The sequence below is a fragment of the Capsicum annuum genome, chromosome 5 (genome assembly GCF_002878395.1).
Source record: "Capsicum annuum cultivar UCD-10X-F1 chromosome 5, UCD10Xv1.1, whole genome shotgun sequence".
NCBI classification, from domain to species: domain Eukaryota; kingdom Viridiplantae; phylum Streptophyta; class Magnoliopsida; order Solanales; family Solanaceae; genus Capsicum; species Capsicum annuum.
This window is the reverse complement of record NC_061115.1, coordinates 6,801,532-6,858,954: the sequence shown is the minus strand read 5'-3', so window position 1 is coordinate 6,858,954 and position 57,423 is coordinate 6,801,532. Positions and strand designations below refer to the sequence as shown.

Sequence of the window (57,423 nt, the reverse complement as noted above, 5' to 3'; positions counted from 1 at the left end):
GTGAAGAGAGCCAGTGGGGTGATTTACGAGGAGTGTAGAAGAAAATGATTGTGTAAGGTGCTTTGTGACAATGTCTAGGGAATTATCAAGCCGGCAATTAGGAGATTAGCGAGGAGATGTGGAGTGAAGAGAGTCAGTGGGGTTATTTATGAGGAGTGTTGAAGATTTTTTTGGAGAATTTGATTCGTGATGCTATGACTTATACTGAGCATGCTAGGAGAAAGACTGTTACTGCTATGGATGTTGTTTATGCACTCAAGAGACAAGTGAGGACCCTTTATGGGTTTGGTGGTTAATTTGTGGTTTGGCTAGATGCTAAGGGTTTATTGTACGTGGTCTTATTAAGGGTTTATGTTTTAGTTTGTTGATGTAATTGACTATGTTTTGAATCTATGAAAAACCTTATATCAGCTTAGATTTGGTCTTTTTTTGCTATGAATGTGAAGAATGGTTTCATTTAGTGCAAAATTAAAGCATGAGTTTTTTATGTGCTGAACTGGTCCAATAAAATATAACTATGCATTTTTAGTGAATAATTTTTGTGATTTTGTTGAACTAGTGTCTTATGTGTTTCAATTTATTGAAACTTGGTATTTGTTAATGTTGGTGTTGAGAAATTGTTTGTGAGTAGCAAAACGATAGTGTAAGGTACTTTGTGACAACGTATAGGGAATTACTATGCTGGCAATTAGGAGGCTAGTGTGAAGGGAATTTGAGGGCTGATTTACAAAGAGACGTGAGGAGTGCTGAGGATCGTTGTGGAGAATGTGATTTGTGATGCGGAGAGATAGGGAAGGACCCTTTGCGGGTTTGGTGGTTAATTTGTGTATCTAATGCACTATTGTGTTTGTTATATGGGTTCTAGGTAGGAGTTTATTGTACACGGTCTTATTGAGTATTTATCTTTTAGTTTTAATTTGTTGATGTAATTGAAGATGTTTCTAAATCTATAAAATGTCTTATTTCAGCTTCTGTTTGGTTGTTTTTGCTATGACTTTGAAGAATCGTTTCATTTTGCCTAAAATTTATGATCCAAGAAGTTTATGCACTTGAGTTTATGCGTTTCTATGTGCTGAACTGGCCTAAAAATGTTTTTGTGATTTTTGAACTTTTGTCTTGTGTTATTGATGTAGTTGGATGTGTTCTTAAACGGTTAATTTTTTGTTCCATTTTGGATTTGGTTGTGGATCTTTCAATTTTTATGCATCTTCAGTTTCGATTTGCTCGGTACTTGTTCATTTTTGTGTTGATGGATTGTTTACGAGTAGCAAAACGACACTAAGGTGCTTCATGGTGATTTTCTTGGACTTGTCAAGCCTGCTTGCTCAAGATGGATGTGGTTTTGGTGGTTAATTTGCTGATTTGGGTTGATGGATATTTATCTTATAGTTTATTGATGTAGATGGTTATGTTTTTGAATCTATGAACACGAATTTGGAGCTTGGTGATTTGTGTTGAGAAATTGTGAGCAGTAAAATGACACTGTATTGTGCTTCATGACAAGATTCAGGGCATTACCAAGCCTGCTATACGATTCCGATTAGGCATGATGTGAAACAGTTGCAGCTTATGGGGAGTATATGACCCTTGATAGGAAAGTGTGGAGGACGCGAATTAGGGCAGATGGGTAGTGGGTAGGAGTGCATCCTTATTAATAGGGAGGAGTGCTTTGTGTGTAGTTGTGCCTGTAGTCATACTGTTATGCTAGTGTCTTGTTTCTTGTATCGGTCTGTTGTCTCTTTATTTATTTTTTTTGTTTGCTATATTGGTGTTTGTGCCGAGTCGGGAGTTTATCAGAAACAACCCCTCTACCTCAGCCGGGTTAGTGTTATGGATTGCGTACACTTTATCCTCTCCAAACCTCAGAAAGTGAGAATACACTGGGTATGTTGTTGTTGCCTGCTATATGAATTGGGAGTTTGGTTACTGTTATATTTACTAATAGATGAATGGCGTACTCTGAGATATTCTTGGAGAATGTGATTGGTGATGCTGTGACTTACATCCAGCACGCTAGGAGAAAGATTGCTGCTGCTATTCTCATGGGATCATGAAGAATCATTTATTATTGTGGAAAATTTTATGATTCAAGTAATTTATGCACTTGTCTTTATCGTGGATAATTCATGTGTAGTTGATGTGACCTTAAAAAACAAATCATTTCAGTGAAGTCCTTTATTTTATAGTTTAAATTTGGTCTTTTATGTGACTCTTAGCCTAATTATGTAGTCAAAACACTTTCATATGAAATGATATGGAGAATAATTCTCTTTTTTTGATAACTGTCTCGATAAATCAGGGACACAGACATGAGACGAAAGTAATTTGAGAAATCTTTGTTATAAATCATTTAGTGTTATAAACTAAGAAAGAACAAAGAGGAAGAAGAGTAGAGAGAGCTTCAGATTTATAATCTCACCTTGTTTGGTAGTGCTGATAGCGTGTTATAAAGTAAGAAAGTACAAAGAAGAGGAAGAGTAGAGAGAGAAGAGAGAGTAATTCTTATTGCTTTTTGAGGGACGAGAGATCATAAGATTGTAAATACATTTATAACATTTAGTAACTATTTAATGCAAATAAATATTTTTAACAACGGTGCTCTTAAACAAAAGATGATATCATAAATTGTCAACGAGATACTAAGTCACAACACACTTCAAGGCTCTTAACTCGTTAAAGGACAGTTCGGTGCATTAAAATGTCTGCTTTGCGTAGGAGGGTCTATTGTATGCAATCTTAATTTGTATTTTTGTAGAGACTATTTTCACGGTTTGAACCCTTGTTGTTTGTTTAATTTTATTTTCTTGTTGAAAAACACACTTCAAGGCTCTTAACTCGTTAAAGGACAATCCGATGCACAAAGGCTCCCCCTACGCGAAGGGTCTAGGGATGGCAATGGTGCGGTGCGGTGTGGATGTGGTGCGGGTTTTGAGCTATGCGGAGTGGTGTGGGTTTTAAGTTATGCGGTGCGGGTGCGGGATGGGTTAAAGTAAGATTTTTTTTAAATGGTGCGGTGCGGTGCGGGTTATGGGTATATGCGGGTTTAAATTAAAATAAAGTTAAAAATTAGTTTTGTTCTCGTGAATATACTTAAAATTTTATAATATTTAAAACGATATGTATAACACTACAAATAAATAATTTTATAGTAGCTTTTTTAACATCTCTATTCATGTTTATAAAAATATGATTACTTATACATGTTATACTTTTTGACAATTTTTTAGTGAAAAGTGATACAATAGAAATTAGTTATTATTTCCTAATTGTAGATTTGAAAATATTATGATTTTCAATGGAGTTACAATTTTTTAAAAAAAAATAAAAAAATAAAAACGTGCATTGGGCGGTGCGGTGATAATTGTGGGTCGGATTTAAAGGTGATGCGGTGCGGTACGGTTTTAAAATTTGTGGGTTTAGAAAAAACCCGCACCGCACCATTGTCATCCCCAGAAGGGTCAGATCACTAGTGTTTATGTATGTAACCTTGGCAGAGACTATTTTTAAGGCTTGAAACTATCGTTTTGTGTAATTTTATTTTTGCGTTGAAAAAACAATGAAAACCAAATAAGGGAAGACGCCCACCATTGGGGTTGAACCCACGACCACAAGGTTAAGAGCCTTGCGCTCTACCAACTGAGCTAAACGGGCTTTGTTTTTACATACCCACATAATCAATACAATTTTATGCTGGAGTTGAAGCATGTGATTGTCTATCATCAAGACAACGTAATTTCTCTAAAATTCAATATAAAAAATCAATTGGTTCCATTAAACTAGTTATAGCACCACAATTGATTTACCTATATAGTTTTTCTAGTACTAGAAAGTTGTTCACATTTTTCATGTATTGACCCATAAAAAAAAAAAAGAAGAGCAGTCCGGTGCACCAAAGCAACCGCTATGCGCAGTGTCGGGGAAGGCCCCACCACAAAGGTGTATCATATGCAGCCTTACCTTGCATTTCTGCGAGAGGCTGTTTCCAAGGCTTGAATTCGCCTGATTACATGACAACAACTTTATCAATTACTCCAAGGCTCCCTAAAGATTTTTTTAAAAAATACATGTATGAAAACTCAATGAAAATTCAAAGATACTGGAAAATCATATATATTAAAACTAGCACAAAAGCACGAAGTCATAATGGCCATGCAATAAGATAGTGAGAAGCAAAACTCAGGCCAAGTAAACATCCTTTGTATCATATAATGGAAAACACAAAAACATCTCTTTTTAACAGCTCAATTCCTTCTGGGGATTGCAAGCCTGACACGGAAATCGTCCTCCATAAGGGGAATACCATCGCGCAATTTGACCGTTGGTTCCCATCCTAGTAGTGATTTTGCCTTGGTGATGTCTGGCTTTCTCTGACGAGGATCATCCGGTGTATTTTCCACCTTGATAATCTGTATGTCTGGATTGATAAGCTGCAAAAAAAGTACTCTAGTTAGAGGCGGATTCAAGATTTTAACTTGCTAGGTTCGACCTTTAAGGTTCTCAGCGTTTAACTCATTATATCTTTAAAATCACTTGTTTTCACAGACACGTACATAAACACCACAACCTTTTTTTTTTTTTTTTTTTTCATTTTCCCTTGGAACATTTTTACGCTTCCTCGTGAAAGTTTCAGAGAGCTAGGGGTGGAACCAGAAACCAATGCTAAGTTCCATTTCCACACCTTGATCACCCTCCCTTGACCTTGAACTGGTTGAGATAGATGATTGTACCGGTGTGTTCATTTTTGTGTGTGTGTGTGTGCACGCGTCATGCTCCGTGAAGATACTGGATTCTATGTTGCTCGAACTCTTCAAAAATGTCAATGGGTGCGTGTCGGATCCTCCAAAAGTAGTTTTGAAGAATCCGACAAGGGTGTGGTATCAAAAGTGAACAGACCACGCAACTTAGACTGGATTTGGATGAACTTGTTATAAAAGAGATAGATGATGTGATAGTTTGTGGTATCAAATGAAAATGTCATGTGAATGCAAGTTCAGCGGATTACCTCCTTCACGTTCTCAGCAAGTTCGAGCATTGTGAATTCACCTGATTTCAAAGAGTATTAAGTTGTTTTAGTTGATGTAATAAAATTGGACGAAAGGGTTTTGTTTGGACACGTCAAGAACTGAATCAACGGAAACTAACCTGGATTACCGATGTTAATTGGTCCAGTACTATCTCCCTCCATCAGACGAATAAGACCATCAACCTTCATCATTCGGAAAGGAGGTAAGGAAAAAAAGATAAAGACAGAAAATGAACATCAAATACAATGGCTCGTAGACCGTCATATACCATGTCGGAAACATAACAAAAGCTCCGTGTTTGTGTTCCAGGCAGCTGAACAGTCAAGGGTTCATCACTGTGAAATTGCATCAAATGTTTAATTCTCACAACGTAATTAAATATAGAATGGTAAGAGTGATGGTCAGGTTCAAAATATTACCGAATTGCCTGGGCAATGAAATTGCTGACAACACGGCCATCATCTATGTTCATTCGTGGACCATACGTGTTGAAGATTCTAGCAATTCTTATTTCTGATATACGTGCCACCATTTAGAAGATGCAAAAAAGATTCTTCAGAATGCAGAATTTTGCAAAATAAATCCAATATATTTGAAACAAAAGCAGTTGCAAGCACGTGGCCGTTCACAAACATATATACGTTGGAAGTGCTATACCTATTCCATGCTGCCTGTGATAATCAAACATCAAAGTCTCAGCTACTCTTTTCCCCTCATCGTAACAGCTCCGTACTCCTGAAATTCACAAGCGAAGGCAATCAATTTATGATAACTGAGGGGGAACATATTTCTGCGGAAAACACTGAAAAGATACTGCAGCGGCTCATCATAGTTATGCATATAGTGATTTTCAGGGAAACATATTTCTGCGGAAAACACTGAAAAAATACAGCAGCGGCTCATCATATTTATGCATATAGTGATTTTCATTAAAAACAAAGCTTAAACAAATTTCTGTGGGCGACTATGACAGACTCACTACTTCAGCATATATATCGTTGACACCAACATCGTAATTAAAGCATAAGTGCTCCCAAAAGCTTTTAATGAACGAAGCAAATCTATTTTAAGATTCATACTCGGGCCGATAATCAAGGATTTGTTTAGCGTCAAATAGTCAGATAGTGCAGCTTCAAAAAGTTGCAAATGCTTACCAATTGGGTTGACATTGCCCCAATAGCTCTCTTCTTGAGGGTGAACAAGTGGATCTCCGTAAACCTCCGAAGTTGATGTCAGTAAAATCCTGCTCGAACAATGAAGTTAGATGAAGATCGATTATCGAAAGAATAATTGACGATCGAAGCAGATTCATACTTTGCCCCGACTCTCTTGGCAAGTCCCAACATATTCATTGTGCCAATGACATTTGTCTTAATCGTCTGCAAATACCACACAGCACGTAAGAAATCAACAGAAACCACATGCCATATTTTGGGCTATCTAGATTGAAAGGCACACAGTGATAATATAACGTAAAGATGAAAACTCTGCAACACGGCGATCTTCATTACTGACCTTAACAGGATTGTATTTGTAAAAGATTGGGGAAGCGGGGCAAGCAAGATGATAAATTTGGTCAACTTCAATCAGTAGTGGCTCAGTAACATCTGCATATCAAATATAAATATAAAGAGAGATGATTAAAGAAAAATCTTTACAAGCAAACAGAGAAAAACTCGTAGAAACTGCTGAGATGCTCGCGAGACAATTGTAGTAAATCGAATTAAACGAGTGCAGGAAAGTGGAGCCACAAAGAGTGCTTTACCATGACGAATTAACTCAAATCTTGGATGGCCAAACCATTGCTTTAGGTTATTCTTTGATCCAGTGAAGTAGTTATCCACAACAATCACCTAAGCACGATGCAACAAGTTTAAGTAAATGCTATCGTATTTATAATTATACTCCCTCCATTTGAACTTGTTTGTCTTACTTTCCTTTTTAGTCCATTCCAGAAAGAATGTCTCTTAACTTTTTGTCAACTCTTTGATTCTAACATTTCACGTGGCATGTTTAAGACCACAAAAATAAATGACATTTTGATACATTCAACATACCTTAGTTTGAGACCACAAGATTCAAAAGTCTACTTTACTTTCCTAAATTCCATATCAAGTTAAAACCAAACAAACAAATTGAAATGGAGGGAGTAGTTAATGTAGCAACATTTACAAGTTATTCCTTCAGCGGGGTTGCAAACATATGATGTGAAGCCAGTCCTAAAGTACAAACCTCATTCTTTTCATTTTGCATCAGCCTGTCAACGAGGTGAGAACCAATAAATCCAGCACCACCGGTCACCAAAATTCTCATGTTGGCCTGAGATTAGAAATTTTAAAGATACGAACATCAAAACACAAGATGTATCAACATAAAAATTAAAATCTGCCCCCCCCCCCCTCACCCCCCCCCCCCGCGCACCCCCCCCCCCCCCCACACACACACAGAGAGGCTCATCAATGAGATACTACAAGATCCATGAGGAGCCATGTCTATTATACCTGGAAAAATTTTGCTTTTCGCAACGGTGATGGTTCAGGAGGTGGTTTTGCAGATGCATTGTCTCCATTGGAAGCCATTTCTAAATCACTTCAATTTCTAAAACCAAGACCAAATCAAAAGTTCAAAACCATAAATTACACGCGATTCAAGCAAACTGTCAATTCTACAACGGAACTAACTAGGAGCAACCACAATTACAACATAAGTAACACCCATGCACAAAGAAAAATATAAAATTTTAAACGGATAAACATAATTGACTTCCAATAACAACTACATATCAATAATAAAACCCGTAGGGGATCCAAAAAAAATAACACAAGTAAACACACAAAGAAGCTAGCTAAAAGGAATCAACATCTACTACATATACTTAAAAAATTGACCATATATATGCATTGTAAGTTTTTGGCGATGGGGTTACTCCCTTGCCTCCCTTCACAAATTAATTGGTGCCAGCTATATGAATCCTCTTTATTCCTTTTCCCCCTCTTTGAGATCCTCTAGTCCAACTAATCTGGATTAGTCCCATTAAAAACCGGTACTGGTGTTAAGGTTTCCTACTTAAGATGAATCCATTTCCAGGCTCAAAACCCGACATTGTTGTTAAGGTTCCTTACCTAAGACGACTCTATTTCAAGCTCAAAACCCGGGACCTCTAGTTAAAAGGATGAACCTTTAACATTCCACCACACCCTTCACCAAAGGTGGTGTATTCCTCATTATAAATCAATCGCAGTTTCTAATAGCAAGAAAATGTCTTCATAAATCAAGACTCCCTAGTCCACTAATCCGCATTCGCGTCATTAAGGTTCCCTACCTAAGACGACGCCATTCCAAGCTCAATATCCACAACCTTTAGATAAAGGAAAAACCTTTAACATTCCACACACCCTTCACCAAAGGTGGTGGATCCTCCTTTTTTTGGATAATCATAGTGCCCGGGCATGCTTTTGTACACTTCAACTAATTCCACGAGATACCTGCCACCTTCCACAAGCAAGGTGGTGGATCTTCTCTACAAATCAATCACAATTTCTAATAGAAAGAAGAAATCTCCCCCCACCCCCTAATGCCAATGTTGGGTTTTGAATGGCGCGAATGCGAATTAGTGGACCTTTAATATTCCAACACATCCTTCACCAAAGGTGGTGGATCCTCTTTTTTGGGGGGATAACCATAGTGTCTGGGCATGCTTTTGCACACTTCAACTAAATCGACGAGATACCTGCCACCTCCCACTAGCAAAGTGGTGGAACTTCTCTATAGATCAATCACAATTTCTAATAGCAAGAATATATCTTCCCCCACCCCCCCCCCCCCCCCCCCCCCCCCCCACCACCTAATGCCAATGTTGGGTTTTGAGTGGCGCAAATGCGGATTAGTGGGACCTTTAATATTCCAACACACCCTTCACCAAAGGTGGTGGATCCTCCCTTTTATAGATACCCATAGTGTCCGGGCATGCTTTCGCACACTTTAACTAATTCCACGAGATACTTGCCACCTCCCACCAGCAAGGTGGTAGATCTTCTCTATAGATCAAATCACAATTTCTAATAGCAAGAAGACATCTTTCCACCCCCCACCCAACTCCAAACCCCAATAAAATTAACAACAACCCAAAGTCAAATTTCAATAATAGGAGACAATAAAAAAAGAAAAAAGAGCAACACCCAAATCAAATTTCATCAACATAAGATTAAAAGCTAACATCTTTATTCCAAATTCAGCGAAAAAAACAATTTCCAATCACCTTGATCCTCTCAAAATGCTAATGTAAACGATGAATAACAACTTCAAAGCTCAATGCAGAAATTTATAGATGAAAATATCAAATAAATTCAGAGCAAATAACGTGAAAAACACGTAAAATCAAGATCCATAATCACACCAAACATACCAGCTAGAAAGAGAGAAATTTTAAAAAATTATTTTTGAACGTTAAAAAGTGAAAATTCAAAGCTTATGAACAACTCTAAAAAGACCCCACAACAGATCTGAATCTAATTTTTCTCAAAAAATAAATTAAAATTAATTATACATTACCTTGGTGAATATTGAAATCTTGAAGAAAATAATGATGTTTAATGTAAAATGAAAGAGATATATAAACCCCACAGATATTATTAGGTAGATAGTGGAGGAGGTGTAAATAAATAAATTGCTGGGTAGTAAAATCTGAAAGTATATTAGTAAAATTGAACAAAAAGAGAAAACAAATTAATGTGATGGAATTATATTAAAAGCATAATGTTTGGCCTCCATAGATATTTATGCCCGTACATAATTAGGTACTTGAATTATCATATGAATTTTACGTGGCAAATCTCATGCGCTTGACATATACTAGTATGCATACATTTTATGTAATTTTTATTACGTAAGATGCATGCGTCAAATTAAAGGTCATGGATAAGTAAAGATGTACTCACTCGATTTTAATTTATAGGACATATTTTAAATTTCAAGATTTAAATATGTCAATCTTTGATCGTAATTTTTTTATATATGTTTTAAATATTTTGAATTGTCAATCAGTGTGACTTATAATACTTTTTTATGTAATTTTCAAATATATAAATTTTATTTCAAAAAAATTGAAGATTTTATGCTCAAAATCAAATTTACATTGTTTAAATATCGAGAAGCGAAATGTGTCACGTAAATTAAAACAGTGGGAATATAATAGATCTAAACCTATTTTCTCTAAAAATGAAATAGTGGCAAAAAATTATTTTAGATTGTACATTACCTAGGTGAATATTAAAATCTTGAGGAAAATTGCTGGTAATTTATGCAAAATGAGGAGATATTCTTTTCTATTTCTATTATATAGAAGAGGTGGTTTCGAGAACCTTTTACGTAATTATCAAAGCACCTTTTACGTAATTATCAAAACACCCCTCTACTTTCATTTATTTACTTATATCTTAATATATAATAATTTCATTGTTTTATTATAATGGTTTAAATATTTAATATATTCTATTAATTTATATTAATTAACTATAACTACATATTGAAAGTAAATTTTTTTTATTTATTTAATTGACTATCATGTTCAAAACTAATTTGTTACCACAAATCACAATAATTAATAACTTAAAATATTTAAAAGATATATAGAAATTTTATTGACTCTTATTATTTTAGCAATGTCACATAAATTGAGATAAAAGAAAAAGTACTGCAAATCATAATAATTAACAACTTAAAATATTTAAAAGATATATAAAAATTTTAGTTGACTCTTAAAATTGTATCGAAGCCACATAAATTGGGACACAAGGAGTAAATATATTATTTGATAATTACGTAAAAATTATTATAAATCACAATAATTAAAAAGTTAAAATACTTTTTAAAAAATAAATAAAAGTTCTATTCAACTCTCAAAATTTTATCGGTGCGGCATAAATCATGACAAAATAAAAAATGATCTTAATTAATTGCAACTAAATATTTAAAAATCAATTTTATTATTTTAATTGATTTTTATATAGAAAATTATCTTTTCATTTATTTATTTACTTTAGTAAATTTAAATTTTAAATTTTTTTTTTCTTCCTATATAGAAATACTAATATTTAAACTTAACTTTAAATTTTTAAAGTACAAAATAATAAATTTAATTTAATAAAATAAATTTCTAATGAATATTTTCTTAGAATTTGTGTTGGGTCAATATGTATCAAGTTAAAAAGAAATAAAGAAAAATATATAGTAAAATTTTATGATTGTGAAAGATAAATATAATGCACTATCCAATAATGTTTAATGATATCATACTTTGCATATGCAAAGATAGCATCCCGTATTTAATTAATATACTATTCCGGTGAATTATCGATGATTACTATTGGATATGATAAAATTATATTAATTTTTATAGTACTAACATAATCAATCACTCTTAATTAATTATTATGAGTCATCTAGGTATTAAGAAAATAAATAATATTTAATGAAAAATAAAATAGACATAAAATGCGAAATTAACTCTTAATGTTTTAAATTAAATTTTCATCTTTCGAACGATAATTTTACTATATCACTCCTTATTATAAGTCATTTATGTATTAGAAAAATAAGAATAACAAAATGATATGTCAACATAAAATATTTGATTGACTATTAAAATTATATTCGTGCCACATAAATTGGGACGGGACAGAAGAAGATATAGAACAACATATATTATTTGAAAATGAAATAAAAAGTACTGTAAATAACAATAATTAACAAAAAAATATTTAAAAATTGACTGATTTCTGCTTCAACTGCTTCAATCGTGATTTTAATGTACAGTGATGTTTAAAGAGGGTAAAATGGCATAATGAGATTTAAAGAAGATAAAAATGTATGTAGTAAAGTGTGAGAAGAATAAAGTATAAGTAAATTTTATTACTATATTTTAAAGAAATTAAAAAAAGAAGTATAAAGATTATTTGCAAAAGATTTTTACAAACTAATTTAAATATAAATAAAGTAAATTTAGGTACAAAAAACGTGTATCTATCATAAATTTGCTACCAAATACTTCGCATTTTCTTAACATTAACAAATTTTCTATCAAATATGTGTAGCCATCTTTCTCAACTTTTTACAGCTCCTTATTATTAATTAACATTTCTCTGTTTTAAAAATAAAATAAAGAAAGGAAAATCTCAACTCTTCTTCTCTATCAAAAAACAACACTCTTTTCCTGTGTTAAAAATAATAATTAAACAAAATAATAGCGAATCTAAGCTGTGCATTTTCTTTATCGGGTAAGTTTACATGATTCTTAATCTTTGCGATATTGAAAATCAGTAATCTGTTGGATATTTGATTTAAGCTATTTCATCAGATTTACGCCTATTCTTTCTTTATATTTCTGATCGCAAAATTCAAAAAGAAGTTTAAAAAAAAGTTTCAATTGTGATCCCCTCAGCTCAATCATACTAATAAAAATATTCTACTGCTCAAACTTTCTACTTCAAGATAAATTCTAAAACTTAAAAATTGCAATCCACATGTTTTACAGTTGGGCTCGTGCTGACACGGGCCTTGCACTTCTAGTACTATAAATAGAAGTAATAAAAACCACAGATATTGGATTGATGGTGAATAGGTGTAAATAAATTGTTGGGTAGTAAAAATTCTTAAAATTTTATAAATGAAAAAAAATAATAATAATTGGATTAAAAGATTTATTTTATGATATTTCTGCCACGTTGGTTACATGTCAGTAGAATAAAAAAAAGTAAACTGGACGTTTACGTTACTTATCCTATCACAACAAAATAACATAACTAACGTAATACTTGATATAATTTTTAAAAATTAAAATCTTCAATATAATCATAAAAATAAGTTTAAAGAGGATAAAATAGACATAAAAATCTGCAAAGTATAAAATATACGCAGATCGTATTACTATCTTAGAGGTAGATAGGTTATTTTTTATAGATCCGACACTCAAGAATAAACTGTCTTAATCAATATATATAGAGAGAACAAAATAACTGAAATAACGAAAATGACAAAAAATAATAGACAACTTAACAAATCATCCTAAACATTAGTCATAACTGAATTGTATAAAACAAAAAAAATACAGATAATAACTAAACTCAAAAAACAAACAACTATAGGGGTAATGCTACCACTAATAATAAGAATACTAAACTTTACAAAAATAAGTGATACAATGCTAAATCATATGACTATCCCCCTACCCTAATTCATTTTTCCATAATAACTTCCTTTCTGACTCACTTTCACTCAAGATGTTCGAAAAAAGTTAAAAAGTGAATTATTCAGATATAAATTAAATTAATATTAATTTAGTAGTTTGTTTTTTTAAAAAATGTGTGAGAGCTACCAAAAGATTTCATATTGTTAGTGAAGAGATTAACGAGATCATTTCACCCTCGACTGGAAATTTTTAATATCGAGCTTTGAATATAAAGCTTTTTAGTAAGGAGTATTTTCAATTACATGTAATAAAAATTCAAATTAATTTGGATCCTAATAAATAAATCGAACACAACGAAAGAAATCAAAAGAAAAAGTTTAATATCATTATATTCTTCTTTTTTTTGAGATCTAAATTTACCTATGTATTATTCGAAATTTAGCAGCTTCATAATACACTCAAATTTTAGCTAATTATTATTTCCATTGTTAAGAAAGGTGCACTCTTAAGTATCAAATTCTTCTTCTTTTTCTTTGAGAGGAAAAAATAAATTTGCCCCTAGACTTTTAATTATAATTTAAAATTATTTTGCATTGAAAATTTTGTGAAAGGCAAAAGTCAGACTTTTTCCTAATGGTTAAATGTTTAACATCATTATTGCCAATAGATGTACCATAAACTTGAGAAATTCGATCGTGAAGTGGTGAAACTGCTTTACCCTTAATCAGAGATCTTGAATTAGAGTCTTGTATATAAAGAAAAGGAAAAAGAACACCACGTAGCATTTTTTAAAAATTATGGCCCATGTTTCAAGTTTTGGACAGAAATAACACTCCGAATCTTTTTAATACCATTTATTAGCCCTAAGACACAATTCTATTAGCTAAAGAAAAAAAAAGCCCACAGTAGTTCTTTTTTCGAAAAAAGGACTTAATTGCTAAGTACAATTTTTTTTTTCGAGTATTCTTTCCGATTAGAATTTTTCGAAGTCTGTAGTGATGAAATTAAAGAAAAAGTTTAATGTTGATTCAAAATTAGCTGGTAAAAGTATTAGATTGTAACACCCCGTACTTAATTACGTGCATTAGCCATGGTTATATGTGTTGGAGTATATGTATTGATCATAAGTTAGGTATATATGAGTTTAAGTATGAGTATTGATTATTTTGAGATGGTTTCAAGTGTATAGTTTGATTATATGTGTATAGGAATTGACTTTATTTATACCGGAATTTGCTCGTCGAAGTTTCTATGCGAAGTTTATCGAGTTAGATTTCCAACGATATAAAGATTTCTGAAAACAGATGAGTATCGGATATAAGCGAGCATGTTCGAAACTTGAAAACGGTAGACGCAATGAACAGTAAATGTGCAGAAATTTTCTGCACACAAAAGTATTGCAGCCAAACAGCTTTTTGGGTCGACTTTAAATGATCATAACTCCTTGTAAAAAATGAACTGTGTGAGCTGCTATATATCGATGAGAAGACCTGAGAGTCTTCTTTCTAATGCAATTGGTTTCACCCAAATCCATTATCGAAGCAAAGAGTTATGGTCGATTTACTTTAGCCTATCAAAACAGTCCACCATGGACAGATTCGGATTTACTTAAATTTTAAGGGCAATATGGTCATTTTCCATCACCTCATGGACGAAAATTGGTCATTATATACATATACTTAGCCTCATATCCATCATTTATCATCCAAATTATTGAAGAATAAGAAACCCTAGCCTAAGTTCAACTCCAATTATCTTGTGATTCAACCGTAGAAAATCCAAATTGATTCCGTAGTTGTGTTCACCATCTCGAGGGCTTCGAGAAGCACCCCTTATTTGTGCCAACAGGACTTCGAAATCAAAAGGGCCATTTTATGGTAAGGATGTAAATTATGTTGGTGTTATTTATATGGATATGTATATATATATGCATGTGAGCATAAGAAGTATGTTATTTGATTGTTGTTGAAAGATGATTGGAAATGATGTTGGATTATTCTGGTGCATAGTTGGATTATGTTGAATTGTGAAGGGATTTGGTGTGATGATGTGGTATTGAAATGATGATTATATATATATATATATATACACATAAACCTATTGTTCAAGTTGGTTTTTGGAATGCTTTGCAAATATTGGTTGTATGGAATTATGGAAGAGAATTGTGGTGTTGGGTTGCTAATACTAGATGCCAAATATTTCATTGTAGATAAGTGATTTGTAAAGGCGGGAAGTTGTGTTGAATTGGTATCCGAATCTGCAACGAGGTATGTAAAGCATACTCTAACGATGTTCTTTGGCATGAAAACACCAATGTTCCATCAAGTAAGATTCCGAGGTTGTCCAAAAACATGTATTGTTCTACATTACCAACGAAGTTGTTTCCATTCTATAAAGTGTCAAAATGTTTCATTGATATACCAAAAGGCTCCTATTTCATTGTTGTGATATTGATGATTCCGAAACACATTGTTGATGTACCAATGAGTCTTTATTACATCGTTATTGTATAGAAAGTCTATTACTTGGTTCCTATTGATGTATCATTATTCCAACGGTACTATATTGACATGAACACTAATGTAATAATCTCAAAAGCTTTTGAACTAAGTTATTGGAAAGATCTCTTATGTGTGTTACTTGATATACGTGTGGGTGGTAGCTCAGGGGCTTAAGCCTAGCATGGGCCGATCCCGATATTTGATATGATTACAGTTGATATGTACTGGGGGCAGCCTAATGGTCACAGTACGGTACAGTATTGATTATTGTTAGGTGGTTGGAGGTTCGGGGGGAGGAGGTAATGGCAAATGATAATTGTAAAGAATAAAATGAACGAATGTATACCGTTCCACAAATGTGTTTGAATTCAAGAACCCAATTCAGATTAATAATAATGTACATGATCCTAAAAGTGTTTATGAAGTGTGGTTCACTTCTATTATGATTTATTCACTTGCGTCTGATTTTCTTGATCCCCCATATCACATATGATTATTTACAGCTTTACATACTCAGTACATATTTCGTACTGACGTCCCTCACGGGGGACCTGCATTTCATGCTGCAGGCACAGATGCTTCAGCTCATTCATAGCATAGATAGGAGCCAGGTCATACAACTATTGTTGGTGAGCTCCAGTTTGCTTCGGAGCTTTCCGAGTCGGTCCCTTATGTTTTGTTATTGTACAGGAGTCATGTGTGGGCGGGGGTTTGTCCCGACCCTAGTTATATCATGTATATCCTAGAGGCTTTGTAGACATAATGAAGGGTAAAGTCATGGAAGTTTATATAGTGATGTTATATTTGTATATGTGGTGGCCCCGACGGCCAAGTATTATATATATATATATATATATATGTGCGTGTTGTGCTGATACAGGTAATTAGACCCTTCTATATGCAACGAAGTGCTGTCCAAATTTTTGGTGACATGTAAGTGAAAGAAAGTATAGGTATCTGAACGGGTTCTCCCGGGCCTTCTCGGCTTCGGGTGCCAGTCCGTCCCGATGGGATTTTGGGGCGTGACATAGATATGATCCTAATTTTGTTGTTAGTGATGATGATTTCGAAGATATAAGAAATCGGGATGTTCAATTGAAAGATTTGAAGAATGTTCATCCTACTCATAGTCGAATTACTAGGTCTCGAGATAAATTATTGGTGATTCATCAATGGTGGAACAAAAAAATCAGCTAAAAAAAGGCACATACAAATGTGAGTGATGAAGCAGATCTTGTTGTTCTTCCCCCCCCCCCCCCCCCCCCCAAAAAAAAAAAAGTCATTCGAAAAATGTTGAAGATGATGGTAAGTCATCTAAAGGAAATGAAAAGATAAGTGCGAATAATGAAGGAGATACTCCTGTTCCTCCCAAAAAAAACAAAAAAAAAAAAGAAATCGAACAAATGATGGAGAAGATGATACTCAATGAAAAGTAAAAAGGTTTCTGTTCATTGGAAGAGAAAAATATCCAAATTAACTGATTTTGAGATACATTGTGTGTGCTTTCTATCTATTAATTATGTTTGATAGATATTTTAATTTTTGTGTATGTTTGAAATATGTGTGTTATTATTTTATATAACCTGTGTCAGTATTGTATATGAAATATATAGGATTGTGATTTTTGTGTAATTTAGTGTGCAGTAACTGTATAACTATTTATGTATTAGCATTATATAAAAAAAATGTGAATAATTTGAATATTTATATTGTTATTGTGTAAAATTTGTAACAGTGTAGTAATGAAGACTGTATGAGTAATAAATGTAGCTTTTTGAAATATTTAGACCTTAAAGTACACTTACTTATTGCAGGTTTGGGATTTATTTCTTGGTCCATCTGGTCATTACAAGTGTTAGCTCAGTGAGCACACAAACTGTGGTATTGTGATTGCCTTGAAATCTAAGTTGGATAAGAAGCAACTTGATTTGTTTAAGAATAGTTGTTTTAGGTATTTTTTTATCTTTACCAAGTGTTTTTCCTCAAAATCAACTTATTCATGGAATGTTGCTTAGGGAACTTGTTAGTGAGAGAGACGATGAAATATGGATTAAAGTGAATAACACTAAGTTATGGTTTGGATTACAAGAGTTTGCTATAATTAGTAGCTTAAAATGTACTAGAAATTACAATAATGATTTTGCTCTTACTCAAGAAAGTAAGCTGATGGAGTTGTATTTTTCAGAAAAGTCCAAGGTGACAAATCTTGATTTAGAAGAGTATTTCATGAAAAAAGGTGGCAATGTGATGAAGATGCCTTACAAATTTCTATTTTGTTCTTTATTTATACCTTTTTTTTTTCTATCATCTATAGTGATGTTATAACTAAGAATAATTTCTTATTGGTTGAATCTGGGAACTCTGAAATATTTTCTTAGGAAAAATTATGTTTTCGTTTGATGTTGGAGTCAATGAAGTCTAAGGTTTATCAGAGAAAAATTATGCGTCATTATGCTGGTTTTTCTCTAGCATTTCAATACTGATTTTATGAGTGTTGTCTTATGCCGATGGCCATCTTGCTGATTGAGTTGGCGATGGTGTGCCACGTATACTGAATTGGTTTGTAAAGCATAGACCAATGTACAAGGAGGTCAAGTCTGTATTTTTTAATATTAGACAAGAGCAGGTATATAGTTGTTTTAAAACGTAATTTATATATATTTTGTTAAATGATTATGTGCTTCATAAATGTCAAGTGTTGTTTTGTAGGTGCAGGTAGTGTTGAGTAATATTACTTCGACGTTCTTGAAAAATCAATCCTTCACTTACCTGATTTCAAATCTGTGGATGCGGTTGTGAACTCTGTTGATTTGCCTGGTACCAGTAAACAAGAATGTAGTCATTGGAGCTCAGATAATGAATTGACACTTTTGACAAGTGATGTTAAAATGGTATGTGGAAAGTTTTTATTAATATTTATATGTTTTTGTTAATTGATGTTTTGACTTTTTCCTTTTTATGTTTAGTTAACGGAAAAGGTTTCCTCGATGAAGAAGTTTTTGAAATTCTCATTTGAATTGATTTTTTGAGCTCTACATATAAAGAATGAACCTAAGGTATTCTTTTCCTGAATTTTTCCTGCTTTTTTAACAAAACTTATATACACTATTGTAATTATTTGACAAATTTTTTTGTACAACTTGCTACATCAAATGGGGATAACAATGGTGACAACTCAGAGAAAAAAGACGATGATACACCTAATGTTGGTGGTATAGGTGATTATCAAGTTGATGATCCACCTAATGTGGGACAACAAAATATTGTTGCATCGGAACTGGATCATATAAGTGACAATTTGATGGATGATGTAGGAAAAAAATTATGTAGGTGGTAATGTATTTGATCATTTGGCGGATGACGTTGGAGAAAAAGTTAATTTTGTAGGTGATGTCGATGTTGAGTCTGCGGCCGAAACTTTTAAGGATGGTGCTTGAATTTTTTTTTCAAATTTTGATTTTTTTGAAGTTCACACAAAGCTCAGGTGAAAATAAGGTTATATTGGAGGGTAGAAATAGTCAAGATGATAGTTATTGATCTAATTTTACTGATTCTGAAGTGTCCAAATTTACTCAACCTTTTCATGATAAAAAAACATAAAAAGAAGGTGATGTGACAGTGCTTAGCCAAAATGAGCTTGATTGGTCAGAAATTTCAGACGTTAAAATTTCTAAGTTCACTCAACCCGATAAGAGTGTTGCAACGATTGATGCAACTGGTTTAGTATGTGATAATGTTAGAAAGGTTGATGCAACTGCAAGTGATAATATTAAAGAGATTGAGGAAAATATGGTGGCTGCCTCTTTTATGTTGGATGAAACACCTGTTATTCCTCGTCGATTACATAAGCCAAAGGCAGTATATGAATCGTTATTTTTGTCAAAATTTGATTCCGATTGTGGCAAAGTTGAAGGTCAATCATCTAAGCTTATAGAGAATGCTCAGCCAAGTAAACGTCTCTTGTTTATAAAACATCCTTTTGTGAAGAGTATTACGGAGCGAATTGATGATATGGAAGTGACATTACTGTTTAACAGGTTTGTTCCCAAATCGTTGCACGTTAAACAGATGTAAGTTTTCTATTTGTAGTTTCTTTTCGTTTTACTTTATTTTGTCATATATTATAATTTTTGTAATATTTTTTTACAAGCCTGTTTATTCAGATTCTGTCAATGCTCTCCCAAAATAATTTGACTATGAAATTGATATCGTTAAAATGAAAAAGTGGTTCTTCACATTGGCATATCCAGGAATACCCTTAATCGATTCAGTAAGTAATGAATTTGTTAGTTAAGTAGGTTATATAACTTTTATTTTTGTACTTGATAGTGATAAGCTAGTTGGAATATTGAATTTTCGTATATGATGCATGTTATATAAGTAGTTCGTATTTATTTGATTTTAATTAGTATTCTGTATTCATTTTTAGCATTTTAAGGTGATTTTATTGTTTGTATTTTCAGTATATTGATGTTATCTTTTACTATTTGTGAAAGAAGTCAAATATGAGTTTGTTGGTGGTTCAGTTAAATTTGCAACCACTGATTGTTGATTTAACTGCTTGATCCAGACATTGTATAAACGGTTTGTGGAGAACAATAGAGATGTAACACTTACACTCAAAAACATCAAATTGTTGAGTACATGCTTGAATTTTTTATAAGATGCAACGTCCCATGGAATAGCATTGACAACGTTCTTTTCCTAATTAATCTTGTTGAGGAGTTTCATTGGATTTTGATGAGGCTGTGTTTTAAAGATCAATGCATATATGTGTATGATTCAATGCATGGTGCAAGGCATGTCGTTCGTGTTCAGAAATCAGTTGCAGCGTATTCTGAGTTAATTCCACACTTTCTTTCTTGTATTGGATTTTGGAAAAGTAGGAGCGATGGACTTTCAGTAGCTAATTCTTTTGATATTCTTATTGTTGATGGACTACCAACTCAAGCCAACACGTAGTATTTTGAATGCACATTCAATTGCTCATTTTTAAATAATTTTTTATCAATTATACTGATGATGTATTATGTTGCAGGAATTGTGGTGTATTTGTTGCTGCCTTTGCTGAGTATTTGCTTGATGGTATTGAAATTTCTAATCATCTAGATGATATTGATGCTATTCGAATTCGGTATGGTGTGTTGTTGTGGAATTATGGAAAGAAGAAACAAAGGTAATGTGCAGTTAGTGAAGATGAATCTACTGATCGATTGTTGAAGAAAAATGATGGTGTGCAGCAAATTTAGTTAGAAATGTCTTTGAAGCATAGATGTGAAATATGTGTTTAGTGTTGAAATGCTTAGTGTTATTTTTGTTTTGTGTTGATACACTGGAGATTCTTATCGTGAAATGTTATGTTGAATACTATATGTTTTGGCACTTGATACAATTTTGTACAAGTGATTTTTGATTTTATGAAAAGACAAAACAGTGCATCTGTTAGTTTATGTTGATCACAGTTTATATGCGGTATTATGCAATATTTATTCAGTTTCTATACAGTAGTTACACAGTTTAAGTGCAGTATTTCTGTAATTTCATACATTTATCCCAATTATCAAATATAGAACTTATATATTGTTGAAATAAAGTAGTTATATAGTTTATAAAAGTAATTTTATAATTTATATTCAAAATATAGAGGTGCTATGCATTCGTTAATTAATTCTGATCCTATATCCAAACCATACAGAGGTCCTATATATGATTGGCACATGATATATACCAGTGCGGTATAAATTTATCTTTACTGTTTTAACTTGTGAAATGTTATTTAAGCAAGACGTTAAAGAATAATTTAGCTGACTATTCTTATGATTAAGCTGTGAAATATATTTTAAAAAAATGTGCGAAAAAATCAAAAAACAAATACTACTACTTATATAGATTCAACTAGTATATAGATATTATACATGATTGACATAGATGATATGTAGTTTTTTTTAGGTATTATAGAAGAAAAATTACACTCCCCAGCTCAGAGGAGTTGATTAGTGCACATCACCAAAGAATGTGCCTAAAATAAATGAAACACCATAATGCACAAATTTCTATAAACTGAAAGCATTGTATTTGAAGTAAAATAATATCGTTTTAGCGGAGGCTATTACATTACTATGAAAAGAATAGTCTTTTTTTCAATGAAAAAAAATGAGAAAGATAAAAGTATTATTGTAGCAGCATCCTATTAGATTATTCTTAAAGCATTTTCACATGTTCTTCGATTGTGTCCTTTTTTTCACACCGCCCACATGAAATTTGTTGCTTAAAGTAGTCCATAATGTTTTTTCCTCGATTATTATTTTTTGGTCTACCTGGCCTTGATTTTCAGATTGATGATGTGCCAAATTATTTTATCAGGAAGTGGTATAACTAGAAGTTCATATGTTTTCAAGAATTTTTTTTTTTGTGTAATATGGAGCACAATAGCTTTGTAAGTCCATATGCGTGTAAGTTAGCACCGTCATAGCATGTGGACAAGGTATGCCATCTACTTGAAATTGTAGGCAGGAGCATTTTTTTCATGCATGCACACAATGTTTCATTTTTCAGTTTCATCAATCACTACATAAAAATAGTGAGTAGAACCCATCACCTACAATGTACAAACGTATTAGTAAATAGTATGGCACATTAGAATATGTAAGTGTCTGTTAAGTAGAAATAAGAAGTAATACCTTCATTTTATCTAACAGAATGAGATTTTTTCTTATTATTATATTGTATTTGTTTTTCAGTTCTGTAAATATTGCTTCTGAATGCTGTTTATGTTCATTATTCTATCTCATGACCAGATTCATCATGAATTGTGGAAATTTTTTAATTGGCAGGTCTCTTGAATCTCTATTTGCTGAATTTAAGGACTATGTTATATTTGAAGTCATGAACATCGACCTGTTGACATGGGAATGAGCTATGGACCATTTTTCATAGCCTATACCAAACAGATACTTCTTCACCCAATTATCGATTTTGTTTATGTCTTTCATAAGCCGATCAAAGTCTGCCTTTATGTATGTTCTGGCCATTGTAAAGAAATCCCCTTTAATTGCTTTTGATTCTTCTTAAACCTACCCTTGATGTTGTCCATAGATGGAAGATATATATACAGTGAGCCACATTTGAATATACAATTACAACACCTTTTAATATGTTGTTATGCCTATCAGATACTATGCACATGCCTTCTCTTTCACCCAAAGCAATGTTAAACATGAGAAAAAATCATTTCCATGAAGCATCATTTTCAAAATCAACAACAACATATTCTAGTGGCAAAATATGTCCTTATTAAGCAAGTGGAAAAGTGTCTATCAGTGCATCCAACATATACATAATTTTATCTAAAAAAGTTTCATAAAACTCACCTGCTGCATCCAACACACTAATAGGCAACATTGTCCCGTTATATGCAGATTTCAAAAAAGTTCCATCAACAATAATGGTAGGCATTCAAATCTCCAGCCCTTAATTGATGTGTTCAATGCGATAAAAACATAAAAAAATGATTGTCCTTCATTTTGTGTATCCTTGTGAACGATCTTGGATTTATTGTGATTACCATGTATAGGTAAGCTGGCAGTTTAGCATAAGATTCACGCAGGCAATCTCTGACCAGTTCAAGTGTTTTTTCTTTGGCTCTATATGTTTTTTTGTAGTTCATTCTAATTCCGTACAAGTTTCTCATTTATTCCATGATCTCTGCTGGACTGTATGTTGACTTTAGATTTAAAAAGTTATGCTTCACCATTTTAGCAACGGCTAATGAAGTAGCATGCCGTTATGAAAACATTCTGTCCGCAATTGAATAGGTGTGATCATCGACAAATTTTGTCACCATGAAAACAACTGAATTTTGTTGACTTGAAGATCTAAAAGTCCAATTGTTTCTCTGATTGATACACTTAAGATAGTACCTAGATACATTTATATACAATAATGGTACATTTGTATATTATGGGTATACAGTAGGTACACAGTTCATATGCAGTGTATATACAGGTCCTATACAGTAGTTACACAGTAGGCACACAGTTTATATGCAGTACTTATATGCAATATATATAAAAGTCCTATACAGTAGTTACACAATAGGTACACTGTTCATATGCAATATATATACAGGTCCTATACAATAGTTATACAATTATTTGCAATATTTAGGCAAGTTTATACCTATATTCCAACAAAATATAAACCTTATACATTATTGATACAGATTATATAAAGTAGTTATATAGTTTAATATCCAATATATATGCAGGTGCTATACAGTAGTTACACAATTTATATGCAGTATTTAGGCAAGTTCATAGCTATATCCAAACAATATATAGACCTTATACATTGTTTATACGTGTTACATAAAGTAATTATATAGTTTAATATCAATATACATATCGATAAATTTTGCCACCATGAAAACTTCTGAATTTTGTTGACTTGAAGATCTAAAAGTTCAATTCCATCTCTGATTGATACACTTAAGATAGTACCTAGATACATTTATATACAATAATGGTGCATTTATATAATATGGGTATACAGTAGGTAAACAGTTCATATGCAGTATATATACAGGTACTATACAGTAGGCACACAGTTTATATGCAGTACTTTATATACAGTATATATACAGGTCCTATGCAGTAGTTACACAGTTGGTACACAGTTTATATGCAGTGTATATACAGGTCCTATACTTACACAATTATATGCAGTGTTTAGGCAAGTTTATACCTATATTCCAACAAAATATATACCTTATACATTGTTGATATAGGTTATATAATGTAGTTATATAGTTTATACCTTGATGATAATGATCTTTTCATCTTAAATTGGAATCTCTCAAGGATTGCATAATGTTTCATCACACTTGATATTGTATTTTTATCCCAGTACTGCCCTTCTTCAACATCTCTATGAAGTGGATCCTTTATTATAGATTCAGGCTCTTCTTTTATTTCTTCCTCAGAAAAATTATCTTCAATTGTATAATCAGAAATAGGTATCGGATGAACTTGAGTAGCAGTCGGAGATGTTTCGATCAAATTTTCAATTGAGGATTCTCCATTTTCAAATGTGTTTTGTAGTGTTATACACAATGGAAATTCATTTACATCTAAATTTTTTTCTTCATCTCTATATAACATCTAACACTCATATCATTGTAAATAGTCATAGATCCGCTGTTTACAATGTATTTTATCGTCATTAAACCAGAATTTCGCTCTAGATTCAACTGATTATACAGTTCATCAACAAAATATTCATACCTGCAATTCGAATTTAAAAATACTCCATTGATTGTAAATTTTTCAAACTGCACATCACTTAACCACTCTCCTCTGTATTGTAGCATAATTGGAACTAAAACTGAACTTGAAGCCATAATTTTGTATCAATTTCAGCTAATTGTGAATGAAAAAACACTTTATGAAGCTAATTGACGGAGGATTTTTATAGATTTATATACAATTTATGAAGGTATTTAAGGTAATATGTTGTATCTAAAAGAGGAATTGCGAGGTTTTAATAGAAAGGAATCCTGAGGTTAAATTGGGGAAGGAAAGTGTGAGTTTTAATCGAAAAGGAAATATATATATTAGGCCGAATTTTGCCGCTTTTTTAGCGGTGTTTATAATATAGTTAGAAGATGGAATTAGTTTAACGGCTATTAAGTGGGAATTAAAATCAGGGGCTATTATTGCGGAATTAGTTTTATGCGGGGGGCTATTTTTGTCCCTCTCCCTAAAGAAAATCTTGTTAGGAATTTTACTCCTAAATGGGCCTTACAACGCGCGATCCAAATTAGTCGAGACTCCAATACAGGCACTAAACACCAGATGAAAAAAAAAGAAGAGAGAAATTCGATTGAAAATATGTTATCAAAGTTATTGCAAAATCCATAGTTTTTTTTCTTCATTTGACACATTTGTCTCTTTGTAGAGCTATAGTCCCTACACTTTTTGTCAACCCTTTGTGAGCTGCACATGATCTTTGTAATTTTGTGAGATTCTCGAGTGTTCCTGGAGGATTGTAGGAGTTTGGAAAGGGATCATACACACTATATAGTGCCAAAAAGGGCTCTAAAACATATATACATGGATCCAAATTTGGAATTTTATAAGTTTGTTAACTACTTATTTGACTTATTAGGTTTAAAATTAATTTTTATATTAATCTATTAAATATATGGTTAAATATATTAATTTAAACTAAAATTATTCAGTTCAGATGATTACAAGATGGAGAACAAAACCTTCACGAACAAGGTGAAAATTTAAGTATAGCAAACTAATTGCTTTTTTAACTCTTTAAGACCACAAGATTGAGAGTTTTCTTTAATTGATTGTATTAGTTTCACTTTCTACTCGAGATATATTGTTTATCATCTTGATTTATGATTCTATTGTTCTGTATTTAGCTATTGAGCTTCAAATTTTATGTTTGTATGTGATCGGAACATCAGAAAGAAAGTCCATCTAAGCCGACAAGAGAGATGATAAGAGTTGATCGATCTTCTTATATACCTCGACCACTTACTAAAATTGGAATGACCCATGAAATTGCGAAGGCTCGAGACTTTGATATCTACTTTTTATAGATCTTTCCCATCAAACTACCATGACTAACAAAAAAAAATAAAATATATTGCTCTTCCCCTCCACTATTGATATTGACTTGTTGATAGGGATAACATGGAAAGTTGAGAGTATATTTGGAGAAGAACTTGTTTGTAACAGATTTGTTGATGCTTTTTCACTTTTCATGTTTTAAAAGATGTAATGGTAGTAATCAATCATCAATGAAGCTAGCTGAGAACCATGAAGTCTCAAATGTAAATCAACAGAGACCAAAAAATACTAGTTGATTTCTTCCCATCTGTTCTAATTTGATAGACATAATTACTCGCTACTTGTTGTTGGTGAGAGGTCATAGATATCTCATAGAGTTAGTTGAAATGCGCACAAACTGGTTTAAACACTATAATTATTTTTTAAAAATAAATTAACACATAAATCGAACCAAGATTACTATTATTATTTTATTCGCTTCCAAACCAAAAAGTGGCTGTAGTTTAGTGGTAAGAATTCCACGTTGTGGCCGTGGAGACCTGGGCTCGAATCCCAGCAGCCACATTTATTATTTTTATACCCTTTTCGATTTTTTTTATTTGTATTTATTTTTTAATTCTCAACTTATTTTTTAGTAACTGTTAACCTAAAACCTACAATTAAATATGCAATTTGCCTGTTTATTTCAAACTAATAAATCTCAATATCCTTTGGCTACTTTTTTTTTTTTTTTCTCCTTTTTCACTTTGTGCCATCAGATCGAACAGAAGACTAATAAGTTCTCCAACAAATCCAATCCCATTCGACATTTTATTCAAAACAAAGGTACACATCTAAAAACAAATCTTAATACTTCAGTTGATTCACTACTATCAAAAAAATTTAATAGCTCAGATCTCGATCTGTTAAATTTATACAGATTTGAATTTTACATGATCTTAATCTTTTTTTTTTTTGGGTAAAATTGGTTCTGTTAGTCTGTTATTGTAGGTGTCTTTTTGCTTTTCATTGTGATTTTTGTTTGTATCGTTCGTCATTGGAAGTTTGTGGTACCAATTTTCTGATAATGTTTTGTTCCTTTCGATGATAGTGAAAATTTAGTAGAGAAAATGAATATATTGTATGAGGAATTGAGATGATAGTAAACAAAGAGATCTCATAGCGGAGTGGATATCGCGTTAGATTCCGAATCTAAAGGTCGTGGGTTCGAATCCCACTGAGATCACTATATGTTTTTTTTTTTTTTTTGGATAATCGTGGTGTCCGGGTCATCTTGCACGCACCTCGGCTAATTCCACGGAATACCTGTCACCTCCCACCAGCAGCATGTACAAGGTAACTCTGTCCTTCGTGGTTATCAACCCAACTTCATTAAACCACTAGGCCACACCTATGCTTTATTTTGGATAACTGCGGTGTCATGGGAACCTGCTACCCCTCACCAGCAGCAGATACCATGGGAAGAAATCGCCTAGTTTTTATCTCCGTTGGGAATTGAACATGAGACCTCATGCTGCTCAAGCCAATTTCATTGAATCACTAGGCCACACCCTTGGTTGCATATACCGTTTTCAACTTTTCTACAACAATATAGCCTCAGTTAGATCTAGTGAGTCTAGGCTACTTCCGATAGACCCTCAGCTTGAATCCCATTGTGATCACCAATGTTATTCAGACTCTCCTAAAATTGTTGCTGCACCCATATTGGATTCTCTAAAATGCATTACTTTTGTGGTATCCGACACGCAGCACCCGAAGTTATTAAGAATCCGAGTAACATAGGTGATTACTATATACATTTTTTTTGCACCTGTTTTCAATTTTTCAACAACATACCCACAATTGGGTCTAGTGAGGCTAGGCTATTTCCGATAGACTCTCAGCTCGAATCCCACTGTGATCACCAGTGTTGTTCGGACTCCAAAATTGTAGCTGCCCATATTGTTTTCTCCAAAATGCACTACTGTTTGGGTATCTGACACGCATCCTAAGGACGTGGGTTCAAATCCCACTGTGATCACTATACTTTTTTCTGCACCTGTTGTTTTTCTTAAATGGACTTAGATGTTTTATGTTTGTGTTTTGGAACTGCCTAATGATTTAAGTTAGTTACGTGCAGATACTTTGCTCTGCTGGTTTGTTTTTTGTGAGTCATGATCCTATTTATTTTGATTTCCACTGCTTCTTATGCAGTTCAAAGGTAACTGGTTCATCCAGTACTTTTTGACGTGGATTATAGTTTTGTTAAAAAATCACAAAAATTGCAATAAATAATAGGTATGAACTTATAACTTTAAGAATATAATGAGTTCAATGTCAAAAATCTCTTAGTGAAAAGTGTGGATCCGCCTCTAGTCTCACATGAATCTGGTTTTATCTGTGAAGTGGTACCAACTTTTGTGATTTTGGAACGTTTGATGTTGGTGGAGATGTAGTACTGAAATGTATAAGGGGAGGGAGGAGATTGTAAGAACTGATTGCATAACGGATTGGATATTGTGTTAGACTCCGGATCTAAAGGTCGTGGGTTCTTATTACTATAATCATTGCGTTGGCACAGAGATGTTTGTCAAGTAAAATAATAGGTTATGTTTTCCTTTTTTTCGTTTAATTTAGGAGTTTGTTTGTGTCACACGTTGCAAAAGGCTCCCTTACCTTATCTAGGGAAATTACACGTAACAGTCTGAGGGTGTTACTTGAGCATTTGAAGGTATAGGAACAACTTCAGCTTAACAATTTTATCAAGTATAGATTTGTGTGAATGTTTACTCAACAACTTCAGCTTAACATTTTTATCAAGTATAGATTTGTGTGAACGTTTACTGTGATATTTGGTTTGCGAATTTGATTTAAGCTTTCTCTATAGAAGTGTTAGGCGGTAACGCTTGGTTGATGGATGTTAGGTTTGTGTTAGGCTGTTACAGTTGGATCGATATGACATGACATCTGATTGTGGGAGATACATAAGGTACATTGAGACACAGAATTTTAAGTTATTGAACTGGTTTTAGATTGTCAACACGTGTAAAGAGTGTTGTGAAACTCAAGAGCTTTGAACTTGCACCCAAGGGTGTGGCCTAATGGTTCAATAAAGTTGGGTTGAGCTACTTCAACAGAGACAAACACTAGGTGATTTCTTCCCATCTGTTCTAGTCTTGGTGGACAGAGTTACTTGGTACCAGCTGCTGGTGAGAGGTGGCATGATACGAGAAAGACAACGGAAGGCACAAAACACACTCCAAATCAGTCCCCAATCTTAAGGATCCGAGGACCAAATGGGGACCTCTCTCGGATTCACTATCTAGAACAAGAAAGAAGAGGATACAAGGTGTACACCAAAACAGCCAGCTAACAAGTTTAGCAACACAAGAGGAAGCTCTACAATATTACAATAGCAACAAGAACAAATGGGTTACATTAACAACACAAGAAGCCGAAACTAAAACAAGATACAAGATAGATAGTTAGACAAGTGTTGATGTGGTCTTAACAACCCAAGAGCATATTCCACTCTTGGACCTTTAACACTTCACACAAACCTTTAACACTTCACACAACAAACACCTAACTCTTACAATTGACACAAGAGAGGCATCCACCATCCAAGCACCAACGTATCAAGCAAAATGCAACACACAAGAGAATCCACCCTTATGCTATGCCCTAGTTTCGGTTGTGGACTCTCTCTCTCTAAGAGGAGTGTTCTTTCTTCAACATTCATAAAAACTACCAACTAAAACCCTACAATGTTCAATTTATATTACATTACAAAATAAAAGACAAAATACTAAAAGACCCTTTAATGAAAAGGGCTCCAAAAAACAGCCCATGGAGTGTGCTTGGGACGGTTTTGGTCCTCCTTCACACTTAGACTTGTTCACTCATTAGGTGGTCTTCAAAATACTCAAAAAGTGTCCATGATCGTGATCATACTCGTATCATCCTCTCCATCTTGAGAGGAATTTGACCACAAATTCACGGCTTCACCTCGTGCAATTGGCCCTCCAAAAGAAACCACCCAAAACAGTCCGCAAAACATGGAGAACCCGCAAGCTCAATAACAACAAATCTCGGCCGACATCTTCATTTTGAATCTTGGCTTCCTCTCCATCTTGAGCTTTACCTTCAATCTCATCCGATTCAAGTCTCCTACCATCATACAAGCATTGTCGTAGACCCCATATCCTTCATGTTCCTTTCTACCATTCTACTTTACATGGACATATCGGTTTTGGTAAAGTGGAGCTTCGGTCAAGAGGGTTGGTTTAGTGAAGTGGAGCTTCGGTTGTGGAGCTTGGACGAAAGGAATTTGAATTGGTGAAAGTTGACGCCTTTGGTTAAGTGGATCTTGGATGGGAGGGTTCGGTTTTAGTGTAGGCATTTGGCGTCCAAGTCCTTGTTGGACTTGATCGAATTGTGGGGAAATGGGCCTAGTTATGTCTCGGTTTTGAGGGCTATTTGAAGCTTGGCTTGCGGAATTAGGTGATGGTCTTGGAGGATTGGTCATTGGAAGTAAAGTCTTGGGAGTCAAAGCACGAGAGTTCCTTCGACTCTCCATTCAATCCAACCTCCCACTCATAGTTGCCACATATGAGCCTATTTTTTCAAGACCTGCATTCGCCCTAGCAAGGTCTCGGGACATAACATCAAGGCGAGCCAAAATGAGATTGATGGCATTATTGTCCATTGTTTGTGCATTTGAAGCCTCGGGTTCCATGGGGGTTGTACCGAAAATAACCCTTCAAGTTTCTTCAAACTCAAGCTCAACAATGGTGGATGGCTCAAATAACCTCCAATTTAGCTCAAATTCGAACCTAATACTCCTATAGTGTTCTAACACTAAAAACACAAGAAAAACACAAAATCAAAAAATCAAAATTTGACCTAGGGTCAAAAACGGGTTTAGTATTTTTTTTGGGATTTTCGATTTTGACACTTCTTTCTTGTTGGGATTTTCAATTTTTAGACTCTGATAGTGTTAGAGAACAAAGATCTAACACTAGAAACACACAAAACACACAAAAATCAAGTTTTTTGAAAGATCCAAAAAACATGAACAGTAACTTTTTTCTTTTTTCTTCTTTTTCACTTTTTTTTTTTTAATTTTCAAGATAACAATCCCAAGATTGATTTTGTTGGAACAAAATCAAACCTTGCTTTGATACCAAATGATACGAGAAAGACAACAGAAGGCACAAAACACACTCCAAATCAGTCCCCAATCTTAAGGATTCGAGGACCAAATGGGGACCTCTCTCGGATTCACTATCTAGAACAAGAAAGAAGAGGATACAAGGTGTTAATACACCAAAACAGCCAGCCAACAACAAGTTTAGCAACACAAGATGAAGCTCCACAATATTACAATAGCAACAAGAACAAACGGGTTACATTAACAACACAAGAAGCCGAAACTAAAACAAGATACAAGATAGATAGTTAGACAAGTGTTAATGTAGTCTTACCCAAGAGCATATTCCACTCTTGGACCTTTTAACACTTCACACAACAAACATCTAACTCTTACAATTGACACAAGAGAGGCGTCCACCACCCAAGCACCAACGTATCAAGCAAAATGCAACACACAAGAGAATCCACCCTTATGCTATGCCCTAGTTTCGGTTGTGGACTCTCTCTCTCTTTGAGAGGAGTGTTCTTTCTTCAACATTCATAAAAACTACCAACTAAAACCCTACAATGTTCAATTTATATTACATTACAAAATAAAAGACAAAAGACTAAAAGACCCTTTAATGAAAAGGGCTCCAAAAAACAGCCCATGGAGTGTGCTTGGGACGGTTTTGGTCCTCCTTCACACTTAGACTTGTGCACTCTTTAGGTGGTCTTTAAAATACTCAAAAAGTGTCCATGATCGTGATCGTACTCGTATCATGGCAGGTGTCCACGGTTTTCCAAAAAAAGAACTTTAGAGCTTTGAGCTGAACAAAACACTGTGCATATAGGTACCTAACTTGGCCAATGAAGCTTTTCTCTAGTGGTATAGAGGAGGACAATACCTTGACGATAATGTAAAAAATGAGACTCATAAAAAGTAACTGAACTTTTGTGTTTTAGTGCCTTAGCTTTCTTGCAAACAACAACAACAACAATACCCAATATACTCCCACCAAGTGGGCTCGGGGAGGGTAAGCGTATGCAGTCCATACCACTACCTCAGAGGTGAGATAGAGAGGCTGTTTCCGATAGACCCCCGGCTAAACTTCGAATTGGCATTTGTTACATGTTTTAACGTTCTTCATATAGTGGTGGTAGAGGAACTCTATCTTGCACCTTATTTCTGATTTAGTTTCCGAAGTCAGATCATTCATAAAGCTGTTCTTGCAGATTTACTATTGCGTAACTAAAGCAATTACTAATAGTTTTCATTTGATTCTAACTGTTGGCTCTTCAACTTTCTCCTGCAGATAATGGATGATCAAGATTTACGATTCTTTGCCAACTTTCTTGGCATCTTTATTTTCGTATTTGTTATCGCTTATCACCATGTAATGGCTGATCCTAAGTATGCAGCCAACTAACTGATGCCGATCATCCAGTGAGTAACTTTTTAATGAACTCGCGATGAATTTCATTACACCGTTTATTGTCACCAGACAGTTCTTGCCTGAATTTTTTGAGATACTAGTATTTTTGGACTGAGAAAGTTGAAGTTTTTTTTCCTTGATCTCTCCCAATTTGTGAACATGATAGCTCTTAATCTAATGCAAATATTCTGAAGAAATGTCCTGATAGATCCATCTGGACCTATCGAAAACAACCTCTTTGCCCTTATAGGTAAGGGTGCGTACATTTCACCCTCCCCAAACGTATGTTGTTGTAATAGTAGTTGGGTTTGGACTTTGAGGGTGTTTATTGAATCTTATAAGCTCGTCAAATTAGCTTAAAAGCTCCTGTTGGCTTATCTACGTGATTGGTTCTTATCTTATGGTCTTACAATTTTATAAGCACAGTTAGTTTGATTAAACCTCTTTCGATTTTATAGCTTATATCTTTTATCATTTCTGAAATATTCTTCCAAAGACAATTTTTCGTTATCACTCCATTCTTTACCATTCGTCTACCTTTATTATGTAAAAATACTTCAAAATCATATTTTAAATAGCTTCAAGGACATCTTAATCATTTTAACGAAAGAAGATTAGCATGACCCTTGTGTAAGAATGATACACAAATCGAATTTGAATTCTGAGCTTTAATATGAACTAATAACTAGATTTTTCATATATTACATGTTCAAGTTCACAGAAAGAAAAAAAAACTAGTAGCAAATACAAGCTTCAAATCCTCAGTTGTACCAAGGATTTGAAATGAATTAATTCATCGGAAGCGTAATTATTCACGAATTACGATTCATCTGCAAAAAAGACCCAATACTTCAACTAAAGGAGCGACCAATTAGTTCACCAAACCCTAACCCAGCATCACACATTCTTCGAGTACTATTTACCTTCATCAAAACTGGAAGCTTAAGGTGACATTTGTTTGCAACAACAACAAACCCAGTATAATTCTCCAAAATGTGATGTGAAAACGGTAAGAGTTTATGCAGATCTTACCCCTACTACATAGTTAGAGAAGTTATTTCCGATAAGGTGTTAAACTGAAATACCATAATGAACTGAAAAATTAGTACATAGATGTTATCTCAAAACTAAGAAATAATGTTGGTTGAACGTAAAATTGAAATTTCACCGCTTCTGGAAGCAGATGGTTTGGTAACCTTCAAATTATTTGAAATATTCCAGTCATCACATATGATGAAACAAGTTCTTTAGGGATAATGGACGACCCAAATTCTCATTCCACATGACTTGCTTAACAACTTGTGCAAACATAGGATTATGGTCAACCCTCCAAAACTCATGCTATGTTGCTCGGACTATTCAAAAATGTATTTGGAGAATCCGAGCAACATAGATTACTTGAGATATACCTCTAGTCTTTTTAATAATAATTATAGTGGTTGAATCGGCTTGTATACACTTCTACGAAATCCACGAAATACCTATTACCTCTTGCCAACACAAGTAATGGAAGTATACCTCTCTAATTATTGTGAGTGGTACTTATGAAAAGTCTATTTGGTACATCTTTTATTATTTGCTAGTAGATCTAAATAGCACCATCCATAATTTCCAATCAAAGAAAGAAGAAGAAAAGTAGCTATATATATTAGACCCACACCATCCAACTTTTTGTTTACGCAACTTTAGTCAAATATTTAGGAATTATCAACTACTCCTATAATTGATGTGAAGGGAAAACTAATTTTAAAATATTAATTTATTTCAATATTTTACATTTTTTAATTTAAATTTTACACATGAAATCGAGAGCCGTTGATAATAAAACTTACAACCCGGAAACCTGACAAGAGTGAAGAAAAACCCAGGAACATGAATCCGGCGAATCCAAAGGCTATTGAGATATCCGATTGCACGCAGAACGAATTATTAACCGTACACGTGTCCATCTCCCTCAACGTTCGAACCAACGACGTACCTGCAGATCCTGCCGAGAGCAACATGTATGCGAAAACCTACATACAGAAGAGTTAACGGTTAAAAATACACCTAACATATCCCAGCTTTCCGAGTACAAAAGAGTCTCAACTTTTTGAATTTCATTTGCACAATAAGATGTGCAAGTTTTCTATATGAACTATCAACTATTTCCTATCTGAAAATCGTCCGAAACCAAGAATTTTTCTTTTTTTGTCTCATAATCCTCCACTATTATACATATCATGATACGTCGTAGCTGTATCATTTTTCTTTAACAAATACATTTCGATACATTCATCATCTAAAGATATATTGAAAGTCCAGGTTTCAATTTCTTTACATTCAGATAGAAAAAGGTAACAATTTACACTTTTGGTGAGTTTTTGACAAATAGTCTATGAGAGTTCATATAGAAACTCACATTCAACAAATCGAAATATTTAGGTGCGTTTTGATACTTCATTCAGTTAACATGAAATGATGCAAAATTGGCTCAAAGAGAACTCACACATTCAACAAATCGAAGTATTTTAGGTGCGTTTTGACACTGCACTCAACACAAAATGATGCAAAATTGGCTCGAAGAGAAAGTTTACGAACCTGATCGTGGCCGAAATCGAACCAAACTTGAACAACTTCAGGGAAAACAGTAGCTCCTCTTGAAATCTCCCAAACTGATGCTCCTACTTCGAACAGTGAATATAATGCAACAATTGCACCAGCAACAGCCACACATCTACATAGCAAAAACAAAAAGTTTTACTGAAAGCAAAAAAAGAAATCAGCAAATTTTCAAATCCGGAGCACTAAACAACGTCAGCCTATCGTAAACAATCTCTCTACTTCATCTAAGGTAGTGGTATAGACTGCGTACACTTTATCCTCCCCACACCCCACTTTGTGGGAATACACTACGTATGTTGTTGTTGTAGCACTAAAACGTCACTTGATCAGTATTGCCCATTTTTCGCTAGTGAGCAAAAATTCCATCAAATTTCAACTCTGGAGCATGTTCAAATCGAGCTAATCGATTGTTTATGCGTGTAAAAAATCCATTAAATTTCAACTCCGGAGTATTAAAATCGCCGCGTCTATCAGTAAAAGCAAACAATAACAACATACCCAGTGTATTTCCACAGACCAAACTAGGGTCTGGATAAGTAAAAGCAAACAAAATCAGCAAATTTGAACTCCGTGGTAATAAAACAAAGTCATTTTATCAGTAATCCAACCTTATTTTATCTAATGAGCGAATAATCCATCAAATTTCAACTACAGAATATGAAAATCGTGGCGTTTATCTTCAACTTTCAGTTAAATCGAGCTCATCGATCGTATATGAGTGAATAAGATCCATTACATTTCAACTCCGGTGTCTTAAAATCGTTGCGTTTATCAGTAAAAAACCACAAAAATCAGCAAATTGTATTCCGGAGTACATAAACGTCATTTTCACTATTCTAACTTCTTTTTGGCTAATAATGAGCTAAAAAATCATCAAATCTCAACTCAGTAGTATTAAAATCATCGCATTTATCAGTAAAGAATCGGAAAAAAAAGCAAACTGTACTCCGGAGTACCTAAACAACGTCATTTCATCACTATAACTTTTTTTTTGGGCTACTAATGAGCTAAAAAATCATCAAATATCAACTCAGGAGCATTAAAATCGTCGTGTTTATCAGTAAAAAAACAAAAAAAACACCAAATTGTACTCCAGAGTACATAAACACGTCATTTCATCACTATTGTAAATTTTTTTTGGGGCTAATAATGAGCTAAAAAATCATCAAATCTCAACTCAGGAGTATTAAAATTGTCGCATTTATCAGTAAAAGTCCGAAAAAAAATCAGCAAATTTGTACTCCGGAGTACTGACTTAACAGCACTCCGCACACTGTTAAATTTTGAAGTGCGGCGACGGTGACGGAGTTTCGCCGACGCCGTTTCGAACTCGAGGTGACGTCATCATCTTTCTCTTTGTTCGGTTCTACTATTCAACAGTGTGCATTGATAGTTAACGGCGTCGTTTCGAAGCTTTTACTGTTCTGCTTCAATGGAGTAACGTTTCTAACTTTGTTTTGTGGCTAAAAATTCATCAAATCTCAAAACCGGAGCATTAAAATCGTTGCGTTTATCAGTAAAAAACCAAAAAAATCAGCAAATTTGCACTCCGGAGTACTAAAACGACGTAAATTTTATCAATATTTCAATTTTTTTCCAAATAATCAGCAAAAAATTCATCAAATTTCAACTCCGGAGCATTAAAATCGTAGCGTTTATCAGTAAAAAAAAAAAAAATCAACAAATTTGAACTCCGGAGCACTATTAATGACATCATTTTATTCAATATTCCAAATCTTTTGCTAATATTTAGCAACAAAATTCATCAAATTTCAGTTTATTCCAATTTCTGTTAGCTAATTATGAACAAAATATTATCAAATTTCAATTCCGGAGTACTGAAACTACGTCATTTTATTCAATATTCCAATTTCTGCTAGCTAATTATGAACAAAAAATCATCCAATTTCAATTCCGGAGTACTGAAACAACGTCATTTTATTCAATATTCCAACTCTTTAAGCTAATAATGAGCAAAAATTCATCAAATTTCAGCGTGTTAATCAGTTTATTTCTGATCCGACTTCAATTTTTGAATATTTTTTTGCTAATAATGAGCAAAAATTCAGCAAATTTCAGCTCCGGCGTACTAAAATCGTTGAATTTATCAGTTTTATTTTTCATCCAACTTCAATTTCACCGTTAAAGCAAGTGCATTTCATCAAAGAGCTTACAATTACCTGAATGCATCGAAGTGATGCCACTGAGGCAAATCATCTCCACTACGTGAATTAGTGAACATGAAGATAGCAGAAGCAAGAGAAAAGCAGAACGAAGCGAACCGGAACACGACAATCAAAATGTTGAACCGCCGGAGCTTGTGAACGGCGACGGAGGAGTTGAAGTGCGGCGACGGTGACGGCGTTTCAACGACGCCGTTTCGAACTCGAGGTGACATCATCATCTTTCTCTTTTTTTCTGTTCTACTTGTTAACGGCGTGCATTGATAGTTAACGGCGTCGTTTTTAAGGTTTGAATGTAGTAGGGTTGGAAAAAGAGGGAATGTGTGTGTAAAGATAAAACAGTGGAAAAGAGGAGGAAGATGACAAAAGGAATAACAGAGAAAAGGAATATGAACATTGAACACTATTAAGACCAACTATGATCACTTTATTATTTTTAGAAAAAATCACATAAATATTAAATACATGTATCTTAACTTAGCTATATTTACATAAATTGTCATCTTTATAAATTAATTATATAACTTCATTTATTGTAACAGAAAGTTAATTATATATCTTGACAAACTCAAAATAAAAAAAAATTCATTGGGACTAATAATGTATCTTTACAAAGTTGGATGTGTCGAGAACTAATTATGTATCTCGATAGACCTCAAAATTGAGATTTTCAATAATAACAAGCTGTAGAATTTTTCTATAATTAAGTTCCAAGTTGTTAGAATTTATGTTGTTTGCCCTTAAATTTGTCAAGTAAAACATGTCATTTCTTTTAAATATACACATCATCCTTAATTAAAATAGGCATAAGTTTTTAGCTTGACATAAATTTCTATTTTTATATCACAATATACCAGAAGTTATGACATTAAGACATAACTCCTATCAAAGCAAAAATTCTATTTCAAAATCCACAAGCCGTAAAAGGCATAACAAGCTTTCTTGTACTGCATAACTTAGTTCTAATGACTTATGTCGAGTGAGGCATAAATTCAATTTCATCCACTAGTTCTGTCATAAAAAAACATAATTCATACAAAATTTATATCGAGCTAGATAAAAATTCTTTAAATTTCTACCAAACAAATTAGTTCATAGAAATTCGACAATATTTATGCTGCATAACTTAACTTTTAAAGAACTTATGCAAGCAAATTAGTTTGTAGAAATACTACAAAATTATACCGCATAGCTTAATTCCTATGAAACTAATGCCGTGCAAGGCAAAGTTTTGTTAAAGTAATGGCGCGCAAATTAGCTTATCGATCAGGTACTTTAATATATAAATTTTCATTAAACAAGTAGAGCAAAGAGAAAAAATTATAGAATATCATATTTGAGAAGAAAAATTAAACAACACTCTAAAAGATAAGCAATTTGTGCAGAAATTTGGTTGGTCCTTTAAGCCTACAATTTAATAGAACATCATACTATACATTAGTATTTATAGCCAAACATGTAGAAACAGCAAGACAAGTTCTTCACTTCTCCTTCCCGTAGCTTTATTTGTTTCTTCCTTTTTTATTCATACTTACTTTGAGAATATTTCAATGTTCAAAGTACATACGCCGCCAGGCACTTTCTACACGTGCTACACATTCTTTTGTTTTTTTATTAAAGGCATAAATCATATTTATGTCTTTATCTCAACTATCATTTATGTCCTCTAATTTTCAGTGTACACAAATTGACATTTGAGTTTATATAAAATTGGAATTAGTACACACATTGATTTTACCTACCGTTTTCCTTTCTTTGTTTCTGCTGCCTCTGGCCCTCTGCTCTCGTTCGGCCCTAGGAATCCCTTACTTTTGGCAGATATACTTACCCACAAAAGAGAGCGAGACACACCAACACCACCACTTAAGAGGTGAAAGGAGAGTGGTCGGAGGATGACAGAGCAATCACGCCTGAGAAGAAGCCCAAAAAAGAGCAAAAATGTACATAATCTGAGCCGACTCTTAACATTCGACCAGTGCTAGTTGCAACTATTGAAAGATGATACGCTTGTCGCCCGATCTTCGCTATCGTGCCGCCTCCTTGTATCAGTTGATGCCCTGATGCTAGGCAGTGATTAATATGAGTTTTCTCCGACATTTTACCGAGTTTCTCCCTCATCTTTTTGCAAAATGCCAGTCCACGGCGTACCCTACATGACGCGCGAGTCATATGCGTCTACTTATTCAACTTTATACAAGTCTAAGCGTCTTCAGTGTGAGCTTCTACAAATTCAAAGTTAGAGGATGCAGATTTTACAAACACATTTATATTATACTTTAAATTGAATATTGCAACTTTATATAACCACCAATAACAACCCATCCACTTTTTCCTTTCATTGATGTGCCTTCTTCATTTTACTATATACTTTTCAGGGTAGTGACAGGGTTAGAAGGGACATAAAGTTGATATAACATCAGCAAATGTTCAATGCAGATAAGCATAACGTTGGCCTACCCGCTACCGTCCCACCAAAAAAGAAAAATGCCAAAAAAGAAAGGCCAAAGATAACAAGATTCAGCAACATATAAAGTTTTTTCCAACAAATATAAATGGCAATTAACCTTCAAAGATAGATAAGAAGAGTGTCAAAATGACAAAACCCTTGGCCAAGACCAGAAAGGCACAATACATAATGTCTAACGGTCAACAAATTCTACATTTTGTAGTAATGAACAGCCAGTCAAAAGAACGACGACACCACTTCCTCAGCTTCATCATAAAATGCCTTGGAGCATTCTGTCTAAATCATTTCCTGTGATCGTCTTACACAACGACTGACCCTTTTCTTGAAATCATCTCTTTTTTCCCTCCATTCCTTCTGCAGAACACATTAATAAGATATTAGCAGGCACTTCAGGGAACTACGGAGAGCAAGTGATCAATGAAAATAAGATACTCGTCCACGAGTTGAAAGGGGAAACAAACGAAATCGTTAAAAGGGTTACAGAAACAGGAAGAGGACGATACGATACAAGGAGCGATTCAGACATGCATCTGCAGTTCATCCTTTATAAAAACAGCTGTCTAAAACAATATTGGAAAAAATACATAATGCTCTGAATTCTATTTATCAGGAGCATCTTTCATCCTGCAATCGTGTTAAATCTAAAAACTTTTACCACCCATTGATCAGCATCATGACATACGCTTAACTGCATTTGAAGGCCAGCTACCACAAGTCGAGATTTCCTTTTTTACCATGGTGTTCGGGTCAGCTAGCACGCACCTCAACTAATTCCACGAGATATCTACCACCTCTCACCAATAACAGTAACTCTGTTCACCAAAGCTAGGATGGATGGGAAGAAATCACCTAGTGTTTCTTTGTCTCTAGTAGGATTTGAACCTGAACCCTCATGGTTCTCAATCCACTTAGTTGACAACTAGGACACACTCTTGGGTGCGCACAAGTCTAGATATCTACGGACATTTGTGTTTAGAGAGAGAGAGAGAGAGAGAGAGAGTTTTGCAGGGATATTACTAAGCGGAATGCTCCAGAAACTCCTAATGAATGAGTGAACTGAAATTTACACAAGGTACTTACTGCAGCTTCCACATTAGCAGGAGATTCATCATTAGGGCTTGAAAGCATGGATATGATGCTTAAAACTATACTCTCCACCTGCAAAGGATACTCTAAATCAAGTTTTGATCCGATAGAAGTTATACAGCTAAAACTAAAACAACATAGAGAAGACACTCGTAAAACCAAACAATCAGGAATAACAATCACAAAAGAAAGAACAGGTAAACGACACAACTGCTGGATGTGTAACAAGTAACTGTTTTCTCAATTGTGATAAATCACATTTCCACCTTGATTCACATAACAAGAACTATGCACTATTTGTAACAGAAGGGGATAAGCACATCTTGTTTTATTGCATTACGCATAGTGTAAGAAGCACTGAAGCAGTAGTAGGACTTAGAATTGAAGCAACCATACAGAGGTAGTACAGCAGAATTAAGCAGAAACAGCTTACAGAATTAGAAATATAACACATCAACAGCAACGGAGTCCACATTAAATAGTATATTTTCAAATTGTTTGAATAGCCCGGGTGAAATTGATGTCAGGAGAGGTAGAGATAGACCGAAAAGTACCGGAGGTAGGTGATTTGGCAGGAGATGGCACACATCCAGCTTATTGACTACACGGTCCTAGATAGAAAAGTTTGGAGGTCGAGAATTAGGGTAGAAGGTTAGTAGGTAGCCGAGCGTCGTAGCACCTTTATGTGGGAGAGGACAGGGTCAGTCTTCTCTTCCCCTTTTTTCTTATTAGTATTCCTGTTTTGTACTTGCTTAGTATATTATACTTCGTTCATTGTTACATGTTCTTTTGGTTGTGGCCATCTTACCACTTTATTTCAGTTATTTGTTCTTTCTAACCTGTCTTGGTTTCTCATTTTAGTTGCTTTGTATCTTGCTAGTGTACTGTCATATATTTCAGGCAAATATGCTTCGTATTCCTTTCTTTTGAGCCGAAGATCCATCGGACACAACCTACACCCACAAAGGTAGGGGTAAGGTCTGTGTACATCCTACCCTCCGCAGACCACACTTTTGGAATTATACTGGTTACGTGGTTATTGCAGTCGGGCCATGTAAAAACGCTGAAAACAGTCTTTTCCTATCTAATTCTGGTTGGACAACTGTGAGACCCAAAGCATAAGCAAATGTTATTTCAGTAGGAAAGAGACAAAAGGCTAGACAACTACCTATTACTGTCTAGTAAAACTAAAAGGGCATAAGCAAAATATTTTATTCTTTTCTTTTGCATTGCAGAATTGCCATTTGGAGATGCTAGAATATAAATATCCATAATGTTATAAACCCTTCTTCATTTTTATAACGTTAACAATGTGATAAGTATATCAGTTTGCTGAAGCTGAAGAACCAACTTAAATAATTCAACCTCAGCACAAGCGATAACCAGCCTATATGCAAGAGCACACTTATGTAATTTCTAGACCAAAACTCAAATCAGTCACAATTTCTTCTTATTTTTTGTGGGCGGAGGTTGCAACCCTTAGGTAGATCATAAATCCTTTCATCAACGGTACCTGCAACATTATTTTCATGCATGCGTTTGGGAATGAAGTAAACATTTTTTTAAGTTACCAGTTTCAAAAATAATGGGTTTTAAAGACAAAGAGGTCATCTTGAAACTCCACAACCTACTAAATCGCAATGTGCCGGGATATTTCAAGCATTAAAAGAAGTATCATAAGAAGGAGGCTAGCAATCATAAGATATTACAACATACATTCGAAATACCATGTTTTTGAGGTGATTTTACCCTTATATTGCCTTTCACAAAGAAAAGAGCAATGTGATGAATCTAAAGATCATTCGAAGATTTCAACAGCGTTTATTTTAATATTAGCATCACAGAAGATCATCAGAGTTTCTTTTGGTTTTTCTTTTAATTTCACTACAAGACAGAAGACTGACAGTGGAAGCGTAAACATGAAATAATAGCAAATCTTCGACAGACAAACCCACCCCCCACTCCCCTTCTTTTCAAGTACAGCATAGGTGTCTTATCAGTAAACAAAGATGTAACATTAATAATTAAAAAAAAAAAAAAACTCAAAGACACCAAGAAGTTGAGTGGGCATCACCAATGCAAGAAAAAATAAAGAAACGGTTGCTTGATAATTGCACCAAAAGGCTAGCCACTACAGCTAAGGTTTTTTGCAGTAAGCAAATTTAAAAGGATAATAAAGAATGAAATTCCTGCATACAGTTGTGGTGAGGATCGCAAAAATAGGAAGAAAGACGGATATTCTGCATACATAATTACACATTTCATCAACGTCTTTGTGAGAGAGCCATACCGTGTGGACAGGAGACCAACGTTCACTAGCAAGCTCATAGCCGTTTGGATCATCACCAGGGGGGTGAAGAATTGAAATACAAACCTTTCCATCAGCATAAACTGTATGCCATACCGAAATACCAAGCAAAAACTAAAATCAATAATGATGTTAATGAAGAACAACAAGCTTATTAAGCCTCTAATAGATACGTAGACACAAACCATTTGGATGCCAGATCTCTGTGGTAAATTTTACAGATGGAGGACTGTTCGGGTAATTTGGAGGAAAGCTCATGATAGCATTAAAGAAGCCCCCTTCACTGCAATTATCACAATTGCACAAGGTCAGCAATTCCTCACTTGTACACATAAACATTGGATATAATCAAATCTATACTCTCAACTAATTAAAAAAGCTTTCATATTTAGCATATCTAAGGCCATGGGATCCATAAAGCAGAGGAGAAGTTAAGAACAACGGAATGACAGATAAAAGAAGCTGATAAACCTTCAATTGAAGCTCTAGAAAATAAAGAATCACAATATTGGAACCATGAACACAGAAGATGGCAGAGTTGACTGAAAAAAATTGCTTTTTCATAAACTTTCGTCCGAATTCTTAGTTCAGACAAGTGCTGGGAAAAGAAAATTATCCATCTCATGTCAAAACAGATTCTTTATTTGTACATCCGCTCCTTGTATGCGAATATATATACCACAATTGCTTGAATATCAAGACGTTCTTCGAACCAATCATAGACTTTATTGACAGAGGCAGGACTTCCCCTCAGAGATGGTGGACATACTTGATCGGAAAACAGGAACAACTACTCATCCAATGAGTCGGCATACCTCTTAGCAGTCCCCCCAAAGCTGATACTAATTAATCTATAGTTCTCAATTTCTCAGAGCAATCGACAGGGAGAAAAAGGTGAACACAAGATCCAACATCTCAATTAATCAATGCAATCTGCTGTATATTCCCGTCCATTCCAACACAAAGATACTACCTTTACACGATAAAATTATCCTAAAACTTATTCTCGCGGCAATCGACACGGCGTTCATCCTCAAGAAAAAAGATGGACAGGAGATCCAACTTTTCAACCAATCAAAGCAATCAGCTGCATATTCCCTTCAATCATCCAATACAAAGATACTACTTTTACATGATGAAATTACTACACTCTAAAACGGGTACTAACAATCCACATTCTCATAATCTCACAGCAATCGACGACGACGACGGGGAATTCACCCTCAAGAAAAAGGTGAACTCAAGATCCAATTTTTCAATCGAATCAATGCAATCTGCTGCATATTTTGCTACATTCCCTTCAATTCCAACACAAATATACTACTTTTACAAGATAAAATTATTATATTCTAGCTCAAATCTTCAGCTGAGATTGGAAAAAAAACCACAACCTAATAGAGCTAAATCAAACCACTATAATCAACTCTACAAAATGTACATACAAAATTACAAACTTAAGACTAAAACCTTGAAAAATTCACAACTCAATTACCACTCAAGCACAAATTTACACCAACAACAAATTAAAGAAAAATAAAACCATAAGCCCAAATCCAAAATCAAGAAAATATACAAAGGGAGCACTCACTATAAAGTATCTTGAGGTCCAATAATGGTAACACTCCATTCAAATAAGTTACTTTCATCAACCAAACCAGCTGAAAATCCATCTACTGGATGTTTACAGAGATCTGCAAACAAGAAGCTCAGATCTTTATATTACCAAATCAAAAAACAACACAACCCATCAGCAAAAATTACAAAGAACACAAAAAAATGAATCAAAAATAATAATTAAAAAAAAAATTCAGCAAAAATTACATAGAACCCAAAAAAAGGGTACACAATTAAAAAAAAAAATCAGCAAAAATTACAAAGAACCCAAAAAAGAATTAAAAAATAATAATTAAAAAAACAATTCAGCAAAAATTACAAAGAACCAATAAATGGATACAAAAAATGGTAAAAAGTACAAATAAAATAAAATAAAGAGACCCAATTCAGCAAAAAAATTAAATAGAACCCAAAAATGGGTCCCAAAAAATGGTAAAAAAATAAAAAACAATAATTTTAAAAGATACCCAATTTAGGAAAAAATAGAAGGAACCCAGAAAGGGGTCCCTCCCTACCTTTAAGTTGTTTCTGAAGGAGAAGACTAGCTTGTGAAGGTGAACCTGAAGCCATATAATACGACTTCAGAAAGAGAAACAAATTGATTGTTCTAGAGAGACAGAGAGAAAGCTGAGGAATACAAAAGGGGTGGGGGTGGGGGGTGGGGGGTGGGGTCCTCTCAAGAAGGTTCTAGGGCAGGGAAAGAGATGAAGAGAGAGAGATACAGAGAGATTTATGGAATTATATATACATAAGAGGGGGTCGGTGCGGTATAAAATTTTGGGGGTTTAAAAAGATTGGCGAGTCTCTCTGAGGCTAAAAAAACTGACTGACAGGGAAGATAGAAAGTACTCCCTCCATCCATCTTTAATGGTCACTTTATTCAAAATAAACAAAATTTTAGCTTAATGCATATTTATTTTTAAAAAAAAAAAAAAAAAACTAAGACATAAATTGAATACTTCACTTCTTAATGTGTATTTTTTTTTAATATGTATTATCAAATTACTTTACAAATTTTAATCATATTAAAATAAAGTTAATTAAATCTCTTAGAAGAAGTTGTATAGGCTTGCTAAAGTTAGGGAGCAGAGGGTCTGTGACCTTCACCGAGTGAAGTGCATCAAGGAGGAGGATGACAAAGTATTGGTTGATGACGTGCACATTAAGAGAAAGTGGCAATCGTATTTCTATAGACTCTTGAATTATGAGGGGGCAAGGATATTGAGTTATGGGAGCTGGAGCACTTTGAGGGGTGTCGTGATTTTGGTTATTGTAGACGTATTAAGGTTGAGGAGGTCAACTTGTAGGATGCGTAGGGGTAGGGCGAAGCTATCGAATGAGTTTTCGGTGGAGTTTTGGAAGTATTTGGGAAGGACAGGTTTGAGGTGGCTAACCGAAATATTTAATAGCATTTTTGGGACTGGAACGATGCCCGAGGCTTGTAGATAGAGTACGATGATTTCTCTGTACAAGAACAAGGGTGACATTCAAAGTTTCAACAACTACAGGGGCATCAAGTTGTTGAGTCACATTATGAAAATTTGGGAGAGAGTGGTCGAGTGGAGGTTGAGAGGGATCGTGTCTATTTCAAAAAATTAGTTTAGTTTTATGCTCGGTCGCTCGACGACAGAGGCAATTCGCCTTGTGCGAAGACTAATGGAGATGTATAGGGAGAGGAAGAGAGACTTACACATAAAGTTCATCGACCTGGAAAAGACGTACGATAAAGTTCCTAGGGAGGTTCTCTGAGATACTTGGAGGTTAGAGGGGTCCTCGTGGCGTACATAAAATGATTAAGGGCGTGTATGATGCAGTGAAGACTCGAGTGAGGATAGTGGGGGGGCGGGATTCAAAGTATTTTCCTGTTTTGATAGTGTTGTACCAGGGATTGACTCTTAGTCCATTTCTCTTCGCCTTCATGATGGATGCTTTGACACGGTATATTCAAGGTAAGGTGCCTTGGAATATTCTATTTGTGGATGGTGTAGTTTTGATTGATGAGACCCGAGGAGGTTTTAATGATAAATTGGAGGTTTTGAGACAAACCCTGAAATCTAAAGGGTTCAGGTTGAATAGAACTTAAAACAGAGTACTTGGAATGCAAGTTATGCGACTTGGGAGGACCAGGTGATAGTGAAGTTAGACTCTCAGGTTGTTTGTAAGAGGAATGGTTTTAAGTATTTTAGGTCTATGATTTAGGAAAATTGAGAGATTGATGAGGATGTCACGTACCGTATAGGGGTCAGATGGATGAAATGAAAGTTCGCTTCGAGAGTTCTGTGTGATAAGAAGGTGCCCCAAGCCTAAAGGAAATTTCTAGAGAGTGGCGGTTTGTCCGACCATGATATATGAAGCGGAGTGTTGGTCAGTCAAGAACTCCCATATCTAGAAGTGGAAGGTAGCAGAAATAAAAATGTTACGGTGGATGTGTGGACTTACTAGGGGTGATAGGGTTAGGATTGAGACTATTCGAGCGAAGATGGAAGTGGCCTTGATGGAGGACAAGATGCGAGAAGTGCTGTTAGGATGGTTTGGGCATGTAATGAGAAGGAGCATTGATGCTCCAGCTCAGAGTTGTGAGAGATTAGTTTTGGATGGTTTCAGGCGCGGGCAAAGGTAGGCTGAAAAGGTATTAGATAGAGGTGATTAGACAAGACATGAAGCAGTTACAACTTAATGAGGACATGATCCTAGATAGGAAGGTACAAAGAGTGAGAATCAGAGTAGAAGGTTAGTGCGTATGGGGTGTCGTAGGTAGTTGTCCCTTAGGGTAATCTTTCTAGTAGTTGTATAACTTTGCAAATAGGGTGGAACCTCTAACTAGGAGGGTTGGGAGTGAACGTGGGGGGGGAGGGGGAACTTGCGGTTTGTTAGTTTATAGTGTTGCTTTGTAAGTACCGTATTTTCTGTTATTTTATTTTGTCTCATGTTTATTACAACTGTATCAATTATCCTTTTGTCTTAAGCAAGGGGTCTATCGAAAACAATCTCTGTACTTCTTCAGAGGTAGTGATATGGACTGCATACGTTTTACCCTCCCCAGACTTCACCAGGTGGGATTACACTGGGTATGTTGTTGTTGTTGTAATTAAATTTTTTAGAACTCATAATCTATAAAGTATAAATGAAAAGTAAAATAGGAAGAAAATTTCAATATATCTCTTGATGAATGAACAATTCACTTATTTTGGACATTGAAAAATAGCTCAAAATTCATTTATTTTTTATTAGAGGAAATATTGATTTAGCACACATCTTAAAAACAATAAATACTCTCTTCGTTTCATTTCAGTTGGGGACACTTTATTTTGGGTTAAAATCATTTACGCCCCTGAACTTTGCTGTATAAATCAAACACTCCCCTCAACTTTGAGCAATAATCATTCTCCCTCCTTTTTCCAATTTAATTTTTTAAAATACCTATTTTACCCTTATATTTATATCATCATTGTATCTCTTTAAGATTTTTTTTTTATAGTTTTAAATTATTTTTTAATCTATATAACATATTTTCTATAAAAGTTAAAAATTATTTTTGAGATAAAAAAATAAAAGTGAGAAATATTAATTGAGCATATAATTTATTGACAAACTATAATATTATAAATGAGCAAAATAGTAAAAAATATTTTTATTAAAAATCAAAACTCTAATATATATTTATACGTGAAAATAATAGGTGATTATAATTTTATAAATGTATTTCAATGTTGGTCTACAAAATAATTAATAATCAAGGGTTCTTCGGAAACAATCTCTCCGAGGTAGTGGTAAGGTTTGTGTACCCCATCCTCCTCAGACCTCACTTAAAAAATTTCACTAGATATGATATTGTAGATGTATATTTGTTACAAATCAAACGATTGTTTTTGATGAATTTTAAATTATAATTTATAAAACAATCATATTAGCAAGCAAAACTTATATATCCATATGGACATTAAAGAATAAGAGAAAATCAAAATATGTATCTATATGCATAATTGCATACTCATATACATACTTAATACATATAATATAAAAATTTTGAATGTAAAAAGTACCTTTAGATTTTGAAATTAATTATAAAAGAATTTACTAATAATGTTAAAAGGTGGGTTTGAGAATTTGTATACCTACATTGACATATATTTATAAAATTATAATTACCTATTATTTTCAAGTATAAATATATATTAGAGTTTTGATTTTTAATAAAATTAATTTTTACTATTTTGCTCATTTATTTCATTATAGTTTGTCATTAAATTATATACTCAATTAATATTTCCCACTTTTATTTTTTTATCTTAAAAGTATTTTTAACTTTTATAGAAAATACGTTAAATAGATTAAAAAATAAAAAATAAATTATAAAAAAGTTTTTTTTTTTTAAGGAAGAGATACAAATATAAGGGTACAATACGTATTTTAAAAAATCAAATAGGAAAAAGGAGGGAGAATGATTGTTGTTCAAAATTGAGGAGGTGTTTTTTTTTTACAACAAAGTTTGGGGGTGTAAATGATTTTAACCCTTTTATTTTACTAGTCTAACCACCCATGCCTTGCACGTGTAACGTTTGATTATTTAAAATTAAATGATTTTCTCTATTGCGAAGATTTTTAATAAAGTGTAAAAGTTCAAATCACTTTTCAAAAACCTTTCACACTTTAATATAATAATGTAAACATAAACATATACACATATATATTTTACCACAAGAAGTTTCAAGTGGTTGCTAGAACATCACATTGCGTTTACCATGTATTACCTCTTTCCCTTGTTTCCACGTGCTAAGAGAAACGCATCAATTTGAACCATATTTGTGTTACAGTTATTTTTATTTTTTTATATATTTAAAATCTTTTCTTATTTTTAAAGTCAAATCTTTACACAATTATTGACTACATTCTTATTACGTACTTAAACTTTTAAAAATCTGGTATTTCTTAATTTTTTCTTATTTTAATGATTTTATATTTATTTATAGATTTTTTTAAATCTTATTTAAATAATATTTAGTTGATTTGAAAACTTTAAACTATCGAAAAAGTATTAGTTGTCATTAATTTGATGACTTTTAGTAAGAATAAGTTTTACCATAAATACATTTAATTAATTTTCAACTCTTAAATTAGGAAAAAATAATGAAATTATGATGACTTCTAATAAGAAAAGGTTTTATAATAAATATATTTAATTAATTTTTAACTATTAAATATTAGGAAAAAACAGTGAAAAGACGATTTTGTCTAAAACAAATACTTTTAATGAAGGACAAAGAGTTTAAATAATATTTCGAAACCCTCCGCACTTTTAATATATTACTAGCTTAGGTGTACGTGCCTGGCGCGTGTACCTCATTTTAATGAGTTCAAACATTACACTAAATAGGATATTTGTTTAAATAATAAAGATGGATATAATAATTAAATTTAATATCTTTTGAGTATGTAAAGAAGGAGAATTTATTTATTAAATCTAACCTTTATCAAAAATATTTTTAAAAGTCAATTGACATTCATCTACCATTTGTAAATTGCAATAAAATAATATAATGATAGAAAATCAAAATAATACAATTAAATCGAATCTTTACACACAAAAGTTTTCTCAAAGTCGTCTGACACCCATCTACTATTTGTAAACATATGATCATATAGATATCAAAATAATACAACTAAATCTAACCTTAACATAAAAAAAATTCTCAAAGCCGACCAACATTTCTCTATCACCTGTAAACTGCAACAAAATAATACCATAAAAGTGATATCAAAATAATACAATTAAATTTAAATTTTACACACAAAAAATTTCTCTAAGCCGATCGAGATTCATCTATGAACTGTAAACTACCACAAAATAACAAACTAATAGAGATATTACGATAATACAATTAAACCTAACCTTCACCTAAAAAAAAAAATTCAAAGACGACCGACATTCATCTAGCATCTGTAAATTAAAATAAAACAATAAGATAATAAAGATATCAAACAATATAATTAAACATAACCTTTACACAAAAAATTTCAAAGCCAACCAACATTCATCTACAACCTATAAATTATATTAAAAAAAATATATAATTGTGATCATAAAGCTTCAATTTTGATCCAACTAATTCTTGTCTGAGCAAGATTTTGACGCTAAAGAATGATTTTGAATGAAAACATAAAAGATTTATATATATACACACATGTTGAATTCTATTAGGTAGACAAAAACAGTGAAGAGGTTGAGGATTAGAAAATCAAGCATCCACCAATCTAGACATGCAATAAAATTAAGTTAGATGAGTATCAATCATATTCTCCTAATAGGCAAATCGATTTTTTCTCTAGTTTAACGTACATCTCAATATTTATAAAAATATTTCCTTAATAGAGTCCTATTTTAGGGAGTATTTTTTCAATTGAACAGAAAAATATTAATTAATTCCCCTACTATATATTTTAGTAGTCCCATATATTTTAGGAAGTCTAGAAAAAAAATATTAATTAATTCTCCTACCATATATTTAGGAGTTCCATATATTTTAGGAAGTCCAGTTAATAAAATAAAATAATTAAATAATAAATTTAAAAAATAGTGAAAAAATAATTTTGTCTAAAGGAGAGTCTTTTAATGAAGGACAAAAAGTTCGAATCATTTTTTAAGGGTCTTCACACTTTTAATATATTATAGATATAGGGATAGATTATAGATTATAGATATAGATATAGATTATAGATTATTATTATAGATAGATTATAGATAGATAGATTGATAGATATAGATTATAGATATGATGATTAAGAAATCATAAATTAAATGATGAATTTTATTATTTTACCTTTTATCTATATTAATGATATTTATTGAGCATAAAACTATTGTAGAGGTAAAATGAGAATAATTAATTCTATCATGATTTATTAAGTGATTAACTAATATGGAACATTTATTTTTAGTAAGATAACCAACCAAAATGGAATGGAGGGAGTATTTTCTCTATCCATCTTTACTTATCCACTTTTTTATTTTGAGATGTCCAACAATAATTGTCCATTTTATAAAACTAATGAATAATTTATCTATTTCTATCCATGTTATTCTTAGCATTGAATAAGATTCATTATCTGATGCATTTTTCAAAATATTCAATATATTATATTCAAAGAATATTACGATAAAATCACTCGCATTGTTTACTGCTACTTAATCAATGTACCAATAGAAAAGTGGATAAGTAAAAATAAAGGGAGAGAGTGACAATTTTTTTTACTATATCACCCCTTAAATATATATGATCAATGCTTTGAAAAATTGTATTAAATAATGAATAGTACTTAATAACAAGGATAGATCAATAAACTCAAAATAATAAGTTATTCATTGATTTTTCATTAGTAGGATTTGAGATAGATATAGTTTCACCAGTAAAATCTGAGATATCATTTTAGGAGAAATGATATTCTAATATTTACAAATTTCTTTGATTTTATATTTTTTATAAGATTTTTTTTTATTTAAGAGATTTTTATTTTGACACATAATAGATTTGAAATGGTGATTTTTTTCTAATCAAATTGTAAATGGGTAATGTTATTTTATTCTATTCAAATTGTAACTGTTTATCATTAATTTGGGACATTTAATTTGTAGGTAGATCAAGAGCACCATAACCACTTAGCTTCGAGTTAGTGGCAAAAGTTTGCAAGATAACAAGTAAAAATTGAAAACAATATAAGTAATGAACGAAGTTAGAGAGCAAATTGGACAAAGGACATAAATTTTTTAAAAATAATTTATAAAGGATTTCTCGCGAATAAAAACGCACCCATTCTTTTTCCTATTTTAGAAGATGAAGAATTTGTTCCAATTGGTACTTACTCGAATAAAAAATTAAAGTAGAGGAGTGGTAAAAATTATCGAGCGTGTTTAATTTGTTTTGATTCAATAATAAGATATTCAAATTTAGATTTAATGGGTTCGGTACTAACTATTCAATGAAATTTTAGTAATTGTGTATACTTAAGTTTTATAGTAATTAAAATGTTGGATTCAGTAGATAAGGGACATCGGTGTAAATACATAATAAATGTAAGGTGTTGAATCAAATAGGTGATTTGGAAAATTTTAGCGATTATATATGCATAAGTTTTTTGGTTAAAAAACGTTGGATTCAATTGAACATGAAGGTGAAGCCAGGGGAGAGCGAAAAATTATATGAGACTAATAAGATGTTGAATTCAAAAGGCGGAGTTTGGAGACATTTCAAACTTAAACGTCGTATAAAGTTGGCGTTATTGTTAGTATAGATATAGTAAATATTGAATTTAGATGTAGTAAATGTTGAATTTCTTTGATTTTTTTTAAATATGTTCACTTTCTTATATTCTAAATTCTTGTAAAATAATTGATTCCGCCATTCAACCAATTTCATGCTATAGAAACCTAGTGGATTTATATTGAAATTGCAAAGTCAAAAATATATTGAATTCAATTGAATCAAGATGAAAAGATAGGAGGACATAAAAAAATTATATTGTAAATCTAAGGTGTTGAACCTAATAGGCGGAAGTTAGGGAGCACCAAAGAATCACACATAAACATAAAAATTGATCTTTCATATATACATGATAGACATTGGATCTCTTTAGATTTTTCATATGCTTACGCTTTTATATTTTAAATTTTTTTATCTTATTATCTTAATTCTTAATAAATTAATATTATTTTATTTGATGTAAACTATTATGGATAGGTAAATACTTCTACTTCTACCCATCGAATGTGTTAGGCTTTCCTATTATAAGAAATTAGGAATTTTGTCAATGTAAAAAGTTTATTCCTTGTTAAATATGTAAGAGATGTGTTGAAAACATTTCTAAATTTGGCATGAATTATTATTCTAGTTCTCGAAATATATCTAATAATAAAAATATTTTAAAGTCGACTAAATATATTTAAAAACACCTCTAGAATATCACATGGCCTAATAAGTGGCCTCAAACTCCTGTGAGCGTATGAAGTGTGTAAAAATAATGTCACATAAGCCATTTTAAACTTTTCCCTTCAATTTTCAACCCACCCTACCTGCTACTACAATCCTTCTTCTTCCAATTTAAGTTTTTCTCTGTTGAAACACACCACAAATTTAAACTTAAACTTTTTTCTTTATCATTATATTTAATACTAAATCGCTTAACCTCAATTGTTTTGATGACTATACTCTGTAGATGTGAATTTCTGATAATGTTAAAAATTTCATAATCGAATAACAATCTTAAGGGAGATTTAAACCATCTATACTGAACAAACCACAAATTAAAATAAAGAGAGATTATAATCGATACTTTTTATCATAGATTTTTAAAATAAAACTCTTTAATTTTCATGGGTTATGTTGGAGAATTCTGAGAGAACTATGAGGAGGAGTAGAAGTCTTCCACTGATATGAGAGAGTTTGCAGAATGATTTCACCTGACATAGTTATTTTAATAAATTTCTTTTTTAATTTTTTTTTTGACATTAAATATCTACATGAAAATCACATAAATAACAGATGATCACATAAATAACAGATCAGCAAACATATCATTATTTATATATTTTTAATACTAAATATCGTTCAGAGACTAAAATAATAATTTAAGTTTGAGAATACTCATACGTAAAAGGAAATAGTTAGTACGGCCAAATTCCAATCTTTGTAAAATATGGAAACTTTTGGAGTCTATAAATCCATGTAATTCAACTGTAATTAGGATTTAAATTACCTTACTTGCTGTAAATACATAAAATTTATTGGATCAAATTCATGTAAAATTTGAATTTGAAACATATGTTATAAGGGTTTAATCTTATTTTGGGTTAAAAAAATAATAGGCCTATTTTATTTCTCATCAAGGTCCATCTCACCTTGAAGCCCAAACTCATCAAGTGACGTGGCATCCCAGTCAAATTCAAGACCAATGAGACGCCGCCACATGTACAAATGATGTGGAAATCTCATTCAAATCCAACAACCAGTCAAAAGGCGCCAAGTGGCAAAGTGACATGTTTCGTCCAATCACAATCAACTAGGCCTACCCCCTACAACTATAAATAGGGGAGTAACATAACATTCTAAGGGGGAGAAAAAAAAAAAAGGGGAGAGGAAAAGGAGGGCATTCTGCAAGCATTGGAGGAAGCTTCTGCATTGACTACACATCTCTTCAACGAATTGACTAACGGAATTCTGCCCGGAGATCAACTCGTCAAGACAAAATGCTGTCAGACAATTCTTAGAAATCCAAACACATTTCTAGGAGACTCAAATCATTCTATATTCGAGAATCACGTTGCAAAGGCCCTCAAATCACGGAAAAACTTAGGAGAGAAGAATTGAGAGAATAACGGAATTGTACCCGCAAAATTACTTTAAATAAAATTATTCTTTTTGTTTATTTAATTTTTTGCTTACAGTTAATTTTCAGCGTTAACAAAAATTTATTGCGAACAAATTGGCACGCCCAGTGGGCCCAGTTCTGTTCTTCATCTCTTCCTCCTACAAGTCAAAGAAAATCACCTATTCAACTACTACAATGGACTTCAGAAAAATCAATGAAGTTTCGTGCAAGAAGTCTACTACTGTCACGTCTACTGAAATCAAACTTGTTGGTCCCATCAATCGACGCAATCTCAACGCTTGTGCTTTGGATGGATCCCAATACTTCACTATTTTGGAGATGACAAAAAGGAGAAAAATTCAAATTTTGGCAGTAACTACAACCCCTTGAGGCAACTTCGCATCTATGTTATCAGATGAACCGTCTGAAACTGGCTGCAACTTTGGAGAATCTGAAAACTTAATGAATTCTCCAACTTCAACGAAAGCCAACACCTTCATGGTTGATGCAATTGACTTGGCCGAGAAGTTTGCAATGATGGAGAAAACCATTGAAGCCTTGAAAAAGTTCGTTGATGACAAAGATCATCAAATCGCCCGATTTATGAGCAAGTTAGATCCATACAATTCCGAAGAGTCAAATTATAATCTAACATCGCGAGAAAAAGTTGATGGTGAATCTCTCATCAAGACAAGTGACAACTATTGCGATGATCGATCTGCTTCAGTGGCTACTTTAACAGTTCAACAACTGCAAGATATAATTGTAAACACTATCAAGGCACAATATGGCGGCCCGTCACAAAGTTTTGTAGGATACTCAAAGTCGTATTCTAAGTGAATCGAGGGCTTACCGATGCTAATTAGATATGAACTGCCAAAGTTTCAATAATTTGATGGAAAGGGAAATCTAAGGCAGCACATCACTCATTTTGTTGAGACTTGTAGCAGTGCTGGTACACATGGCGATCTTCTTGTCAAACAATTTGTTCGCTCCTTGAAAGGCAACGCTTTGATTGGTACACAGACTTGGAGTTTGGATCAATTGATTGTTGGGAGAAACTAGAAAGTCAGTTCCTAAATCGTTTCTACAGTACCCGTCGTATGGTCAGCATGTTGGAGTTGATAAACACAAGACAAAGTAAAGATGAGCCTGTACTGGATTACATAAATCGCTGGCGAACATTGAGATTTGATTGCAAGGATCAATTTTTTGAAACTTCCGCAGTTGAAGTGTCACGCCTCAAATCCTATTGGGGCGGACTGGCACCCGTAACCGAGGAGGCCCGGGAGAACCAGCTCATAACCTTATACTTCTCATGCATACCTCTATGACAACCCAAAATTCGAACAGCATCATGTCGCATATAAAAGGAAATAATCACCTGTCTAAGCTCGAGCACGCATATATATGTAGATACAATACTTGGCCGTTTGAGCCATTACGTCTATTAACAAAACACCACCTTGACTGTACATTAGGTCTACAAAGCCTCTAGATAATACACAGAGTTTAACTAAGGTCAGGACACACCCCGTCATATAACTAACTTCTATACAATACCAAAAGTGACTGGATATGACACGGAAAGCCCCAAAGCAAACTGGAGCTCACCAAAAGCAGTTGGATATCCTGGCTCCTACTTGTGCGGTGTATGAGCTGAGGTACCTATGCCGGCAGCATGAAATGCAGGTCCCCCGTAGGGGACGTCAGTACGAAATATGTACTAAGTATGCAAAGCTGTAGATAATCACATATGATATAGGAGCTTAATAGAAATCAGAAACAAGTGAATAAATCGTAATAGGAGTGGACCACACTTACTAGAACTTATAACAACCTGTACATTGTATTTATTCAATCACTTTACCTTCGTTCTTATCATCTTTGTAATCATTACTGTACTGTACTGTGACCATTAGGCTGCCTCCAGTACATATCAACTGGGATCGACCTATGAT

The 57,423-nt window shown here is 33.4% G+C and overlaps 3 protein-coding genes and 4 non-coding genes across 9 annotated transcripts; 3 read left to right on the top strand and 4 right to left on the bottom strand.

Annotated features, from left to right (window-relative positions):
- Positions 1 to 3,578: 3,578 nt before the first annotated feature.
- On the bottom strand, positions 3,579 to 3,651 carry TRNAK-CUU. The gene has a single exon. It is a non-coding gene; the product is annotated as a tRNA-Lys (tRNA).
- A 446-nt stretch (positions 3,652 to 4,097) lies between these two features.
- Positions 4,098 to 9,845, bottom strand: LOC107870218 (UDP-glucuronic acid decarboxylase 6). Of its 3 annotated transcripts, none has more exons than XM_047412459.1 (13): positions 9,576 to 9,845; positions 7,526 to 7,622; positions 7,257 to 7,343; positions 6,790 to 6,877; positions 6,540 to 6,631; positions 6,339 to 6,403; positions 6,179 to 6,267; positions 5,682 to 5,759; positions 5,444 to 5,537; positions 5,293 to 5,359; positions 5,143 to 5,206; positions 5,003 to 5,043; positions 4,098 to 4,427 (listed from the first exon to the last, which is right to left on the bottom strand). In XM_047412459.1, the coding sequence occupies exons 2-13, from the start codon at positions 7,601 to 7,603 to the stop codon at positions 4,242 to 4,244; spliced, it is 1,029 nt and encodes a 342-aa protein (XP_047268415.1). In that variant the 5' UTR covers positions 7,604 to 7,622; positions 9,576 to 9,845; the 3' UTR covers positions 4,098 to 4,241. The 3 variants fall into 3 exon arrangements, with proteins under 3 accessions (XP_047268415.1, XP_047268416.1, XP_047268417.1); XM_047412460.1 differs by lacking the exon at positions 9,576 to 9,845 and adding an exon at positions 9,283 to 9,556; XM_047412461.1 differs by lacking the exon at positions 9,576 to 9,845 and adding an exon at positions 9,430 to 9,544.
- A 16,753-nt stretch (positions 9,846 to 26,598) lies between these two features.
- On the top strand, positions 26,599 to 32,976 carry LOC107870217. Its single transcript, XR_007055396.1, has 2 exons — positions 26,599 to 27,118; positions 32,722 to 32,976. It is a non-coding gene; the product is annotated as an uncharacterized LOC107870217 (transcript).
- TRNAH-GUG lies at positions 26,786 to 26,857 on the top strand. The gene has a single exon. It is a non-coding gene; the product is annotated as a tRNA-His (tRNA).
- On the top strand, positions 27,446 to 27,518 carry TRNAR-CCG. Its single transcript has one exon. It is a non-coding gene; the product is annotated as a tRNA-Arg (tRNA).
- Positions 32,977 to 34,564: 1,588 nt separating the features above from the next.
- Positions 34,565 to 38,067, bottom strand: LOC107872297 (CASP-like protein 4C2). Its single transcript, XM_016719053.2, has 3 exons — positions 37,626 to 38,067; positions 35,422 to 35,557; positions 34,565 to 34,856 (listed from the first exon to the last, which is right to left on the bottom strand). Exons 1-3 carry the CDS (start codon positions 37,847 to 37,849, stop codon positions 34,635 to 34,637), a joined length of 582 nt encoding a protein of 193 aa, XP_016574539.2. The 5' UTR covers positions 37,850 to 38,067; the 3' UTR covers positions 34,565 to 34,634.
- Positions 38,068 to 40,144: 2,077 nt separating this feature from the next.
- Positions 40,145 to 45,963, bottom strand: LOC107870216 (ubiquitin-conjugating enzyme E2 7). The gene is made up of 6 exons (XM_016716666.2): positions 45,619 to 45,963; positions 45,078 to 45,180; positions 43,675 to 43,772; positions 43,472 to 43,572; positions 41,176 to 41,253; positions 40,145 to 40,449 (listed from the first exon to the last, which is right to left on the bottom strand). The coding sequence occupies exons 1-6, from the start codon at positions 45,671 to 45,673 to the stop codon at positions 40,372 to 40,374; spliced, it is 513 nt and encodes a 170-aa protein (XP_016572152.1). The 5' UTR covers positions 45,674 to 45,963; the 3' UTR covers positions 40,145 to 40,371.
- Positions 45,964 to 57,423: the final 11,460 nt, after the last annotated feature.

What these genes read in the sequence shown, in the direction of transcription:
- LOC107870218 (XM_047412459.1), bottom strand. Translation starts at nt 7,603, where the DNA reads ATGGCTTCCAATGGAGACAATGCATCTGCAAAACCACCTCCTGAACCA. An exon ending in ACAAATACAATCCTGTTAAG is followed by an intron (nt 6,404 to 6,539) that starts GTCAGTAATGAA and finishes TGGTATTTGCAG; the next exon opens with ACGATTAAGACAAATGTCAT. An exon ending in AATTAACATCGGTAATCCAG is followed by an intron (nt 5,044 to 5,142) that starts GTTAGTTTCCGT and finishes CTTTGAAATCAG; the next exon opens with GTGAATTCACAATGCTCGAA.
- LOC107870216 (XM_016716666.2), bottom strand. Translation starts at nt 45,673, where the DNA reads ATGGCTTCAGGTTCACCTTCACAAGCTAGTCTTCTCCTTCAGAAACAA. An exon ending in GGACCTCAAGATACTTTATA is followed by an intron (nt 43,773 to 45,077) that starts GTGAGTGCTCCC and finishes TGATAATTGCAG; the next exon opens with TGAAGGGGGCTTCTTTAATG. An exon ending in AGAGATCTGGCATCCAAATG is followed by an intron (nt 43,573 to 43,674) that starts GTTTGTGTCTAC and finishes TATGGCATACAG; the next exon opens with TTTATGCTGATGGAAAGGTT.
- LOC107872297 (XM_016719053.2), bottom strand. Translation starts at nt 37,849, where the DNA reads ATGATGATGTCACCTCGAGTTCGAAACGGCGTCGTTGAAACGCCGTCA. An exon ending in CATCACTTCGATGCATTCAG is followed by an intron (nt 35,558 to 37,625) that starts GTAATTGTAAGC and finishes TTTGCTATGTAG; the next exon opens with ATGTGTGGCTGTTGCTGGTG. An exon ending in TCGATTTCGGCCACGATCAG is followed by an intron (nt 34,857 to 35,421) that starts GTTCGTAAACTT and finishes TTCTGTATGTAG; the next exon opens with GTTTTCGCATACATGTTGCT.